Genomic DNA, 71029 nt, shown 5'->3' with positions numbered 1-71029 from the left:
TTTTCTCAAAGATTTAACTAAGTCAATTGTTGGTTGTCAGTATGTATACGCATTGTCAATAAAAAAAAAGTATATATACACATTAAATTTCTTTTTTTCGTATTCATCATGTATTTTTTATTTTTAAAAAATATGTACTACGATTCATAATAACATTCGAAAAAAAAAAAGTAACTTTTCCGTATGTCAATAAGCGTCATTGATTAGCATTCCTTAAGGAAAAAATATAAATTTGTTCTTAAAAAAATTGGTTGATTGAAAAATAAAAAAATGGGCAAACTTTGTGTATCATTGGAAAGTCCAAAATTCTTGCTCCTTCTGTCCAAATTTCCAAATAGGCAAAATACCTATGGTCTTCAAAATAACGGGTCCATCATTTTCGGCAGATGAGGGAGTACCATCATATTTTATAAGTGCAATGAAATACGAGTTTTTCAGATTTTAAGTATTCAGTCTTATTTATAAATTATTTTTAATATATTTTATTAAAATTAAAGAAAATTTTAAATTTTATTAACTTTATTTTAAAATTTAATAAATTTTCACCTTTAGTCCTAACAAATATTTTTAAATTTTATCACTGATATTTTTATTCAAAGTATTTAATAAAGATAAAAATATAAAGAAGAGTATTGAAAATTGACAAATATTTTATAAATTGAACTAAATTTTTTTTTCTTTCTCTATCCTATAAATATGACTAAAGGAGTCTTATTTTATATTTATTATAATAAAATTTTATTAAATTATAATAAATTTTTTTATCATCAATTTGATTTAAATTTAATTTAAATAGTCTAATTTAATATTTAAATTTTTAAATATTGACTATCCAAATTTATTTTACATAGTCTAAATTTAAAAATTTTTACTTATAATTTTTTTAGAAAATTCCAGTTATATGTATATATTTCAATTGTAAATATTATCTTTATCAAAATAAAAATTATAAAAATTAATATTAAATCTAAATTCTGCAAAGTATACTTGAATAGTTAATATATAAGAATTATAAAAAAAATTAATATTAAATTAAATACTTTAAATTAAATTTGAATTATATTTACGATAAAAATTTAATATTTTTTGTAAATTTTTATTTTAGTAACTATAAAATAAAATTATAAATAATATTTTAAATTTGAATCATCCAGATACTGCAAACTGACGAACCCAAAAGTGCTGGTTGGGTTCGCAGGAAGACTAGGGAAGTTGGGTTGCACAAAAATCTATGGCAGCTTCGTTCAAACATTACGCTCTATAAGACGACATTCAAATCTCCATCAATATTAATCAAATTAAATTAGTCCTATGACGTGTGAAATGAAACTAGCCATTCACTGTTGATTAGTCTTCTCCATCATTTTAATAAAGAAATTGCCTCAATCAAAGATTGATCATGCCCGTCTCTATTCAGTTGTGCAAACTTGAATAGGGTACCTTCTTAAGACATCTCTGGTTTGAACTCCTTTGCATCATCACCCCACAGTTCAGAGTCATAGTGAATCAAACTTATCAGTAAAGAATGTATCGTCAGCTTCCAAGTTTAGAGCAGTTCTGGCGAGCACAGGAACTGGTGGGGTATAGTGGACTAATAATTGTCATCTGATGCCTGTTCTCCCAATCCCCCAAAAAGGAAGCTCTGTTCAAAGTTCAAACCTGAGGGAAACTTTACTGGTACAATTTGCAACACTGTGACTAAACTTCTGCAAAAGATGGTGTAAATTTAACCAAACTTCATTCAGGATGTGGTATATCTGTTATGGACCTTACGGTCAATATGATTGACATTGAAATGTTTGCGAGTTTACCATCATGATGAGAACTTGAGTCCAGAGTCTAGGCTTCTTGGATGGATGATAAACAACTAACTGATTGAGCAGAAGAAATGAAGGAGGAGAGAGAGCTAAGTTGTTTCAAGCTAGGCGCTACAGAGCTAACCCACACAACGTTCATTTTTTTCAAAAAGGTGCCGAAAAACTAGATTGATACAGTAAAATGGGCTAATGTAAATAAGCTGAGCGTGCAATTATATAAAGGTATAAACTGCATTGAATATCTTTTACTTGGCAATCAGTCTTTGATTCCCCTGTGAAGGAGAAAAATTTCAGCCCTCCAGCAGTAGCTGTCCTCTGCAAGAGTCTCGTGTCAAATATGCAATGTCATGGTTTTCATGTCGTCAACCCCCCACAACAATCACAATTAATTGCCCTTCCTTGAAGCAGGTTAACATCTCAAATAACTTCATTCTAAGAGAGAAATAGGCTCAAAAGAAATTAATCATGCACGTTAATTAAGCCGTGTGTACATAAACACATAATACAATTCAAACGAGGTCTTGCCTAAGTAAATACTATATATGCTTACATAAGACACATATACAAGTGCGCGCGCGCGCGCGCGTGTCCTACCCAGCAGCTAGACATTCACAGTTTATGTAAAATGATTTGAGCACCAAACTGGGGCCTAAGAGTAGCCACGTCCATTGGAGCATGAGCATATGTTGGGGAAAGCTCAAACCAGAAACGTTGTAGAATCATAGAGATAGCCATCTTTGCTTCCAGCATGGCAAAGTTTTTCCCAATGCATATTCTTGGACCCCATCCAAATGGAATGAACGAAGCCTGCCCCTTCGTTGCCTTTAGAACTCCTTCTGAAAACCTCTCTGGATTGAATTGCTTTGCATCGTCACCCCACAATTCACCATCATGGTGAAACAAACCTGTTGCTATAAAAAGACGCACTCCTGCAGGTGTTTTTAGGTGTCCAAGTTTTATATCCCTAGAAACACTTCTAGCAAGCAATAATACTGGTGGGTATAGCCTCAAGACCTCATATAAAATCATGGTCAACTACAGCAAAAAAAAAAAGTGAAAATAATAATAATAATAATAAAAGATAAATACAAGACTTGAGTTCTTCAAAAGTTCTCCAAAATTTAAACTGTCAGGTTTTGTAATAAAACTATAGCATGCAAATATTGTTTACAATACTGACTCTGAAAAGAACACTTCATGTCAAATTTTATTAGAAAATTCATGCTTCCATTACTATTTATTATAAAGGGTACCGTACAAGAACTTACAATCTTAAGGTGATTTTGGTTTTTGGTCGCCAAATACTCTCAAGACATCCTCCCTTGCACGTTTTTGCCAATCAGGGTACCTGCTGAGCAACACCATAGTCCAAACAAGCAGGACAGACGTAGTGTCTTGCCCCGCCAAGTAGAAAAGCTTGCATTCCTCAATCACATCTTGAATAAACATGCCATCATCCTTGTTATTTCCATGTTCTTCAATTTCCTTGTGATTTGACTCCAGAAGTATGATAACTCATCCTTAGGGGCTTCCCCTCCCTCCATTGCTTTCTCTCTCTTGTTGATTATACCCTTAAGTGAAGCTCGCATATCTCTTGTTTTTTTTTATCCTCTTAATCTCACTTGTAGGTAGAAACCTACAAATAAACAAGCGAGAATGACAAGAGGTCTCAAAAAAAATAATTAATCCAAATTAGATTCTAAATGTCAAATTTTAAAAATTTACAACTTAATTTTTGAATTTTACAATTCTATTATAATAAATTTGTAACTTATATTTTAAATTTTAACAGGGAAAATAATTTTTTTTTACTCTTCAATTATGTTAAAATTTAAAAAATAAGTTAAAAAATTAAGAAATTGTGTTACAAATTTTTAAAATTTAACACTTGAAACCTAATTTAAATTAATTAATCTTTTTAGGACTTTTTTGTCATTCTCTCAATAAATAACCACTCCTTGTAATTATGGTAAAAAGAAGGAACAATTTGTTTGTGTGATTGTTCTGTGGACAGGTATTGTTTCCTGGCTTTCTAACCAATTGCTAGAGCTTCATGAGTATAACGTAAATGAGATACAGCACGTTCCAATCATATTATTTCATAAATTGGGAATTTTTTTAGAGCAAAAGTTCTTTTAAATCTCAATTGTATATGTTGTCTGATAATCGTTGTCTCCTATATGATATACAAGTAATCTTGCTTCAATTGACTGATTTGGCTTGCATAAGCATATTAAACATTTGGGTTGAATCCCCAGTGAGAAGCTTATACGGGGTGCCTTGAAGGCCTCGCTGTCTAAGCAGCCTCTCCAGCTTCTTCGGCCTCAGCCACAGACGCTTCGCCATCTTCCACGCCCAAGATACTTGAAGAAGGAAGAGAGAATTTGAATGAAAAGAAAAAAAAAATTGTATGGAACTATTGATCACTCTAATTTTCTACGCATACTTTCCCTCTCAGTTGACTTGTTCTTACTTCGCTTTCACTTTCTTGACCATGCATCAAATTGTTTACAAAATAGTCTATGCGTGGGAGAGACTAACGTTGCGGCTCTTTGTCTGGGAGTTTGTTTGTTTTTTTTTTTTTTGAATGGGAGGTCATGAAAAAACTGTGTTAACTGATATGTTGAATTATATCAGCGTATAAAAAATTTCTACAATTTAAAGGCACGGTGTCAAAAATAAGTACATTAAAATTATTGTTAGAGGCTTGGTGGGTCAATCAGTTGAGAGTTTTTTAGAAATGGAATGGAATGGGTGATATTGCTAAAAATTGTATATTATTGTTTGGCTGAACAGTTTAAAAGCAAGTCTCCACCTTTATTTTTTTTTTTAATACCCCAATTCAAATTTTTTTTTTTACAAAATTGAACATATCAATGAAATTTATCAAATATGGTTTATAATTTTAAATGTGAGATTTTAAATTTTAAATTTAAATTCAAACCTGTTAATGCAAATATTATTTTAAAGAATTAAATCAATATAATTTTAAAAATATTTGCTTTTAAAAAATTTGTTTTTTCATTGGTTTAAAAAGCAAGCTCGCGGGCGATGATTTCAAATTCATGTGGGGTTAATAGCAGAAGATGATAGCCGGTGGTGTGTTCACGTGATGTGGATAGATTGGGAAGAGAATGCAACTTTAGACTAATTTTGCCAAAGGCTGACTTGTCTCAGTCTCCATTTGCCGATTTTCAAAGGAGATGAGATCATTCATTTGCCAAGAACGCCCTCTCAACCTGACATTGGCACGTTCACGCTGTTCAAAGGGTCGAATTGTGGTCAGAGGAAACGTGGGAAATCTTCTTACCTTTTGTCAAATATAATATGGGTTACTATTAATTCTACGGTAAAAATAATAGTAACAATAAGGTGTCATTATTATTCTATTGGTTATGGTGCATTTAATTTTTTTTTTATAAATATTATTATAGGATATGATTTAATTAATGTGTTGTGTGGGCTTGGGTTAGAAATTTGTTCTGAATTTTTAGTTTTAAATTAGCCCAAACATTAAGGATATTGATTTTACCAAGATGGGAATGTGGTGAGTTCCCTCACATTTCTTTTTTAAGAAAATGTTTTCCCATTTTATTTATTATTTTTGAGCTTATGTTCTATTTGTTTAAGTCAATTGTATCTTTCACTTTCAATGGGTTTTTCACTCCAATACTTTTGTGCTAAGCTTTGTGATTTTGTTGGCTTTGCTTTCATTTTTGTTTTCCTTTTTATTCATGTTGTTTTATTGCTGTGTGCATTTTGTTACATTTCATTGCTGTCTCATGACATTAAATAATTCCTAAAAAATTTATTGGAATTGGTATCTTATAAAGTATGATCACAATCATAATGAATTAACATGTTAAAAAAAGAGGAAATTAGATTAAAGAAAATTAATTATAGAAAAAATTGATTAACATAATGTGATGCTGTCTAGATAATATTTTTTGAAACTGATCTTGACAAAAATGAAGATGTTTGGATTATGTTTCAAAATCAATTATAAATGTACAAAATACAATAAAAGACATTCATTTTATAATGTAACATTGATAAAATTAGTCTATGTGAAGGGGCAAAAGGTGAGAAAAATGCTCAAAAGTGAAAATCAATTCTCAAATGAGAAAAGAGAGTAACTTATGTCAAAATTGAGTTTAAAGGAATAAACAGAATTTGGGGAACTGGAAAAGATTGATTAGACCAATCCTCATTCATTTAGGAATCCAATCCTCTTGCTAGGTCTTGTGCCTGTGCCAAATGGGTCATCGTCATTCCCTCATCAGATGGGCCTCAAAATTTGATCTTTTTTCTCATATTATGTTATTATTAATTTATAATTATATGCATAATATTCAATTCATAAAAATTAGAGAGTGGTTAAACCTAAGATTTTGAATTCATAAAAATTCCAGTTCTATTTTAATCCATCTTACCAATGAAATTTAATTTCCACATAGCATAGGTTTTTGAATAAAATAAGATTGGCTACATATTATATAGTAAAAGATTACTTCTTATGACATAAAATAAACTACATGTAAGATTAGATTCTTCCAATGTGTCAAAATATTTAATATATTTCATTTATTCTTGTTTTAAAAAAAGCAAATAGAATCTGTTGGCATAAAATATTTATTATTTTTGAAAGGAATGGTCGGATAGCTTCATCTTTAAATTTAAAGAATTCTGAATTTTTAATTCTAGTCTTTCGCAAAGTAGAATGGACTCGTCTTCTTCTTTTTCTTTTTAATTTCTCTTGCCCAAAAGAAGGATGGATTTGTACTATATGCAAGCAAGGGCCACGGAGAAGAGATGTGGATCGAAAAGCTGGCCCCACATGTCCATGATTCATGCTCTTGATTTTAGATATTAAGCAGTCCCGTCCTTTTCATGGGACACGCCACTATACCTCTCTCCCTCACTGATCTGCCAAAATCTCGTTTGATTAGAGATAATCTGATGTTTTTAAATTTATATTTTGATATTTGATTCTTTTAAATTATTATTATTTTCATACTTTTTTAATAAATATTATTTTCTCCAATTCCTTTACTATAATTTTCTCTTATGATATAGGTTAGAAAAACAAATTCCTTTACTATAATTTCCCTCATGATAACGATATTTTTTATTTTAATAATATTAAAATATTAATATTTTAGTACTTAATATTTTAAATTTCTCTCATATTTACCAGTCCTATTTGTCAATTTATAAACCAATCTCTTATATTTATAAGTGAAACTACATGTTTTTGGCATATGCTCTTCACGTTCTATTTTTACATGGCATTTTTTTGGATTTTACATCCAACTGCCTTTGAACCAATTAAAATTTATAGAAATTATATTTAATGTTGAATTTTAGATTTAAAATCTCATAGTTAAAATTTATGTATTTAAATTTTTTTAGTTAGATAGCATAAAAAATTTTAAATGAAGAAGAAATGAGTGATAAGAAAAGAGGCAAGAATGACAAAAATACTAGCTGATGAAAATGTCAATAAAATGAATGGGTGGAGAGTTGAAGTGATTAAAATTTTAAACAATTAGAGTATAAAAAGACTTTAAAATTATAAAAATTTAGCCAAAAAATATCATGATAAGAAATAAATTTGGATATCCAAACCCATAATTTTTTTATGTATCCAGAGCGAGGATTTAAAAAAAAAAAAAAATTGGCTCAATCAAAGACTGCTGATGCAAGTCAATTCAACTGTGAAAAAGTACGGTAACAGAAAACAAACGCGGGGTCTTGCCCAAGTGAAAACCAGCTAGTTTACATCCATCTGTCTATCCATATATTCATTTATACATATTTTTAACATCAGTCCAACACTCAAAGTTTATGCAATATGATTTGAGCACCATACTGGGGCCTAAGAGTAATCACAGAAGTTGGAGCATGAGCATATGTTGGGGAAAGCTCAAACCAGAAGCGTTGTAGAATCAAAGACAGAGCCATCTTTGCTTCCAGCATGGCAAAGTTTTGCCCAATACATATTCTTGGACCCCATCCAAACGGAAAGAATGAAGCTTGCCCTTTTGTTGCCTTTAGAACTCCTTCTGAGAATCTCTCTGGTTTGAATTCCTTTGCATCATCACCCCACAGTTCACAGTCATGGTGAATCAAACCTATCGGTAAAGAAAGCTGCACTCCTGCAGGTATTGTCAGGTGTCCAAGTTTCATATCCTTAAGAGCAGTTCTAGCAAGCAAAAGTATCGGTGGGTATAGCCTCAGAACCTCATACAAAATCATGGTCACCTGGAGCAAAACGATCGCAATGTAAAGTGAAGTTCTTCAGAAGTTCACTATCAAGTTTTGTAAGAAAATCATAGAATGCAAATATTGTTTGATAGTTTCATATCATGTTATTGACTCTGAAAAAGAATCCTTCATGTCATAATTTTACTAGAAAATCTCCCAGCAAATATTTGCTTCCCTTGCTGTATGTTATAAAGAGAGCCATATAGGTACTTACAATCTTAAGATGATTTAAGCCATCAAAGTCTGGTTTTTGGTTCCCAAATACTTGCAAGACTTCCTCCCTTGCTTTTTTTTGCCAATCAGGGTATCTACTGAGCAACACCATTGTCCAGACTAGCAGAACAGATGTAGTCTCTTGCCCTGCAAAGTGGAAAAGCTTGCATTCCTCAATTACATCTTCAATAGTCATACCATCATCCTTGTTTCCACGTTCTTGAATTTCCTTGTGATTTGACTCCAAAAGTATGCCTAATAAATCATCCTTTGGGGCTTCACCTGCCTCCATTGATTTCTCTCTTTTGTTGATTATATCCTTAAGTGAAGCTCGTATATCTCTGTGATTTTTGTTCATCCTCCTATTAGCACCAGTTGGTAGAAACCTGGAAATAAAAAACTACTCTCGGCAATTATGCTGACTAGTCTGAGTGATTGTTCTGTCAAGTGATGGTATCATTTGTTTCTTATAAACAGGCCCAGTAATTTGTAACTGGCATGCTACATGTTCCAATTATATTATTTGACAAATTGGAATTGTTCAAAGCAAGATAGTTTTGAATCTCCATTGTACATCATGTCTGATAATTAGTTGTTTCATAATGTACAGGTTAGCTCACATCAATTGAATAAGACTAATTTCATGAACTTGATCCTATTAGTCAGAATAACTATGTATATCAGATCTACTGTGGATTCTTACCTGTATCCAGGAATATAGACTTTCAATAAAGCTTTCATTACAAGTTCACCTTGCTCCGTTAGAAGTTCAAATATTCTTTTTCCTTCTTTATAGCTACTTCCAAAAGCTGTTCGAGAAATAACATCACAAGTCACATTCTGAAGAAAAGGCCATACGTCCATTTCACAAGAGCCATGTAAGGACAACATTTTCTCCCACTCGTCAACCATGTTGTTGAAGCTTTCAAAGAATGTAGCCAACATGATCTGGGTGGCAGAATAATATGATGGGAAGATTAGATTTTCAGCCTCGCACCATGTGAACATCCAGAACAATAGCATGATGCTTAATTGCTTATACGGCAAAAAAATTGGTGTGGATAAAGTATATGTTCAAGTGCTTGTTAAGAGAATAAAAAGTAAAGAGCCACTAAAGGGAAAGTAAAAGTAACCTTCAATTTTTCTGCATTAAATGCAGGATTGATAATCCTTCTATGCTTAGTCCACTTCTCACCATCATAGTCTGCAAGACCCGCGGCTAGTAACCTGATCAGTGGATTCGAATGAGGTTTGGGGTAGTCATAAACCTTGCTCATTACTTCTTTGAATAGAACGGGATCTGAAATAATTATCCTTGGTATTGGTCCGATCCAAATGAAAGTGCTCTTTCCTGCATCCCATGTATGTCATCACTTATATGCGACATTTAAAGAAGGATTGAATTAAACTAGTAAACTAATGACATAAAAACAATAGAAGCGAAAACGTTTCATATGTGCTTATCGTATCGAAGCATGTACTGCATTAAAAAAAAATGAAGAAAGCTGACCTCAGGAAATGTGATATTCTGATAAGCATATAAACAGCGTGCGGAATCAATTTGAAAATGTTAATTCACTATATTGTAGTATGAAGGCATTTTCTTCAAAGGTTGCAGATGATATGAGTTACATTTCTTTGTGGAAAAGGCAATATCATATTCCTTTTCTCTGCCTTTTGTTTGAAAAGGCAAGCAGTGATATTTTCATCTTTTGTATAAGCTAAGAGGAATTATATGGTGAACATACAGAGAAGCAGCATTCCCTTTCAGGCCAACCTTAAAACATAATTTTTTTCCCTAGAAAGACTCCTCCCAAAAAAAGATTAAAAAATCCTAAGCGCTACATGCATGAAGGACTTCAGTCAACATTTAGGCATCCTATAACCTCATGGACCAATTCATTTCATGAGTGAAGAATTTTCTCAAACAGCTTCCAGAGTTTCCTGTGTTATTCTGGATTTATAACTAGTTCAGCATCAACTCACCCAGTTTTATTGGAACTCTGATAAATTAAAAACTTCAACGTATACTCTTTTGTTCGTTTTAACATAGTCAACATCACAAATTAAAAAAACTATATTCAAAAGAAACAAGGAAACCCAGAGGAAGACGTAGCAATTAATTTATTAATCATATAATAAAATATTTAACGGCATACAATAAGGTTTGACCTGCCAAACAATTCCACACAAATGTCATGCAAAATTCAACAGCTGACTCATAGAACCTCCTTCAAGAGTAAATTTAAGAGTATATTCAAAGCCCAGTATGCTCCAAAACGAAACGCGGCAAGAAGATAACGGCCCATAAGAAATCAACAGCAGAGGCTTAGAAAACCAAAAACTAGACTGGTTCGAACAAAATTCATGGCCAAGATATGATTGTGAGGAGTGGGAGAAGCGCAACATCAAAAAATTTTAAAAGCGTACCGTATTTGTTGACTATTTCATTGACAAAGGAGGAAGCACGAGGGATGATATCGTGGGAAAGATTCATGGGTTTGGATTTGGCTTGCATATGCATGTTAAACATTTGAGTTGAATCCCCAGTAAGAAGCGTATATGGATTGCCTTGAAGGCCTTGCTGTCTGAGCAGCCTCTCGAGCTTCTTCGGCCTCAGCCACAGCCAGTTCACCACCTTCCATGCCCACACCAGAACTAGAATCGCCGCCGGAACGCAGATTGCTATTGTGGCCTTTGATGCTTCCATTTCTAACGGTGAAGAAGGAGCACGAAGGAACTGAAGAGTGAACAGAGAAGACTTTGGCGGGACTGGGATTGGCAGACAGATGATGATGATGATGATGATGATGATGATGAATGTAAGGGGGGAAAAAACAAATAATCACCGTCTTCTACGAGCTTTCTTGCACCGTCAGCATTTTATAATGGTTCTCCGGATATACTCCTGTTTTATTTACTACTTTCTCCTCCTAATTTATAATACGTTTTTCTAAGGTGATTGAGTGTCTTAAATATAAGTAATTTTTTTATAATAATTCACATATCAATATAATTTTAATTTTTACAAAAATATAATTTATTTCTTCCTTTTACTCTCAATTTCAATTTATTATGAGTGAAAAAATTATACATTTAAATACACAAAAATTTAAATTAATAAATATAAGATAAAATGAGAAAATAATTTTTTACAAATACTATCTTGTTTATATTTTAAATCAAGATTAACTAAAAAAAATTATTATATTTTGAATTGGAAGGAGTAAAATATTTTTGACAAAAATAAAGTTTGATGGATGATGTTCATTCCAATGTTAACTCTCATTATTTTATCCTTAAATAAATTTATTTCCTCTCTCATTAATAAGTACTATTTTTAAAAGTTTATAAAAAATAAAAATTATGAAATATATTTAATAAAATTAATTGAAAGTATGTATAGTTTTGTAAAAAAAACTTATAAATTAGAATGGATAATAATTACAAAAATATAAATTTTTCAAGAAATTAAATTTCGTTTAACTTTTCCCAACGCACATGCGCGCATTTCAATAGGTTGCAAGCGCAAATTCGATGCGTGAAAGTGCGATTGTAGGGATATAGTGGGACCCGGTTCACGCTTTGTGTGGTGGCGGTACTGTGCTCCGCTCCCCATCCTTTTAAAAATATTTTATCTTCTCCCGCCATCTCTCGTTAAAATCAATGTTACATTCTTTCTCCAATCATAGTATAAATTATTACTTTTTTTATTTAAAAAATACAAAATATTTTTAAGTAAATCTCACTTTTACTAAAATAATTATTTATTTTTAAATTAATTTTATTTTTTTATATTTATCTCTATTAAACACTTTATAATAAATATAAAATTATTAATCATATGAGTATTTTAAAAATAATAATAATTACACAAAAGACTAAAAATATTTTATATTTTGAATATCCAACTCCTCAAAAAATATTTTATATTTTTTAATAGAGGGAGTATTAATTAATTTATATTTAAAAATAATAATAATAATTTTGATTTTTTTAAAAAATTCTCATATCTGTCTAATCATATTCTTAGATAGAATACATATGGTTTATTTAAAATACACTTATAAACTACTTGAGCATAGTATAATTGGAAAATTGTATAGAAAATATCCTATATAAAACTTAAAAAAGGTCTTATAATATTAAATTGAGAGAGTAAAGAATATAAGTTTTCTTTAATTTATAATATTTTTAAGGGAAAAAATAGAAACGGCATTAATTTTTAAACAATTCTAACTATACAATTAGCTTTTGTCGATATGAGTAAACGACTTATGTTAAGCAAGAGTAGTGAGGCTTTTGTGATTCAAATTCCCTTGCTTCGTTAATATCGTAGTTTTGTCTTGAAGGGATTGAGGGATTAGGATCAGATATTTACGGATGCATTTGTTTTCTCTCTTGGACTTTTGGAAGCATGTGAGCAAAATCTCTACAAGACAAAAGGGTCTTTGTTTTTTTTATTTTTTCCTGACCTTGATTTTGATGAGGGTATGGAATGGTTGAGACTTGAGAGCTATAATTGGACGAGCATCATGAAACCATCCAATGTACACATTAATTGGCGCGCACCGTAAAATTGACCCCCCACGGCTCTTCTCTTCTCAGTGATGGATGCAATTAATGTAAACCACCAATGAAAATGGGACTTCGTGAAGGTTCGTGCATGGTTGATTACAGATCGGGAATGGTGATTGCGATCTCCAACACCGAGAACGAGGATTCCAACTCAATATCAATGCAACGGGTTGGGATTTTGGGGATTACACTCACTCCCCTCATGTATTATTTATATGTATTATTTATAAAGTAAACGAAGAAGAATTTTTTTTTAACCCTATATAAGTTATCTCGTTAAATTTTTATAATAAAAATTTTTATTTAATTTTTATTCAATATTTAAAAATATATATTATTAAAATATGTATATTTAATAAAAGTAAAGTTAAAAAATTATTAAATTTATAAATAAAATTAATGAGTTTTAATATTCTTCTAAATTTTGATGACACATTTAAAAATACCTTATACATAAAATTAGAAGAGTCAAGTCACAGTGAAAATATTTTATTTAAGTGAAATTCTAGCAAATTTTGAGATGTAAAGTAAGTTCTTAGATTTTTAACTAATATTTTCATATAATGTAACTTGTTTTCAATATTAAAATTAAAAAAGTGAGTTGCAAATTTAATAATAAAGATGAAGATGAAAATTTATTGATATTTTAAATAGAGTTAATAAAATTTAATATTTTTTTAAATATGATCAAGAAGAGTAAAATTACTCTCATTCCTAACACCCATCTCCCACATCTCCTCGGCTTGCTTTATAATTAGAAAAAATATAATTATAGTTAATTCTGTTTATTGATCTTGATAACAGCTGTTAAACAGTGCTCAATGAGATCATTCCCAAACAATGGAGTATTCCATTTGATCCTATCTCATCCCCTTTATTTTATTTCATTAGTGACATTTTGTTCCATTTGATCATAAATTATCGATCACTTTTTAGGTTTTAAAAGAATTAAATATATTAATGAAAGTTAATCTCCAACCTTTAAGAAAATAAATAAATTACAAATATTAATTTAAATAATTATAAATTTAGAAGTCTTCATTATAAAAAATGTTTAAGTTCTAATCATAATTCTTTAATTTATAAATGTAATTCTTCTTGTGATTATCCCAATAAGATACTTTGTAACGCTTTTATTTTTTTGTTGGAAAAAAAAAAACAAAAGCGGAGACGTGCATGTCATCACTTAAATTTTTGGGAGGATGGCACTTAGGCTTCTTATAAACAAAATAATCACATTGCAAGCCCTTTCAATTATAAAATAATTGTCAAATCTCAAGGGCTTTTCTTACAAACAAATTGTTTGCTGAAAAGACAAACAAGCACTCCTTCCATCCTTATATGTATCAATAAAATTGTTATTTAGTTAAAATCTCATTTAATCACGTTAATTTTTCAATTTTGTTCCTAATAATATCAATATCATGACTATAGTTCTTCCTTTTTTTTTAAAATAAAGGCAAAATTATCTAATTACTTAAATATCATGGCATTCCTTATATTTAAGGATAAAATAAATTTCTAAAAATACTCTATATATGGAGATGAATGGAGTATAGATTCACATATTTATAATAATAAGTTTACATATTCGCTAATTGTGAATCTAGACTTTGTGTTGAGTATATTGTTGTAAATATGCAATGCTGAAGTTGTAAATATGTGAACATATAATTGTGAATATGTGAACATATATTAATAAATACTACTCTAATTTTATTTATAAGTCATTTTCAACATATTTCATTAATATTGAAGAAAATTTTAAAATTCATTAACTCTATCTTAAAATTTAATAAGTTCTCAACTTTACCCTTATTAAATATATAGCTTCAATAATATATTTTCTTTTTTCAACATTTAATAGAGAGTAAAAAAGAAAATTTATGATAAAAATTTAATTACGTAACTTATAAATAGGATTAAAAAAATTACTTTCTCTTTACCTTATAAATAGGATCAAAGAAAGTATGTAAACCTATTATTGTGAATATATGAACATCTACTTATGAATAAATAAATATTTAGTAGTAAATACATGAACATATACTTAAAAACCAGGGGCATTCTGATCTTTTAAGTGAAAATTTTATTTGCAAAGATGGGTCTTGAGCTTGGACAATTATTTTAGAACTAAAAGGGCCTACAATATAATTATTTCAATTCTGAAACTTTAAATGCGCTTGTTCCTAAATTTTTAATGACTTAAATGTCACTCTCTTTTTCTTGAGTAGTGAATGTGTAAACGACAAGGAGGATCATGACTTCACGTGCCTGGCGCCAAGAAGGGGCAATTTCGTTGGTACCCATGGATGCACGCACGACGGGGCCCACGCATGCGTGGCACCTTTACGGTTAGACACGTGGTGCGTTGAAGCTGGGAGGCAAAAGTTTTAAAGCTTTGTAAGCATTGGTCCAATTATGATCTCCAGGGTTAAAATGGTCAATTTATGACACTGGGCTTTAGCCACACTTAAGCCCAAATCTATTGCAGTTCACTCCATCTCCAGTTCAACCTGATGGCTAGGGCCGAGAATAAAGGTCAGGTTTAAAGGTCTTGTTTAAATAAGAGTTCGAATTTTAAAAATAATTTTTTTAAAAGTAATCGGGGTTGAGGGCTTGGTCCTGATAAGCCCTGTAAAAAAAGGCTCAGACTCGAGTAGTCCTTCAAGCCCTGTTATATTATTATTATTATTATTTTCTTTGGTGGAACACGTGTTTGAAGCCAATGACCTACTCACCTGATCCTACACACATTATGTTATTATTAATTTTAATTTATTCTAGAATTAATTTAATATAATTTAATAAATATCAGTGTATAATATAAAATTCCTGATATTTTTTATTTTTCTATAATTATTATGTTTGTGTATTTATAAAAAATAAATTATTTTTTAATCAAGATTTAAATTTTATTACTAGACTTCTAAATGTGTGTTGTTTATTTTTTTAAAAATTATGAGAATTTTATTTTTTTAATTTCAGAATATTTTAATTAATTTATAATGTTTAATTTTATTTTTACTATTTTTATTTTTTTGAAAAAGGGCTTGCGAGCTTGGCTCTGAACCCTTCACATAAGGGCTGGGATTGAGAAATGGGGTTCAAAATAGAGAATCGGGCCCGTCTGTATTTTCAGCTCTACTGATAGCCTTCCTCAACCTCCAATAACTGTAGATTCCAAACTCCAAAACTATTTTCTCAATATTATTTATTTTTTTTGGCCCCTCCTTCTTCTACTGACTTCCATCTTTTAATCGTGATAAAAATTTAACGTTAATAACACGCTTTTCTAAACAGATACTAACATGATAAAAATATAATGTAACAACATCTTCAAACTTGATGAAAAATTGGACACATTTTTTTTTTTTGGAAGAATTTGACGTGGGTGGTGATATGCTATCAGAGTTAATCGAAAAAATATATAAATATAATATTTATATGGGTTGTAACATGCGCACCTTTTATTTTTATTTTTATTTTTATTTTTTAGAATAAACTACTCAAATTATATATGAATATTATGCATTGGATTAAGTGATAGCAAGCACAGACAGTAGAAAGAAGAAAGCATAACATTGCAGAGGTGGCATGGATGAGGATTGCAGTTATGGCCTAAACATGAGATTGTGTGAAATGAATTACAATGGACACGAAATGGAAATATGGCGACAACACATATGTGTATGCATTGCCACTTTGCTCATTACATCAATTGCTAGCTCTAAACTTCTGGCTTTCAAATAAAGGAAAAGCTGGCCAATTTATAAATTAATTAACACCATAACTTTATATTTGTTCTTATATTATGAGATGCTACTTATGGACCAGATACTCATATGAGCAAATCTGCGGCTTCACGGAACCAAAAGAGTGCATTTATTTTCAAAACATCGTTTTCTTGCGCCTGCCCTATTGTCTCTTCCCTGACAGCAACCTCGCTCAAGCTCTAATAATATCTCTCCCTCCCTCCCTCCCTCCCTCCCTCTCTCTCTCTATATATATATGCACTAAGCGCATAAATTACATTCAAGAAGTACAAGGCTATCAGATGGAGAGGGTGAGTAGAGTGAGACTGAGAGACATGGTGGAGGCATCAAGCATATTGGTATCAGTAATGGCAGTGATAACGGTGGTTAGATGGGTATGGAACCTGGTGAAGTGGGTGTGACTGAACCCTAAGAGGCTGGAGAGAGAGCTCAGACAGCAAGGCCTTCAAGCCAATCCTTACCGATTTTGGGTCGGTGACTTGGGGAAAATGGTTGAGATTCAAGAGAATGCCAAATCCTTAACCTTGCCGCCTCATTCTCATGATCTTGTTCCTCGTATTTCCCCCTTTGTCCACCACACAGTCACCAAATATGGTGTGCTAGCTTCCTCTCTCTCTCTCTCTATATATATATATATATATATAAGTTGCTGATGGAAACGATCAATTAATGTGCAGGGAAGAATTCATTCATGTGGTTTGGACCGACACCGAGGTTGATCCTTACAAATCCAGAACAGATAAAGGAGGTGTTCAACAAGTACTATAACTTCACAAGACGTCACACGAGTCCTCTTATGAAATATTTAGGCCCTGGATTCGGCAAACATGAGGGCGACCTGTGGGCTAAACAGAGAAAGATGATCAATCCAGCTTTCAGTTTTGATAAACTCAAGGTTTCTTAATTGAAATTAATCATTGTATATACACTAACAGATGTATGGATATCACTGTCAATTAGTCACTCGATTCTGTTATCTAACTATATTTTGCTGACAAGATCGAGTGCCATTTTGTTAATTGTGGCCACAAACTTTCATACCAATATTTGCCCAAAGTTGCAACAACATGATAAGAGAATGGGAAAAAATGTTGAGTTTGTCAGATGATGGAACATGGGAAGTGGATGTATGGCCTTGGTTTATGAGTATGTCACGTGATGTGATTTCTCGAGCAGCAGTTGGACGCAGCTACAAAGAAGGCAGACAAATATTCCAGCTTCTATCAGAGCAAACCGAACTTGTCATGTATCACTTGGACAGATATTACCTTCCATTTTGGAGGTAGTTAACATGAACTTGGCCAGTGTGTGAAACTCTATCAATGTACACAATATTACTTATAAAGTGACTTTGCAGGCTTGTATACAGTAAGGATAGAAGAAGGATGGAGGAAATTGATAGAACTGTGAATGAATCATTGAAGGGCATTATCAAGAAGAAGGAGAAAGCCATGAAGGCTGGTGAAGCCGTAAAGAATGATGTGATGGGGATACTTTTGGAATTCAATAATGAAAACAGGGGTACTGTTGGGTTGAGTATGAAGGATTTGATTGAGGAATGCAAGTTGTTCTATTTTGCAGGACAAGAAACCACTTCGACTTTGCTTGCTTGGACCATCATGTTGTTGAGTAGGCACCCTGACTGGCAAACACGTGCTAGGGAAGAAGTCTTGCAAGTCTTTGGCAACCAAACACCAGATTTTGATGGCTTAACTCGCCTCACCATTGTTAAGTATCATCTCTAATTCCATGTACTGTAATGTTCTAATTATCTTCTTGTGTCTGCTGTTTAAACTTCATCGCGTCTAATTAGATGAGAGGTGAGAATGACGTTTAAGGATATCATATCAATATTATTTACATTTAAGGATCATGAAATTTTGAAATTTCAAAAAAAGAACCATAGTTCTTAACTAGAATTTAAAAAAATCTGAGTTGATTTTTTCAATACCCATCTTCTGCATTTTAGTATTCAAATTTTCAATACATATCTTAAATATTTTCAATACTCATATTCAATGTCTATTTTCAATATTGAGTTTAAAATTATATGAAAATGAATATTGAAAATATTTAATTAAGGTGACTTTGGAAGATTATTGCTGAAAAAATATGGAAGAGATGAACGCTGAAAAAATTCAATCAGAAAAATTTTAATCACAAATAATTAAGGACTATGGTCTATTTCTTAAATTTTATGATTATAAAGGCTATAATTATAATTAATGTACACTGAAGGTCTTTAAATATTAACTCCCTGGATCTGATTGTCAAGAGAAGCGACAAACTGATTTTGCCAGTACAGGTGAACATGATCTTGCACGAGGCTTTGAGGTTATACCCACCGGGAACATATATAGACCGATTAGTTGAGAAGGACGTGAAACTTGGGAATTTATCAGTACCAGCAGGAGTGCAAGTTTTCATACCAGTTCTGATGCTTCATCATGATCAGGAGATGTGGGGGAGTGATGCCAAGGAGTTCAATCCAGGGAGGTTTTCCGAGGGAATCTCAAAGGCGGGGAAAGGCAATTCCATTGCATATTTTCCATTTGGATGGGGCCCTCGAATTTGCATTGGACAAATCTTTGCTTTGTTAGAGGCTAAGATGACTCTCTCTCTCATTCTGCAACGCTTTTGGTTTGAGCTTTCTCCCTCCTATTCTCATGCTCCTTCCCTTGTTCTAGCTCTCAGGCCAAAACATGGAGTTCATGTCTTTCTACACAAACTCAAATAATAAATTTGTAATTTGGTGACTCAATGTCTTGAATAAAGAGAGGGGAAGACTTTCAAGAGTGTTTTTTTTCCCAGTTTACAACAAAATAGTAAATATGTAAGGAATTTTAAAGTATTAATAACTCTTTTAAAGTAAGGACCCTTTCATTACATATGCATTTACGAGCAACATGCAGCAAATACTCTGTCTAATTTTAAATAGGCTAAAGAATATTTTTAATTCTTTAATTTTATATAAGGTTTTAATTTAGTTATTTAATTTTGTAAAGTATTTTTTAATCCTTTGACTCTAATATCATTAGTTTTAAATGATTATTTATCGTGTCAATCATTATTATTTTAAAAAAATTAAACTTAATATGTCAACTATTTGAGAATACTTTTTTAATATTTAAAAGTTTAATGTAAAAATTTGGAGGGATAAAATTAACAGTGTTATAGTAAAGAATTAAAAAGACACTTTATAAAATTAAAAAAATAAAATAAAATATTTTATAAAGTTAAAAGATTAAATGTGTATTTTAATCTTTTTTTGTGCTAAAAAATGTGTATTTTAACCTTTTAAATATCTTTTTAAAACTTGTAACCCACGCATTGATTTTTTTTTTTTTTTACAAATGCCCCAAATTAATGATTCTGAATTACGTACTGCTCCCAATTCAATGGAGAGCATATATAATTGAAATAATATAATTACAATGTATCAAATATGAGCTCATTGATTATGACAATTTAGATCAAAATAAGACTCGCAAAAAATCCTCATATATTTAATAACAATGGAAGTAAATAAATAAATTTCTTACAATAACGTCATCTTAAAAAAGAAGATAATCATAAAATTAGAACAATTATATTTCTAGACCTATTAGATTTTGGCTCCTCATCTAATTAAAGGTTTTTATAAAATAAATAGTGTAGATACATAAAAATAACAGCAAGATTTAAAAATGGTATAGGACTGTAGGAGATTGAACTCGATAATTGATGGCTCAAGTATATATCAATGGTTGGATCATGGTTGAGTCGTATTTTAATTAAGTTAATATATTTCTGGTTTTATAGGTTAAATATAACCTTAGAGGTAATATTTTATAAAAATATTATTTTACAAAAGTTAAAATAATTTTTTTCTTGTTATTAAATATAATTTTTCTAGATATAAAAATGGGAAGGCAAAGAAGATGAAGGTTTCCCTCTTTTCAATTTAGTGAAAATACTATTAGTCTTCATAAATGTAATTTAAGAAAAATTAATAAATATTTTAGAATATAAAAATGAAAAATAATTATGTGATGTAACATTTATATAATTTGTATAATTAATAAAATTACAGTTCTATAATTTATATACATAATATTTCAATTCTTGCACATTTTCTTCATTGATTTTCTATCAATTCTAGACCCTAGTTTGACACTCAACACATACCAGACCAGACACAAGGCTAGTTCAATCCTTTTTTTTTTTTTTTAACATTGCATAAAAGTGATGAATTCCTTTTAAGCTATTTACTTTTAACACAGAATGGGCGAAATCGAGCTTGTTTAATTTTTCTGGTTCTTTTTTTCCCATCATTATATTCTTCTGCTTACTTCATTCTTTTAATTGTGATTAATGTTTAATTTTAATATGATAATTTCCTAAAATTATGGATATTATATATGTATTGAATTGTGTGATCGAACATGCTACATATGGAAAGAAAAGCAGAAAATTTGCAGAGGTGGCATGATTGAGGATTGCAGTTATGGGCTAAACAAGCGATTGTGTGAAATGAATCTACAATGAACACAAAATAGATATGTATTGGATCTTTGCTTATTACATCATTTGTTCTAACTTCTGGGCTTCTGGCTTTAAAAAATACTGGAAAAAGTTTGCCCACTTTTCAATTTACACCATAACTAATAAATATTAAGATATTAAAATTGAACTTTAATAGTTTAAATAAAAATTTTGTTCCGAACATTGAGAACTATACCAAAAAAAATAAAAAATGATATGAATAATTTAAAATAGGAGTTGAGTCTAGCAAAATGAGCTAGTTTCTTACACTGTAATAAATTAATATTTGAATTTTAATTAAGAAAAGTATCTATATTTAATATCTGACTATACCTTGAATGATATTATTTCTCATAGATAAACAACTGTACAAAATTAATAAAATAAAAAATATTTTTATTTATAATTTTAATTTTTTTAATATAGTTTTGAACTGTTTAGACCAAAATTTATATATGAACTGTTTAAATTAAATTTTAATAAGTTAATCTGTTCATATTTAATTTTAACATCTTAATATTTATTTATATATTAAATATTAAAATAATAATTTTATAATATTTATTTATTATTAGTATAATAAATTTGTACTTTAAAAAAGTTAAAAAAAAATACTGCCAAACAGCAGTGTTTTGATGCTGAGCATCGAAACCGATTCCTAAATGCAGAGAGTAAGGAATCTGCAAAGTATCTTTAGCTAGAGGCATAATAATATAAAATATTTTTAATATTTCAAGATATACTTCATTTAATTTTTATTATAACATACTTTCAATCATTTCGCACATTTTAAAAAAATTAATTTTTTAATATTATCAAAAATTGAGATATATTTTTATTTTTATCCTTCTCTAGTAAAATTAAAAAAAGTGATTTAATTATTATAAAGTATCCTCTATTTTGAACTAAAAATTACTTTTAGAAGATATATTATAAATAAGATCAAAGGGAGTACTTAATATATTTTTTTATAAAAAAAATTATATTTAAGTCTCACGTAAGGAAATTTATTATCAAAAAATCTCATGAAATTTATAAAATATTCTCAAGTCTTAAATCCTGTGTATTTACAATTTGATTAAGGCATTGAAAGCTTGGCAATAGTCATTTTGTTAATATCTTTAGTCAAGTTGTAAATGTGTAGGATTTAAATTTTAAAAGTATTTTGTGAATTTTATGGGATTTCTTGATAATAAATTTTCTTATGTGGGACCTAAACATAATTTTTTCTTTTTTATATGATGCCATATCACTTTATATTTATTTAAAAATAAAATATTCTATTAAATAAGGATAAATATGAAAAGATGGTATTAGTTGAAAGACAATTCATTACTTTCTTGGTGGGCAAGAATTGAATAAAAATGCATTACATTTTTTAACGGATATTGCACTTGGCAATATAGTGCATCTTTTAGAATCTTCCTTGATTGTAGGATGTTAATTACTTTAATTCTATTTATAAATTACTTTCAATATATTTTATTGAAATTAAAAAAAAACCTTAAATCTCATTAACTCTATTTTAAAATTTACTAAGTTTTTACCTCTACTTCTAGTAAAGACAAAGAGATTTATTTTTAATAATTTTTTTAATATTTAATAAGGACAAAAAATAAAGATGACTTAGAAAATAGTGAAGTGCTCTATAAATAGGACTAAAATTAATCTTGTCTCTCTATTTTATAAATAAGACCAAATAAATATTTTTAATAATGTCCATTTTTTACCTTTATTTATCTTCAAATAAGACTTCAAAAATTATTGCTGTTCGCAAGGCTAGCTGATAGATTTCTCCAACAGAGATATATGACTTATCTCTTTGCAATGTATTGATTGCTCTGTGCAACTCTAGCTAGAGTTCCTCTGGTATCCTATATTTGATGAAAATATGTAAAACTTTTGAAAATAAATTAATGTCAAACAAAGATTTAAATGGATTGCATACTTGTTTAAACTTGAATTTCACTTGTTAATTATTAATATTTACTTGTTTCAAGTTCTTGTCAAATATTAAATTCTTTTAAACATCATTTAATAATATTCTCCTAAGTTATTATCATCATACTCCCTCTGTTTCTATATATAAGAGAAATTACTAACTTTTTTGTTTGTATTTATAAGCAAATTCACATATCTCAATGAGCATTTATCACAATTTTTTTAAATTACCCCTCATAAACTCATAATTTTCATTCATGATAAACAATTAATGCAGCCTTATTTTTATTAAATATAATAATATTTTAATTTATTTTTTTATTTTTAGATAAAATTATTATAGTTAATTAATTTCTTAAAATATATAATACAGTTATTATATATATAGAAACGGAGGTAGTATATTAGAGGGATGGAGTGATGTCTTTCTTTTTTCTCTCTCTTCTTTTCCCTCTATTTTTTCCCTCTTCACCCTTCATTAATTTTATAATTAAAAAATTATTTAATAAGATGATATGAATAGTGCAGGAAAATGAGAGAAAAAAATGGAGAGCCTCCTCTCCTTATGTTAGAGTCTAGGAAAAATAAATGTGCAGAACATTGAATGATTTTCATGATGCTCATATCTCAATGTTGCTCATTTCCCCATGTACTAAGTATTACTCCCTCTGTTTTAAATTATAGGATACTTTTAAAGGAATTTTTTCGTCCCAACATATAAGACACTTTGAGTAGATTAAGATTTCATTAAATTTACCAATTAAAATATTACCCTTTCTCTTTTTACAATTAATTTCCGTCCCTTCTCTTTTCAACATATTAAATAATGAGTATTCTTGAAAGTTTATATTTTTGTTTTGAAAAGATAAGATTATTAAGTGTATTTAATGAGATTGTTGATATGCGAGATTTTATCTAAAAGTGCCTTATAATTTGGGGTGCAGAGAATATATTCCAAAACAGAACATAATGCAACAGTAACTATCAAATCCCAAGTCCCAACGCACGCATTAACTGTGTAGCCATTGCAAATAAATGCAACCATAAAATTAAATGGCAACAAGTTTGGCATAAAATGTTTCATTTATTTAGTCTCCATTTCATCCCTTCCTGAGACTCCGACCTGTCTATATATATGCACATACTAATTTCATGTAAGCACGCACTACAGAAGCAGACGGTGAGACAGACAGTAAGAGGAAGAATGTTGGAAGCATCAACAATAGTGGCATCATTAGTGGCAGCGATAATTGTAGTGAGATGGGCATGGAAGATGATGAGGTGGCTGTGGCTGAACCCTAAGAGGGTTGAGAAGGTGCTTAGAGAGCAAGGTCTTGAAGCCAATCCTTACAGGTTAGGGATTGGTGACTTGAGGGAAATGGTTAAGATGATTGAAGAAACCAGATCCAAGCCCATGATGTCTCTTTCTCATGATATAGCTCCTCATCTCTTATCTTTTGTCCTTCACACTCTCAACAAATATGGTCTCTCTCTCCCCCCCTCTTCCCCCTCTCTTAGAGCTGCTTTGATTGGTACGTGAGTGACGATTAATTAATGTGCAGGGAAAAATGCATTCATATGGTTTGGACCGACACCAAGGTTGATCGTAGTGAAGCCGGAGCAGATCAAGGATGTCTTGAACAGGCCCTATGACTTCACAAAACATCACCTGAATCCTCTTATCAGCTACATAAACACTGGTCTTGCAAAACATGATGGCGACAAGTGGGCTAAACACAGAAGGATCATCAATCCTGCTTTCCATTTGGATAGTCTCAAGGTTCATTCTTTTCTAGTTACCATCTGCTTATATAACTAATTATTATCAGGCTTTGCATTAATTCACCTTGAAATTTGAAATGGTTTTTCAAGTTATGCATGTCAAATATCTAAACGTCGAAACTTGATCAATGAGGCCCATGCATGTACGGTTCCGTTCTTGTCATCATTCCAGCTCGCAAAATATACATGCATCATGCATGTACGTGCTGATATATAGTTTTGAGTTTCATTTTCTTTATTCTGATACAGGCTATGATGCCGAAATTTTTCCAAAGTTGCAATGACATGATACGAGAATGGGAAAAAAAGTTGTCTTCATCAGATGGAACGTGTGAACTGGATGTATGGCCTTGGCTTACAAATATGACACAGGATGTTATCTCTCGAGTAGCATTTGGAAGTAGCTACCAAGAAGGCCAACAAATATTTGAACTTCTCATAGAGCAAGCGGAACTTGTCATGACTACTTACCAGAAATATCATATTCCATTTTGGAAGTAAAGAATTATATATATATATATATATATAAATCAATATCACAAACTCGTTTTGAATTACGGAATTGATATATACCTATCAATATTTATATCTCTTATCGAATCAACTTGCAGGTTTGTACACGGCAAGGACCTTAGGAGGATTAAGGAGATGGATCAAATGGTGGAAGACTTGGTGAAGGGTATAATCGACAAGAAGGAGAAAGCCCTGAAGGCAGGTGAATCCATAAGGAAGGACCTGTTGGGCATACTTTTAGAATCCAATCACAAGGAGACAGAAATCATAGGAAAGCACAACAAAGTTGGATTGAGTATGAAAGAAATAGTCGAGGACTGCAAGTTGTTCTATTTTGGAGGGCATGCAACCACCTCGTCTTTGCTTGCTTGGACCATGATGCTGTTAAGTATTTACCCTGATTGGCAAACGCGTGCAAGGGAAGAAGTCTTCCAAGTCTTTGGAAATCAAAACCCAAATTATGATGGGCTAAGTCACCTCAAGATCGTCAGTATCAACCATCTGTAGTCCTTTATTCGATAAAACAAACACAATATATATACATGTATATTATCTTTGCGTGATTTGACATACAGGTTTAATTAGAAACTAGCTTACTCATGAATAAATATAATTTTTCCACGACAGGTGAGCATGATCTTATCCGAAGTTTTTAGGTTATATCCACCAGTAACATGGATAGAGCGATCAGTGGAGAAGGACATGAGGCTTGGGAATTTATTAGTACCTAAAGGAGTGCAAATTTTCATACCAACATTGATACTTCATCAAGACCAAGAGTTGTGGGGCAGTGACGCCAAGGAGTTCAACCCAGAGAGGTTTTCTGAAGGAATCTCAAAGGCAGGGAAAGGTGATTCCGTTGCATATTTCCCGTTTGGATGGGGTCCTCGTATTTGCATTGGACAAAATTTCACCATGTTGGAGGCTAAGATGGCTCTTTCTTTGATTCTGCAACACTTTTGGTTTCAACTTTCTCCAGCATATTCTCATTCTCCTTTCATCCGAATGACTCTTCAGCCACAACATGGAGTTCATGTCATTCTACACAAACTTGATTAATAAATAATCATCCGCATATCATTCTATGTAATGACGTGCGGGTTAATTTGTTGCATTTTTATCAAGTTCTGAATAGTTCAAAAATAAATTACTCCCAATCGTTTTTTTTTTTGGGTAATTACTTCCAGTCTTTATACATTTGGACTTTATCTATAATGCTCAATATAAGAGGATTTCTATAATCTGAAATTGATTCTGTAAATTTCTTGAAGTTTGCCTTTTCAAATTACAAAAAGCATATTTTATAAAAAATAATAAAATGAGAAAAAATTACAAAACAAAAAAAGAAAACTTCACGTATCAATTTTAAATGTATAAGACAGTTAGTTTGAATATATATACTTTACTTTAGTACTCGTCCTCGCTCAACCAGCTAAATAATTTCCTAATGAACTAAATAGCCTCACCTTACTAATAATTTTTGTTTTAAAATTTTGAGCATGTTCCCATTTTTAATCTATATAAATTTTTAATAAGTCATTATAATAAAATAGGGTGCTTGAATATGTTTAAAATCTACATGCCTGTGCCTTTTTTTGGATTTGAATTTGGTAATGGGTGTCTCAAATAATCAATATTTGAAAATTAGCAAAGTACATTTTCCTTCAAAAATTCAAAACAATTCTCATGATTATCAAAACACCCATCACATATATTGTTCCCTTAAAAAATTTAAGATTTAATACTTTTTAATATTATGTGACAAAATCTCTTATAGCCATTTTATTAAATTGAAAAATTGTTATTGTATGCCACATGAGACGCTCATTAAGTGGACTTGCTTCTTCTTTCACTCTCAAGTTCAAGGATTTATAGCCCCAACCCCTTAAAAAATTAGAATAATACATAAAATAGTTTAGAAATTAGAGCAAGAACCACGTTATATGTAGCACGCTTCATTGGTTGTCTCTACAAGTTTTGTTTTTTTAAAAATGACCGCCCCAATAAGCTCACATATAATTATTGGAGTGATTATGAGAAGACAATTTATTATTGTGCATGTACATTGATAGAATGATAATTTAAGCTTGATCCCATACATTCAAGAGATCGTTTTCAAAAATTTGTCATTTTGTCCATCTGAATTCACGTACATTGACATGTTAAATATTATTCCCTCCATTCAAAAATAAAAGGTATTTTTAACTGAATCTCACCCCTAATAAAGTGATCACTTACTTTCCAACTAATCTTATCTTTTCATATTTACCTTTATTAAACACCTTATAATAAATATAAATTCATTATCAATAGGAGCATTTTAAAAAAAAAGTAATGATTACACCTTAAAAGACTAAAAACGCTTTAATTTTTGAACATCTAACTCATAAAAAAATGCCTTATATTTTTTAACAGAGGGAGTATATTAAAGGAGACATTTTATAAAATGTTATTTTCCTTATAAAAGGAAATTAATCATGTATTTTTAAAATTATTCTAAACTTTTTAATATTCAAGAGCACATATTCATTATATAAAAAAATGACATCTCATTAAGTATTTTTAGAAGGCTAATCAGAACTAAAATAAAAATATTAAGTTTGAAAAAAAATAAATAAAAAATTAGAAATATAGAGTTTATATATTTATGCTTAAATTAAAAAAATAAGATTTAAAAAAATCATCAAATACCAGATAAAAAATATAAGAAAAAAAATGATGAACAAGAGAAAAAAATGAAAAAATTGAGAGGTGCAAATTGCAAAGTCCCACGTTGAGTATGTGGGAGGAGGAGTAAGTAGAGATAGCTTGGCATTCGCATTCGGTGCTCATCGCCTTGATGAGCACCGAGCGGTCATCACACTTGGCTAAATCACGGCCTTTGATTTTTTTATGAAATGATTTCTACCATTCATTTTAAATTACTTTTTAAATATTTTAAATATTATATTTATTAATATAAAAATTATAAAAATTTTGATATTAAATTTGAACTGTCTAGAGTATATTTATATGATATAAAAAATTTTAATATTAAATTGAATTATTTAAGTTATAGTTGAACTCTTCAGAGTACATCTGGATAGTGGATAATCCAGATCTCATCAAATATTATGAGTATGATAGTTTTCATTCTTGGATGAGTATGAAAGACAGTCTAAATTTAATATCAAGATTTTTTATAATTTTTATATTCATAAATATAATATTTAAAATATTTAAAAATTAATTTAAAGTGATCAGTTGAGATCATTTTAGAATAAAGTCAAAGGCCTTGATTTAGCCATGTAACGATGGGTGCTTGATGCTCATCAACGCGATGAGCACTGAATGCAAATTCAATAGCTTGGGGGACGTCTCTAGTGTGCCTGCATGTCACGGTTGAGTTGTAATATATTAAAATTATAATTCATGGCCAAAGTGGTAACGTTGTAATTTTAATTTCCTCTTCCTTTTTTTTAATTTTTTTATTTGGTTCAGTTTTGGCGTTGAATTAATCCGATTCTGACTGGTTTTTTCTACCAGGACAACCAAATTTCTATTGAAAAGGACATGAAACTTGGGATTTGAGGATTTATTGGCGCTGGAGGATTGCAAATTTTCATACCAGCCCTTATACTTCACCCTGTTTTATTTTCCACAGGCTTTTTAATTGGGCTTTAAGCTGAGTAATTATTCGGCTTCAATCAAACCATCTATGAGTAAAATATAATCAGCCCAATTGAATTCTAGGCTTCCTTATATTGTAGGACTACTGTAAAGGTTAACTAGATTTCCATTTTTACATGTGAGAGAGGGTGTGTATTTACCTTAATAAGATGAGTTAGAAATGAGGAACGATTATCTGGAAACATGAAAGAAAACGAATGGACAAAGAGCAAAGAAATAATATATTTTAACTCAAAACTTAAAGATTTAAGTTTTTAAGTTATTTTCTTTTATTATATTTTAATTATTAAGTTTAACTTTATCTTATATAAGACTTTTTACATCTATCCAAATCCACTAACACAAGGATATCATAACAATCTCTTTAGCTCAAATGTGAGTTCACGAGTTTTTGTATCAAAGACAATTTAAATATCAAATCCATATTTTTGCAATTAGGGTCATCCAAATTTTCAGACTTCAAACAGTATGACATGCACACAAATTCTTGTCACTTCAACTAGGATTAGTCTCATTTTGAATTTAAGACGTGTGCATAATAAAGGCTTCCAAATACTGACATAACTTGGCTAATCCATATCTTAGTTCAAAAAATTATAATATGAAGATGCAATACTGCACTTTTTCGTGCCATAGATAACATCTAAGAAGTTTTATTTTAGTTTTTATTTTTAAAAATAATTAAACTGCTTAAAATGTGAATAGCCTATGGGATTGCGTAACAGAATAGAACATGTAAAGAAAAGCAGAAAATTGCAGAGTCAGCATGGATAAAGATTGCTCTCATTGACTAAACATAAGATTATGGAAATGAATCAAAATGGACACAAAATAGATATATGGCTCCAAACACGAATGTGTTGTGTGTGTGTGTGTGTGTGTAATATTGACATTTCAATTGCACCCTGAAATTGACAGTTCAACAACCGTGGCCGGGTTTTCAATGATGGATTAATTAAAGTTAGCCAATTGTTGAATTAATGCCATAATTTTTATATTTCTTATAGATAGATCCCAATTATACATACATAATACTCGTATTGGCAATTTTGAAGCTTCACGGAACCAAAAAGTTGCGCATATATATTTTGAAGGTCGCATAGGCTTCCTAAATAACATGCATTTAGGGAGAAAATGAAGACAGGATAAATGTGAGGAAACGGAGTATACTTTGAATTTGATTCACATTTTTATCTTTTATATCTTTTTTTAAATGTTTATGTTGTGCATTATTGCAAAACTTTTCTATAACAATTTTCCCTCTTAATTTGATATATGCTATTTTTATCATATTGATTTTATATATCTAATGATGTTGAGCTAAGATTTTTAATTAATTTGAGGATGCGGTAAACTCTAACATGTATTCTAGTGTAATTACCGTCTTTTCTTTTCACTTTGAATTTATAATGAGTTATTTTAATTGTGTGAAAATTTTGAATAACTTACATAAGCTTGGAAAAGATCAGCTATATATAAGGAGTGGGTCATGAATTAGATAACTTGAATTTATTAATAAACTCGCAGTTTTTGTGTGGAAATAACCTATTGATAATTTAATTTTTATTTACAAGATAAAGTGGAAGCAACCCATTGATACTTTAACTTTTATTTACAAGATAAAGTCATTCTATATTTTACCAATCTCTTTACCACCTGATTCGCTCAGAGAACATACATTAACGGAAGCTCATATCACTCTCTCATTCACACACACAGACGCACACAGTTTTACTGTTCCGTGAGACTCCACTCAGCCTATATATATGCACTACTCTACTTTCGAGTGTCATATAAACACAAGACAAGAAGACATGGAGACACAGAGAGTGAGAGAAATGTTGGAAGCAACAACGTTAGTGGTTTCAATAGTGGCAGCGATAATAATAGTGAGATGGGGATGGAAAATGGTGAAGTGGTTGTGGCTGAACCCTAAGAGGCTGGAGAGGGTGCTGAGAGAGCAAGGCCTTCAAGCCAATCCTTACAAGTTCTGGGTTGGCGACTTAAGGGAAATGATGAAGATGCATGAAGAAGCCAGATCCATGCCCATGATGTCCCTGTCGCATGATCTGTCTCCTCGTCTCTTCGCCTTTGTCCTCCACGTACTCCACAAATATGGTGTCCTTCAATTTTCCTGTCTTTCTTCTGATTTTGTTCTCTTTTGATCTGCAATCTCTAATTTTACTATATATCACTGTGATTGATTCATAGCTATGGTGATGAGTGACAATTAACGTACTGCGTGCAGGTAAAAATTCATTCCTGTGGTTTGGACCGACACCGAGGTTAATAGTAACGAGCCCAGAGCAGATTAAGGAAGTCTTAAGCAAGCCTTATGACTACTCAAAACATAACTTGAATCCTCTTACCAAGTACGTATCCCCTGGCATCGTAAAACTTGAGGGAGAAAAGTGGGCTAAACACAGAAAGATCATCGGTCTAGCTCTCAACTTGGATAAACTCAAGGTAATTACCAACATTAATTATACTTCTAACAATGCTCAAGGGACAAGGATCCCTCTGAACTGGTGAAATAAGAGCAGTAAACTTCTTTTTATGTTATGTTATTCACTTTGGTTTATTGATTAAGAAAAAAGTCACCCCTCACTCATAAGTATTGTTTTTATATATAACTGTCTGTATACATATAAGCTTAATTAATGTAAACATCATAATGCCGAACGCTTGAAATTTGGAATGAAATGATTGAACATTTGACAGGTCAGGTCAAGTACAGAGAAAGAGCATATGGGAATAGATCTTTTAAAGTTGAGAATCTGTAAATTTCATGAAATTTGATTTTTTTAAGAAAGAAAGAAAAATTATGTTGTATAAAAACTAATAAAATGAGAGAAAAAAAATTAAAAAATCACTGAAATTAATAATCTCAAACTTAGACTATTTATTCTTATCTCTACACAATATAATCAAACAATTCATTCATCTTAAATGTTTATCATGTCAAAACATCAAGAGTAACTAGATTCAGGAGAGAAAACACATGCAGATGATTCCGGTTTTTTTCTCCTTGAAATTAAACTCCTACCAGTAATATTGGGTCTCTTTAATGTTACGCTAATAATGTTGACCGTCACTTTCTTTATTTTCCAGACTATGACGGAAACCTTTTTCCAATGTTGCGATGACATGGCACGAAAATGGGAAAAAATGTTGTCGTCATCAAATGGAAAATGTGAAGTGGATGTTTGTCCTTCGCTCATGAACTTGACACAGGATGTTATTTCCCGGGCAGCTTTTGGAAGTAGCTATGAAGAAGGCAAACAAATCTTCGACCTCCTAACAGAGCAAGCTGAACTTGTCGCGACTCATTTACAAAGATATCACATTCCATTTTGGAGGTAACATTAAAATATAATCAGACTTGATCTTGCATATATTGTGAGATTGGTAAACAGATACATGCGCAATCTTGGAGAGTCGTGTGGGAATGCTGTTGAATGGATTTTTCTTTTTATTATATACTATGCATTAAGCTTTACTTTATCTTATATGATACGTACTTGTCACATCAGCTTAAATTTACTCACACAGACAACCTAACATTATTGAATCAATTTTAAAGGTTTGTACACGCTAAGGACTTTAGGAGGATTAAGGAGATTGATAGAATGGTGGAAGACTTTGTGAAGGGTATCATCAAGAAGAAGGAGAAAGCCCTGAAGGCAGGTGAAGCTATAAAGAATCACTTGCTTGGCATGCTTCTTGAATCCAATCACAAGGAGATTGAAAGCCAACGAAAGCACAACAATGCTGGGTTGATGAGCATGAAAGATGTAATCGATGAATGCAAATTTTTCTACTTTGGAGGCCAAGCAACCACTTCGTCTTTGCTTGCTTGGACCATGATGCTGTTGAGTAGGTACACTGATTGGCAAACACGTGCAAGAGAAGAAGTCTTACAAGTCTTTGGGAATCAAAAACCAAACTTTGATGGGTTAAATCGCCTCAAGATTGTAAGTATCATCTATGTCTACTGTCTACTGATTCTTTACTTGATAAAATAGACAAAATACACGCACACATGCAAAACAGCAAAAGCAAGTGTGTGTGTTGTTCTAATTGTATAGGGAAAATTACAATCCAGGACTATTGAAAAAATTTATTATTTTATAAGATCAAATAATTCTAATATTACTCTGTAGGACCAAATGTCTTAATTGTAATTAAAAGTTATTGTGAAAAAGCTTATACTCTTTAACAACAAGTTCCCATTTGGGAAAAGCAAGTCAATTCCAAAAAATTAATTTGGTGGTGAAAAAGAAGTATTGTAATTTGGTGAACAAGTTCTCATTTCTTAAAAAAATAAATCCCATTTTTATTTTAACAACAATTAATTTTTTCATTAAAAACTCGAAAATATTAACTTTGTGGTAGAGAGAAAGTGTTATAATATGATGAATAAGTCTTTATTTATAAAAAAAATCTTGTTTTATTTTAACAACAATAAATTCTCCCATCACAACAAATATATATACATAAGGGGTATTTTTTTCACAATAAATTTTAATTACATTTAGGTATTTTAGTCATATAAAGTAATATCAAAATTATTTGATTCTGTAGAGCAATTAATTTTGTCCAGTAGTCCTTGATTTTGATTTTCCCAATTTTATATATGGTCTCCCTTAATCCTAATAATAGGATATTAACGAAAAATATTGAAACTACAATTTTAGATCCCATCGAAGAATTCTTCAATGCTAATAATTAATCCAATCATTTAAAAAAATTAAACTTAATATTTTACCATTTAAAATTGTAATATCAACATTTTTCAATAACGAGACTAGCTAGCAGCGTTAGAATTTGAGGAATAACAAATATTGTATAAAATTAAAATAAGATCAAATTAAAATTTTATGTAAAGTTTGAAGACCAAATAGACACTTCTTTTTAATCAAAAGATGGGGCAATGCCCAGATTCCTTTATTTAACTAAAAATAGAACAAGGTCCACAAAAACCCCTTGCGTCTGGATTCAACCATTGAATGAGCTCCAAAGGAGGTTCCTTCAAACTACATATACACTTTTACACACACACACACACACACACACACACACACACACACACACACACACACACATGTTATATTTGTGTGATTTGTCATGAATGTTTAATAGTATTATGAAGATTTGATTGTCACATTTAGTTAAATTCAGAAAAAGAGCTTCTTGGGGAAAAAGCCAACATATATATAGCTGATTTTGAACCCAGACAGTGGCTTACTAATGAATGAACCATATATGATTTTGACACTACACAGATGACCATGATCTTATACGAGGTTTTGAGGTTATACCCACCAGCAACATGGCTAGAGCGATCATGTGAGAAGGACATGAAACTTGGGAATATATTAGTACCAAGAGGAGTGAACATTTTCATACCAACGTTGATTCTTCAACAAGACCAAGAGATATGGGGTAGCGATGCCAAGGAGTTCAATCCAGAGAGGTTTTCTGAAGGAATTTCAAAGGCAGGAAAAGGTGATTCCGTTGTATATTTCCCGTTTGGATGGGGTGCTCGAATTTGCATAGGACAAAACTTCACCTTGTTGGAAGCTAAGATGGCATTTTCATTGATTCTGCAACGCTTTTGGTTTGAGCTTTCTCCTTCATATTCTCATGCTCCTCTTCTCCGGATGACTCTCCAGCCACAACATGGAGTTCATGTCATTCTACACAAACTTGCATAATAAATTTATCACCTGGGGTGTGTCTGGATATATAGATATGTAATATATTTTGAGAGAGGAAAAATGTTACAAGCTTTTTGTCAGTTTAATTATAAAAAAATATTAAATAATCTGCACTTTAGTTTTACAGATCAGCTAGTACACAAGTATCAAAAGACTATGTAAGAAATTATTGTAGTTTGAAGTTTTAACTTTAGCATTATATATATGTATGAGTGTGGGCACCCTCACATAATTAGCCAAAATTGTCGTGTTATATTTTTGACTCATTTCTAGTTAATTTTTTGCATTTTTTTGTCAAGTTCTGAATAGTTCAAAAAATTACTCCCAATCTTTATTATATGAACTTTATCGATAGTCCTTAACATTCTTATATCAAGCATTAACTAACTTTGACTAAATAATTTTTTTTATTAACTATATAACCTCATCTAACTGAGGAATTTTATTGGGGGTAATTTTATTCTAAAATTTTAAAAACATTAACTAATTTAAACTAAGTTTCTTAGTATAAAATTGCTAATAAGTTTTTACAATAAAATAAGATATGGATTAATATGCAACAAATTTGTTATATTATAAATAATTACTACAACAACAACAAGAATAAGAATAAGAATAATTAATAAATGCATGCTTTCACCAACATGCATTATTACAATAGTTTTACTTAGGTTCAATTGGTAAGGATTTAACTTATAATTCATAAAATTTTGAATCAAAACATGAGAATCTCGTTGAATTTGTAGGCAATTCGCAAGTATCTTACAAGCACTCAAAACTTTTTGGGCATGTTGACTTTGACCCTGATGAGCTATTAAAAACTCAACTCACCTAATTTGTTTTGAAAAAAATATTACAATAAGTTAGAGTAAGAATTGAGAAATTCTTGCATTCACCATGAGCATCACCTAATCTATGCTCTATCCAATCAAATTTTACCACTCTGTGTTGCCAAGCGTTAAGGTGCTCATCACTCAGAAAAGATTTGGGCCATCTAGATAATTTGGATGGCCTAGATTTTTTTAATTTCAATTTCAATTTTAATTTTAATTTTTTAAAAATAAAAATATATAAATTTTTTGAATAAATATAGTCACAATCAATCTGTACAATATTGATTTAATCTAGGATTCTCGATGGTTCAATTTAATATTATAATTTTTATAAATTAACTATCTACATATACTTTAGATAAGTGAGATTCAACATTAAATTTTTTAATAATTTTTTATTTTAATAAATATAAAATTAAAAACTTTAAATCTAGACCTTGTAGATAAAAAATTAATATTAAATATGGATTGTCTAGAGTACATTTTAGATAGCCAGTTCATGAAAATTATAATATAAAATTGAACCACCCAAAATTTTTATTAGAAAATTTTATAAATTTTCATTTTTATAAATATAAATTAAAATTAAAATTTAAAAAATATAGACCATTCAGATTTATATTTTTTCCTGAGAGATGAGTACGTCACTGCTGACGAGCACCAAAGACGGATGAAGAAAACTGGCTCGTCTGATCTTTCAGAACTGAAGCTAACGGCGTCTGTATGTGCACGACCTCGACCTGCGTCACCGTCGGCTCTTCTCCGTTCTTGTGGGTTTTCTCTTCGTCGTCCCTTTCCTTCTCTCTACCGATCGATATCTGTGTGTGTATAATCGATGGGTGCATGTGTGCTCCGATGAGACTAAATACCTACGGTCAATCTGATCATATAATTTGTTTTTGATCTCCTGTTCATTTCTTCCGCATTCCTCATTCTTTTTTATCTGAACCTAGTTGGAAACTTTCATTGACATGAACTTAGAATTTGTTATTGCTGTGTGTTTCTTTCCTTTTTTTTTTTTTAATCCAATTGTTTTGTGTTTCTTCTTAAAAAAAAAATTGTTGTGTGTGTTTCTTTTCAGTAGTCAGCTAACAGTCTTCGTAGGGGAAAGCCAAGATAAAAAATAATAATAAAATAATTAATTTTAATTATAAATTAGTATAAATATTAGTTCACCAAAGATATTTGTATAAATAAGTAAAAATAGAAAAATTATGCAGACTTGACGTGATTATTGAAATAGGTTTAATCGAGTTCAAATTAATGTATATTTTAATGATATATAATAATTATATATTCAAGGGAGTTAAACAAATTGTTGCTGTATTAATTTGATATATGCATATAAACAACATATTAGAAGTTAGAAAGAGTGTCGTGTAATAATAATAATAAAAAAAAAAGAAGTTAGAACGAGTGTCATATCATGCAATTTGGCTTAAAAGGAAAAACTAATTTATACAAGGAATAATTAATTAAAAAAATAAAACTAACATAGAACGATATGATAGTAAATTAATTAGTTAATACCTTTCTTTTCTCTTAAACTAAACAAATGATTACTATTAAAATTTTCCTCCCCTCCCCTCTATCAAAACCAAATAAGTAGGGCCATGTGAAGATATTTCGAGACCTAATGCAAAATTATTAGTAAAACTTAACATGTGTAATTATCCCTTAAAAAAAAATGCACTCATCATTTTTTACAAAATTATATATTAAAATTTTATAATATAGTGATTCTAATAAAATACTGAATTAATTCAATAGTTAAATGAAAATTAGTGTTAACAAAGTGTTCCTATCCTATCTTATATATTGGGATAGAATATTAACAATGATATGGGATGGCAATACATTTTTAATAAAAAGATATAGTTAAGACTAATAATATCAATGATTAATATGAAAAACTAATAATAATTATAAAAATTATAAATAAGATTTTTAATAAAGCTTAAAGGTGTCATGTTGATAGTTTGAAACTACACAAAGTCTTAATACTAATAATTATCAATGTTTTAGACTTTAAAATCAGAAAAGGAGAAAATAAAAAGTGAGATCGTGAGAGGAATTTACCATAAGCTAATATAGTGCAAATTAGTATATTATGAATTTTATTATTTTTTTTTATAGATAATGAACTCAGCTCAATAATTAATGTTATAATGAGAATGATTATAACTTTTCAACTGAAAAGAAATCAATATTTTTTATTCTCTTTCACGTACAATTAAATACATAATAATATAAATATCAATTAGATACATACATACATATATATATATATATATATATAAAATAGGGGCGTTAATTTTTTTTCTTTTGAGGCCTCCACGGCCTTGCAAACAAGGTAATTAAAAATAGTCCCCTCCCCTCCTTTGAAGTTTGAACCAAACTCAAATGATATAGAATAGTAATGTAAGCTTAATCCCATGCAGCCCGCAAGATTGTTTTGATTATTAAATATCATTTTGCCCATCTCAAATAATTAAGGTTACTAACAATTTTTTTAATGTATAAAGAAGCAAGTCGAACAACTTAAAAGTAAGTAAGATCAGACTTCATAGTAATTTATATACGTAAGGTATAATCTTATGAACAAAATACAGACACTATAAATGTAGTAATACGAAAACATCTTCAATCTGGATGGCAATTTCCACACTTTTTTTTAAAGAAATTGTTGGATGGAGCAATCATCGTTAATATATATATATATATATATATATTAACCATATATAAATGTGGTACTTTTAGTTCTGTAAGGTATGAAATTTTATTTTTACAAATAAACTGCTAAAAATATGAATGGCTTGGTTTGGATTATTGCCTAATTTAACAGAATATGTAAAAAAGAAAAAAAAACGTAAAATTGAAGAATCAGCATCGATCAGGATTCAGGATATTGTACTTATATATGGAACTAAACATAATATTGTGGTGGGAAATGAATTAAAATATTGAACACAATATTGGAAATATGGCGACAACACGTATGTGTAAATTGGCACTTTGCTCATTTAAATCAATTGTTCTAGAATTCTGGCTTTTCAGTAATTGAAAAAGTAGAGTTAGCCAAAATTTTCAATTACCACCATAAATTTTATATTTCTCATAAGATACCACTTATGGACTGGCTATTTATGAAGGAAAGTTTGTAGCTTGACGGAACCGAGATGTTTCATTATTATTTCCAAGGTAGTAGGCATCGTAATATATACGCATTTAAGGGAAATTGAAGGGAAAATAAATGTCAGGAAAAATAGAAATAAATTTTATACACATTTTCACACACACACACACACACACACACTCTCTCTCTCTCTCTCTCTCTCTCTCTCTCTCAAATAATTAATGCTTGTACATTTTTTTGTTGTTGCAAAATTTCTTTCTAATTTTCTCTACCTTCTTTCGTATGATTTGATATATGCTACGATTGTTAATTTGAGGTTGCTATAAACTAACACATATTGTATTACACGTAATAACTTTTCTACTTTTATTGTGATTTGACTTGTTATTTGTTCAATCTTTGCTCTTTATGCTTTATATCGTGTGACATTTCTAGATAATTTGAATAGCTTAAAGAAACTTGGAAAATAGCTATAATCAGGACTTGCAATTGTAATGGTAATTTTAGTGAAAATGACGGATACTTTATCTAATATTACATTACTTGTACAGTAAACTTGTAATCGTAATTGTAATTTTGGTGAAATAAATGATTGATACTTTATCTAATATTACATAACTTGTACAATAAATTCATTCTATATATTATTAATCTCTCTAGCTCATATTCATGGAGAACAATGGATCTATGCTCATTGCGCTCACACCTACGCACACTGTCTATATATATATATATATATATATATGCACATATTAATTTCATGCAAGCACGTACGAGAGAAGCAGCAGATGGTGAGACTTAGAGTAAGAGAAATATTGGAAGCATCAACCTTAGTGGCATCAATTTTGACAGTAGTGATAATAATTATAATTAATTTTGTTTCATTAATCTTGATGACAATTATCAAATGGTGGTCAAATATCCCTAAAACTCCCAAATAATGAAGCAGTCCTTCCATTCCATCAGTGATATTTTGTTCCATTCCATGCTAAACTCTCAAACACTTTTTTAGGTTCTAAAAAAGAGAATTAAAAAAATATATTGTGAATATTAATTTAAATAACTGTAAAAATTAAGAAGTCTCGCTCGCTAACAAAACCTTTAAGTTCTAAAATCTAATTAACTATTTTTTTTTTTTAAAAAATCTCTATGTAACTGTCATTAATTAATTAAATTTTTTACAACTTAAATGTCCTTCACTTTAATTTAACGTGTGATGGACCTTTTTATATTTATTCCTTTTTAGAATAAACTACTATAATTATGAATATTATGTATTGAATTGCGTGATATATAGCACAGACCATATAGAGAAAGAAAAGCATAAAATTGCAAAGGTGGCATGGACGGCGATTGCAGTTATGGGCTAAACATGAGATTGCGAAAAATGAATCCACAAAGAACACAAAATAGATATGTATTGTCACTTTGCTCATTACATCATTGTCCTAAACTTCTGTCTTTCAAATAATGGAAAAGTTCGCCAATTTTTCAATTAACACCTTAACTTTTATTTTACTGTAAGATGCCACTCAGGAACTGGATATATACTCCTATGGGCAAATCTGTAGCTTCACGGAACAAAAAAAGTTTCATTTATTTTCAAAACATCGTTTTCTTTGCCCTCCCCATTGTCTCTTCCACGACAGCACCTCACTTAGTCTCACTCACTCTCTCTCTCTCTAAATACGCGCGCGCGCGCGCGCGCACACACACACACACAAGCGCAGTGAGCGCATACATTACGTTCAAGAGCAAGGCTATCAGATGGAGGCATCAAGTATTGTGGTATCAGTAATGGGAGTGATAATGGTGGTGAGATGGGTATGGAAGATGGTGAAGTGGCTGTGGCTGAGCCCTAAGAGGCTGGAGAGAGAGCTCAGAAAGAAAGCAAGGCCTTAAAGCCAATCCATATAAGTTTTGGGTCGGTGACTTAAGGGAAATGGTTAAGATGCTTGAAGAAGCCAAATCCGTGCCCATGATGTCTCTGTCTCATGATCTATCTCCTCGTCTCTTCTCCTTTGTCCTTCACATGCTCAACAAATATGGTTTCCATCTCTCTCTCTCTCTCTCTCTCTCGTCTGATTCGCTTTGATTTTAGAATGCTGCTTTCATATTTGGTGAGTAATTAATAATTTGTGTGCAGGGAAAAATTCATTCATTGGGTTTGGACCGACACCGAGGTTGATCATAATGAGGCCAGAGCAGATAAAGGATGTCTTGAACAAGCACTATGACTTCACAAAAACTCACTTCAATGCACTTGTCAACTATATTAACACAGGTGTCGCACAACATGAGGGAGACAAGTGGGCTAAACACAGAAAGATCATCAATCCAGCTTTCAAGCTTGATAATCTCAAGGTTCCTTTATTTTCTTGTCATCGACATCCAGATCGCAAAACATGTAGTGTTATGCTGATAGTTTTGACTTTCATTTTCTTTATTCTGCAACAGACTATGACGCCAACATTCTTCCAAAGTTGCAATGACATGGTACAAGAATGGGAAAAAATGTTGTCTTCATCATCAGACGGAACATACGAACTAGATGTATGGCCTTGGATTACGAATCTGACACAGGATGTTATCTCTCGAGCTGCATTTGGAAGTAGCTACCAAGAAGGCAAACAAATATTCAAACTCCTCACGGAGCAAATTGAACTTATCGTGAATAATTTTCAAGGATATCACATTCCATTTTGGAGGTAAGATTGCCGTCTAATTAACTCGGCTTAGCTAGTAGGCATTTTTGATATATCTGTATGACAAAAACTCTTTTGAATTATGGAATTAATGCCTATAAATATTTACTTATTGAATCAACTTGCAGGTTCATACACGCTAAGGAGCTTAGGAGGATTAAGGAGATTGATAGAATGGTGGACGACTTGGTGAAGGGCATCATCGAGAAGAAGGAGAAAGCCCTGAAGGCAGTTGAAGCCATAAAGAAGGACCTATTAGGGATACTTTTAGAATCCAATCACAGGGAGACAGAACAACAAGGAAAGCACAACAACGTTGGATTGGGTATGAAAGATGTAATTGAGGAATGCAAGGTGTTCTATCTTGCAGGCCAAGCAACCACTTCGTCTTTACTTGCTTGGACCATAATGTTATTAAGTAGTTACTCTGATTGGCAAACACGTGCAAGGGAAGAAGTCTTACAAGTCTTTGGGAATCAAAAACCAAATTTTGATGGGCTAAGTCATCTCAAGATTCTAAGTATATATCAACCATATCTAGTATCGTTTACTTGATAAAATAAATGTAATATTGTATCTTATAATGTGACTGTAGTTTAAACTCAATCGTCATCTACATTGTTTAACTGTTGTTCAAACTTTATCATCTAATTTGATTTGATTCTCAAGAGGAGGAACAAACTGATTTTGCCACTACAGGTGACCATGATCTTATATGAGGTTTTGAGGTTATACCCACCAGCAATTTGGATAGAGAGATTTACTGAAAAGGACATGAAACTTGGGAATTTATCAATACCAGCAGGAGTGCAAATTTTCATACCAATACTTGTGCTTCATCATGACCAAGAGATATGGGGGAGTGATGCCAATGAATTCAAACCAGAGAGGTTTAGTGAAGGAATCTCAAAGGCAGGGAAAGGCAATTCCCTTGCATACTTCCCATTTGGATGGGGTCCTCGAATTTGCATTGGATAAAACTTTGCTTTGTTGGAGGCTAAGATGGCTCTCTCTTTAATTCTGCAACGCTTTTGGTTTGAGCTCTCTCCCTCATATTCCCATGCTCCTTTCATGCAAGCCACTCTTCAACCACAACACGGAGTTGATGTCAATCTACACCAACTAGAACCATAAATTCCTTTTTTGGTGTGTCTACACACACACACATACACACACAAAGAGAGGGTGGGTAAGAGAGAATATTACAAGCTTTCTGTCAGTTTGCTGTAAAAAAAAAAAAATCTGCGCTAGAAAATAATATATGCTGGCACCATATCTTGCCATGATATGGGATTTATGTGACCTTACAGGGGATAATCATAAAACCAGTATTCCGATTGCGAAATCAAACACAAGCTAAGATTTTTAATTCTCCAAATTTTTTTATCCACTCTCTTCTAGATGCACATATATAAAATAAGCTTGTTTTATGTGCATGTGAAGGGGACAATTTAAAGCTAATCAACTTAAAGACCCTTTTGATTTTCTTGTTTAGTGGTAACAACCGCCCCAATAAACTCATCATTTTTATATGCATGATCCCACACTATTACAAGATATATAAGATTTCCTTGGATTTACTGGCATTTATTTACCATCTCAGTTATTAACGTAGACAAATTTTTTTAAAATGACCCTTGTACGTAGTTACATGTATCTGTTTGTTCGTTTGTGTAATTTGTATTTGTGTAAACTAGAGGGAAAAAAACAAGCAGCCGGCACAGAATATCTCCTGATGATGGAATAAAATACTTGATGGCCCGGATAATGATGAATTCATCAAAGAAGTGTTTTTATGTTGTATGGATTCCTTGGTCTTGTATACAGACCTCAGCCTATTGATGTATACCATGGTCATATAATATTAATGTTAAGTCTTGTTTTTCGCTTACCTTTTTACTCCACCGTGGGAGATTCTAGTCTCTCTCTCTCTCTCTAAATACACTCATGGTGATTTCAGATCAGCACAAAGCAAGCACAAAAAGGTACCGGCAGTAAGAGTGATGTTTGAAGCATTGTCAAAATCAACGTTTGTGGGCATGATAATTGGTGGGATTCTAGTAGTGAGGTGGTTATGGAAGATAGAAGAGTGGTCATGGTTAAAACCCAAGAGGTTGGAGAGGAAGCTTAGAGAGCAAGGACTTGAATCATTTCCTTATCAGCTCTGGGTTGGAGACCTGTTCAAAATGGTTAACATGCAGAAACAAGCCAAATCCATTCCCATGGATACTCATTCAAATGATCTAGCCCCACATGTCCTCATCTTTCTCCACCACTTACTCAACAAATGCGGTTAGAGCACCTTCACTTTTTTTTAACAATGTCTCTCTATCTAATATATTTATATATGTATAAACCAGAAAGAATTATCTCTTGTTAGAGCAATAATTTACTGATCAATATTATCAGAATACATATGATCATAGTGCACTCACACAGAGTAGACTTTTAGTAGCCTATTTTAATTCATACATCAGATACACCTCACAAAAGAGAAGAGAAGATCGAGCGTTTTTCATATCACTCTGTGTATTGACTCACGAGATGATCCAGTATATTTATGATGACAGTGGTGGTTGAGACATTTTTTAGGAGTTGTTTAACACACATTCAATCACTTTTTGAACATTATGAGTACTGACAGGAGGAAATGTGGAAATCCCATTAATTGTGTAAATAGTAAATAGGCTTGATTTGTTTTTTATTATTATCCCTTCTCCTTCGGTTCTGACCATTAGAATTAATGGTGATTATTCCTTCCCTAGTCATAGGCTAGAAATCAGGGATTAGATTAGCCTAGCACTGTGTATATATTGTAAATCGCATGTTCATGTTCGGTGATATACTATTGAAGCATTTTCAGTCGACTCTCTCTCACATGGTATCAGAGCTTGAGGGAGAGATCGAAAACGTATCTGATTCGGAAACGGAGATGGAGCCGATTGGAGCAGTACGCGACACCCAGACATGATCTGCGACTGACCCGAGAGACTCCGATAGCATGATTCCGAATCAGAAAGAAGGAACGAACCACTCTGCGAGTGATTCTCGGGGTTTGACAGTCTGATTTCGAGCCAGAAGGGGGGACCGTACGCGTCGATGCCGAGCTTAGAGGGCTCAAACGTCCTCATCGTCTCTGAAAAATTGACTGGAGACAATTACCGGGAGTGGGCACAGACGATGAAGCTCTCGATCGAAGGTCGTGGACGACTAGCCTTCCTCAATGGCGATTCTGTGATTCCAGATGGATCAAATCCAAAAGCTCTGTGCCTCTGGAAAAATGAAAACTCGATGGTGGCTTCCTGGCTTATTAATGCGATGACTCCAACAATAAAAAAGAGCTTTATGTATCTACCTACTGCAAGAGAGATATGGGAGGCTGTACGAGAGGCATATTCTGATGGAGAAAATGTTTCTCAAATGTTTGAAATCAGAACTAAATTGTGGCACATGAGTTAGGGCTCCCGTAACCTTAATGATTATTATCTTGAAATGACTGCTCTTTGGCAGGAATTGGATCTGACTAATGAAGATGCCTGGAAGTGTGCTGAGGATGCTGCCCTATTTAAAAAACGCATTGACAAAGAAAGGCTATTTGAGTTCCTAGCAGGACTCAATCCAGAACTTGATGCGGTAAGGGGGAGGATCCTGAGTCTCATACCATTACCATCTGTCCGTGAAGCATTTGCTGAAGTAAGACGTGAAGATGCACGTCGGCATGTTATGCTGAAAACTGATGCCAAGGGGACCACTACTGCACCAGAACCATCAGCACTTGTCACTAGAAGTGCAGATCCAAGAGGCCAGAAGAATAGACCAACTTGTGAACACTGTAAAAAGACAGGTCACACCAAAGATACCTGTTGGGATATTCATGGCAAACCCCCAGACTGGAAACCAAAGAAGCCAAGGGGTCGTGGTTATCACATTGGCACAGAAAAGAGTGATGATAGACCCACAACACCTCAAGTGCATCCAGGCACCCAGCAGTTCCCTCCTGAACAATTCGCCAAATTCATGGAATTTCTTAATACCCTCCACATGCCTGGCACAAAACAGCCAACAGCCACGGTAGTCCACAAAGGTAACTTCTTACAAGCCTTACATGTCATTCAGCACCTATGTATTGCAAATCCCTAGATTGTGGACTCAGGTGCTTCTGATCACATGACGGATAATCGAGAATTATTCTCCACATATACTCCATATAGTGGCTCCCTTAAGGTTAAAATCGCTGACGCTACAGTATCTCCAGTCGTTGGTGTTGGAAACATAAAAGTTTTCGATAAGCTGGTTCTTCATTCTGTTATGTATGTTCCAAAATTGAAGTATAATTTGTTATCTGTGTAAAAATTGACCAAGGATAAACACTGTCATGCTGACTTCTATCCCAACTATTGTATGTTTCAGGAAATATCAACGGGGACGATGATTGGCAGTGCTAGAGAATTTGATGGTCTTTATTACCTTGATGCATCCTCTAAAGAGTATGGTAGCGTTTGCAATAAAGTTTCCTTTCCTAAGGATAGTAGTATTTTGTTATGGCACCAACGTCTAGGTCATCCCAATTTTCAGTATTTGAGTCAAATGTTCCCCTCTCTTAATTCTAATAAAAATGTCTCCAAGTTTTATTGTGATGTTTGTGAACTTGTAAAGCATCATAGAACCACTTTTTCTCGCAATATTTACCAACCTTCCCAACCGTTCACCACTATTCACAGTGACCTTTGGGGACCTAGCCGGACTACGAACAGAACACATAAAAAATGGTTTATAACATTTATTGATGATCACACCCGTGTTTGCTGGACCTTTCTCCTTAAAGACAAAACTGATGTTGTCCCTGTATTCATCAACTTTTACAAAATGATTCAAACCCAGTTTCACACCTCTATTAAAATCCTACATACTGATAACGGTACTGAGTTTATCAATAACTCTTTAGGCAATTTCTTACAGTACCATGGAATTGTTCATAAAAGCACTTGTGCTTATAGCCCCCAACAGAATGGCATAGCTAAAAGAAAAAACCGGCACATTTTAGAGGTTGCTAGAGCCCTACTTCTTACTCATAATGTACCCAAATTTTATTGAGGTGATGCCATCCTTATCGCCACCCATCTCATTAATCGAATGCCTAGCCGAATCCTATCTTTTAAAACCCCACTTGAGGTTCTTCACATCACCCATCTTATTCCTCACCTTGAAAATAACCTTCCATAGCGAGTTTTTGGGTGCACTGTCTTTGTTCACATTCATCACAATAGTAAACTTGACCCCCGTGCCGTTAAATGTATTTTTCTTGGATATTCTGCTTCCCAAAAAGGATACAAGTGTTATGATCCTCTTACACAGAAATTCTTTGTTAGCTGTGATGTCACCTTCCATGAAGATGAATCCTTTTATCCGAAATCTCCAACTCAGGGGGAGAGTGTGAGTGAATTGGAGTCTTCCTTAGAACCCTCTTTCCCACTTGAATTAGAATTACCCTATGAGTATGAACCTCCATTAGAACTTCCGTTTGAAGTTGGTGCGTCAACAATTGAACCTGAACTAGATAATACACCTACCACCGAGGGGGATCTTAATAAGGGGGAGAGAACAAACACTGATAAATTCTATGATCGGTTTTATGTTCGGAGGAAAAACCAGACCCAAGTTCTCGAAGCTGACCATAATTCTGAACTAATGACAAATCCTGAACCTCAAGAAGATATTACTGACTGTGATCAGCCAGGAGGAGTAGAAGAAGATTTGGATCTTCCCATTACATTTCGGAAGAAACCCAGATGCTGCACTAAACACCCAATAGACAAGTTTGTCTCTTATAAAGCTCTCTCACCTCGATTTCAAGCCTTCACTACCAATCTGGATAGCATTACAATCCCAACATGCATTGAAGAAGCACTACAGTCCCCAGATTGGAAAAATGCTGTTATGGAAGAAATGAATGCTCTCAAGCTAAATGGTACATGGGAAGAGGTTGAGATACCGCAAGGAAAGAAAGCTGTAGGTTGCAAATGGGTATTCACAGTGAAGTACAAAGCAGATGGTACTGTTGAAAAGTTCAAGGCTCGTCTTGTGGCAAAAGGTTTTTCCCAAATCTATGGAACTGATTATACAGAGACATTTGCACCAGTTGCTAAGCTCAACACAGTAAGAATTCTTATGTCCCTGGCTGCAAACCTTGATTGGCCATTGTATCAGTTAGATGTAAAGAATGCATTCCTAAATGGAGACTTAAAGGAAGAAGTGTACATGACGCCACCACCTGGATTCCCTGCCCAGAGAAGGAACCTAGTCTGTAAATTAAGAAAATCCTTATATGGATTAAAACAGTCACCTCGTGCATGGTTCGAAAGGTTCACACAAGTTCTAAGAAAGGAAGGTTTCACTCAAGGGCAGAGTGATCATACATTGTTCTTCAAGCACAGGGAAGGAAAGAAAACTATTCTGAGCGTATATGTGGATGACATCATCCTCACAGGGGATGACCATGAAGAGATGGAAAAGATTAAAAAGGCATTGGCCAAATCCTTCCAAGTCAAAGACTTAGGGGAAATGAAATATTTTATGGGAATGGAAGTAGCGCGACCTAAAAAAAGGATTTATATATCCCAGAGAAAATACATCCTCGATTTGCTAAAAGAGACAGGAATGTTAGGGTGCAAACCTAGTACGACACCCATTGAAGTAACATCAAAAAAGAAGAAGATAAAAAAAGATGACAGAGAAGAAGAAGAAGAAGAAGAAGAAGAAGAAGAAGATGAAGAGGAAGAAGAAAATGAAGGGAAAGATGTTGACAAAGGAAGATGCCAAAGACTAGTTGGGAAACTTGTCTATCTTTCCCATACTAGACCAGATATTGCATTTGCAGTAAGTGTAGCAAGCCAACATTCTCATACTCCTAAAGAGAAACATCTAAAGGCAGTCTACAAGATTGTACGATACTTGAAAGGCACACCTGGAAAGAGAATATTATATCAAAAGACAGAGAAGAAAAATGTAGAGATATTTACAGATGCAGACTGGGCAGGCGCCCATAATGATAGAAGATCAACATCAGGATATTGCACATATGTGTGGGGAAATCTAGTGACATGGAGGAGTAAGAAGCAAAATGTTGTTGCAAGGAGTAGTGTGGAAGCTGAATTTCGAGCAGTAGCTCATGGTATATGTGAAGAGATATGGGTAAAACGGGTATTAGAAGAGCTAAGGATTGAGTTAGAACTTCCAATGAAGCTATACACTGATAGCAAAGCTGCTATAAACATCTCACATAACCCAGTTTCATCATGACAGAACCAAGCATGTTGAGGTTGATAGACACTTTATCAAAGAAAAGATTGAGGGAGGCCTTGTGTCACTCATACATGTGCCATCACGGAATCGAACTGCAGATATCTTTACCAAAGGCTTGAACAAGGAGATGTTTGAAAAGTTTGTAGGCAAGTTGGAAATGATTGACATATATAGTCCAACTTGAGGGGGAGTGTGGAAATCCCATTAATTGTGTAAATAGTAAATAGGCTTGATGTGTTTTTTATTATTATCCCTTCTCCTTCGGTTCTGACCATTAGAATTAATGGTGATTATTCCTTCCCTAGTCATAGGCTAGAAATCAGGGATTAGATTAGCCTAGCATTGTGTATATATTGTAAATCGCATGTTCATGTTCGGTGATATACTATTGAAGCATTTTCAGTCGACTCTCTCTCACAGGAAAATCTTCTAGCTACTCTTAATATCTTTTCTTTTTTTGTGTTTTTGGGTATTCAATATCTTGTTTTATTTAATAAGATATTCTGGGATTTGGATAGAGTAATTCAAATTTAATCTCTTGCTTGGTCAAAATTAATTTGACAAATATCAAGTTGATATCTTATCATATATAGTTTGATATAATATAGTGCCTTAACTCGGTTTCATTAAATACTTTGGCTTATCGAAGACGGACTTTAAATCCAACAAATACAAATGCTCTGTTTTACGTTAAAATAGAACAAGGTTTATTTCCTTTGGCAGTCTAAATAAATGAAGTTATATGAAAGTTTTGAGATTTTCTCAAACAATGCTGGAGTCTTTTTGGTTTGATTTTCCTTCAAGCTTATATCATATCAATTTTGTTCTGACTATCATGTTTTTGTTAGTTATGTTAATGCTCCAAAACAAGTTGTACAAATTAAATTAAATGTGCAGGCAAGACTTCATTTATGTAGTTTGGGCCAACACCGAGGTTGATCCTGATGGATCCGGAGCAAATAAAGGTTGTATTCAATAGAAACTATGATTTTTTAAAGCCTCAAATGAATCCTTTTCTCAAGTATATAGCTATTGGTGTTGCAAGCTATGAGAGGGACAAGTGGGCTAAACACAGAATGATCATCAATCCAGCTTTCCATTTGGAAAAATTGAAGGTGTGTACGTATCCTTATTATTTGCTTGCCATTATATCTAATGGGTTCAGATATCTACTTAATTCCATAATACCAATGGCTTCTGATTTTTGACTTTGACAGATTCTTCTGCCAGCATTCGCCCAAAGTTGCAGTGACATGACAAGAGAATGGGAAACTATGTTGTCTTGATCAGATCGAGCATGTGAATTGGATGTATGGCATTGGCTTAAGAATTTGACAAAAGATGTTATTTCTTGAGCAGCCTTTGGAAGTAGCTATGAAGAAGGCAGACAAATATTCGAATTTGACAAGAGAATGGGAAAATATGTTGTCTTCATCAGATGGAGCATGTGAATTGGATGTATGGCATTGGCTTAAGAATTTGACAAAAGATGTTATTTCTTGAGCAGCCTTTGGAAGTAGCTATGAAGAAGGCAGACAAATATTCGATCTTCTCACAGAGCAAGCTGAACTTGTCCTAATAAAAACTGTAGAGAAATTTCACATTCCATTCTGGTAGTAAGATTGCAGGATAAGTCTATATATATCTCTAATTCATCAATATGTATATATATTAAAGGATTGCTTTATCTATTTTCAGGCTTGTACCAACTAAAACCAACAGGAGGAAGAAGGAGATTAATGGAAACGTGGAAGCTTTACTGAAGGGTATTATTGAAAAGAAAGAGAAAGCCATGAAGGCAGGTGAAGGAAGGAAGGAAGGAAGGATGACCTATTGGCATACTTATGGAATACAATCACATGGAGAATGAAAAACAAGGAGGAAACAACAAACAGGACGTTGGATTGAGCATGCAAGATGTGATCGGGGAATGCAAGTTGTTCTATATTGCAGGCCAAGAATCCGCTTCTGTTTTTGCTTGTTTGGACTATGATGCTGCTGGGTAGGTATCCTGATTGGCAAGCTCGTGCAAGAGAAGAAGTATTGCAAGTATTTGGCAACAAAAATCTAGACTTTGTTGGCCTAAACTGACTTAAGATCGTAAGTATATATACTTTGACATGATGCGACTATATTATTCACTTAAAGTGCGTCATTTTCAAGATACTGCATCTGCTTCGACATTGCAGCTGACCATGATATTATACGAGGTTTTGAGGTTACACCCACCACTAGTAGCCATGGAGAGATATGTTGAGAAGGACATGAAACTTGGAGAGTTATCAGTTCCTGCAAGAACACATATAGCATTTACTGCATACCAGTACTTATGATCCACCATGACCCAGAGTTATGGGGAGATGATGCCAAGGAGTTTAACCCTGAAAGGTTTTCTGAAGGAATTTCAAAGGCATCAAAAAGTAACTCTATTGCATTCTTTCCATTTGGAGGGGGTCCTCGAATCTGCCTTGGACAAAACATTGCACTTGTTGGAAGCTAAGATGGCTCTGTCCTTCATTTTACAATACAACGTTTCTCCTTTCAACCCTCGCCATCATATTCTCATGCTCTGACCACCGTTGTTACTCTTCAACCACATTTTGGGATTCATGTCATCCTACAGAGAGCCTAATCTATCTGCTTGGGATTACAACTTGCTCTACTGATTCTTTGCTTCAGTTTTATAGTCCAGAAAATAAATGAATGTAAGAAATACTTGTTAAAAATAATATATTTGTTATTATTTTTTTTTTTTGGTGAAGTGCAAGTGTTATATTTTGTTCGGACATTAATTTCTTGAATATCATAGAATTGTGAGGAAGCCAACAATAAGATGATATAACTCCCTATATTTTGGTGGTTTGAATAGGGGGTTATATCTTTCCTTTTATGTTTCATTGCCAGGTCTTTTTGATGGCAGTTTTTCTTTCCATTTAATTTTTATACTTCAAATAATTTTTATTTTAATAGATACAAAATAAAAATAAAGATAATATTGTCATTATCATCATATCCCAATAAAATAAATTTATCATTTTAAAATTTATAGTTTAATATTTTTAAATTTGGATCATTCAATTTATATATGAACGAAAATACATGAACTTTGTTATTTTAAAATAAAAGAAAAATTTTAAATTTTATAAAAATAAAAAGTCAGCAAAAATAGTAAAAGAAAAATGCTTCAAATAAATTTATTTATTTGGCCAAAGAACTTCAAATAGATCTATGAATCTAATATTCTAGAGAATTTAAATCCGGTTATGAAATAATTTATTTTTCTTAATCTTAAAATATGTCATTTACCCAAAATGCGCTTTTTCCCCATTCAGCAGTTTTGCACTAGAGCCCAGCCGGCAGCCCGGCACATTGCACCATGGAATTGCGGTGAGTGGGGAAATAAAATTCTCAGCCGCTCTTTAGCGTTGCGAACTCTGTCTCCTGTACCATTCCGCTTTGTTCTTCTTCCTCACGCTGCGTTCGTTGGCCGGAGCAGTCAAGCAGTCAAGCTCCTTCTCTACTCACTTGTTTATTGTGGTTGCGTTGGGTAAGGGTTCCTTGTTGGATCAGCAACCGTCTTCTCCATTTCTCTCCATTTTTTAAGTCTCAAGCAACCTAAGGGTAACATGTACTTTCTCCACTTTTGCTACTAAATGGACTTATTTTCAGAAGCCTCTTTGGCCATTTCTTCTTGGAGCTCCGAAACAGGGGAGGAGTTCCAAGTGGTGGGTGACCGAATTTGGATGCATTTTGGACTCTTCCTCACTTGCTATTCGTTACGATTTCGTTTGAAGAAGATTACACACACGCATACAGTACAGTATAGTTAATGGAAACACCATTATTATTATATCTTAACCAGCACAGTTGCATAGACACACAGAGATGGAAAGCAGAAAACAAGAAGGAAAAACAGAGGAGGGAAAGATACTACTCAGGGAGAGGAAGAACTGATTACAGAGGGAAAGCAATCATAAGAGAGGGAAGTTCCACAATAATCATCCCGACCCTTTTCGGTAATGACTTTTGCACATGATGAGTATACTCCCTTCTCCCTAAGTGATCTTCCTTGCTCATCCCTTCACCATGCTTCATTATTGTATCCTCACTTCTGGTCCTTTGCATAGTATTTCAATGCTTAGATGATGTCCATACTTTCTTTCTCTTCCAAGTGTTGGAAAAGTAGAACTATATACATCTACTTTAATTTTATTAATGGGAGATGCAGATTGTTCTGAATTCATATTGTACACGCATTGGTGCTTTAATATAATAAATTTATTACAGTTTACGCAGAATGACTTGAACTCCATGTTGAGGCTGAAGAGTGACAGCAATGGTGAGAGCATGGGAATATGATGGGGAAAGCTCGAAGGAGAAACGTTGTAGAATCAAAGACAGAGCTACCTTAGCATTCAACAAGGCAAAGTTCTGCCCAAGACAGGTTCGAGCACCCCCTCCGAATGGGAAGAATGCAAAAGAACTACCTTTTGATGCCTTGGAAATTCCTTCAGAAAATCTATCTGGTTTGAACTCTTTGGCATCATCTCCCCACAATTGTTGGTCATGGTGCATCATAAGTATTGGTATGCCAAGCTGTACTCCTCCAGGTATTGACAGTTTTCCAAGTTTCATGTCCTTATCAGCATACCGCTCTAGCCATACTATTGGTGGGTATAACCTTAAAACCTCGTACAAGATCATGGTCACCTATAATGGCAAATTTCATTATTATTATACACATGTTCGTGTTTAATTGTAGCATATATATTTTAGAGTTCGATTTAAAATAGAATCAACTTATTTGAAAAACTTTAGATATGATATATCACACAGACACTTACAATTTTAAGGTGACTTAGTGCATCATGGTCTGGTTTTTGGTTGCCAAAGACTTCCAGGACTTCTTCCCTTGCACGTGCTTGCCAGTCAGGATACCTACTTAGTAGCATCATAGTCCAGACCAGTAGAACTGAAGTGGTTTCTTGGCCTGCCATGTAGAACAACTTGCATTCGTCAATCACATCTTTCATACTCAATCCAAAGCTTTTCTTGTTCCCTTGTTCCTCAATCTCCTTGTGATTGGATTCTAAAAGTATGCCCAGTAGGTCATTCTTTCTGGTTTCACCTGCCTTCCTGGCTTTCTCCTTTTTGTTTATAATATGCTCTAGGGAAGTTCTCACGGTTCTTTCAATTTCCTTCATCTTGTTGTTCTCCTTAGTTGGTAGAAACCTACAAAAAGATTTAATCAGCACTGATCTATAAGTCACAAGCATGTGTCACTATATTAGATTATTAGTCTTAGTAAATTACCTCCATAATGGAATGTAATGTTTCTGTAAATTATTCATTACAACTACACCTTGTTCTGCTAGAAGATCGAATATTTGTCTGCCTTCTTCATAGCTACTTCCAAATGCTGATCGGGAAATCACTTCCTTTGTCAAATCCTTAAGCCAAGGCCATACATCCACTTCACATGTTCCATTTGAGGGGGTCAAGAGGTTCTCCCATTTGTTGAGCATTTCGTTGCAACTTTGGGCGAAGATTGGAATCAGAGACTGTAGAAAGATGAAGATATTATGAGAGCCAAATGGCTGCAGTTCTGGTAATTGCAGTCAAAAGTGAAACACAAAATTCCGTCCCGAAAGTATACCTAGTTGCAAGATGCTCTCATGATAACATGGAAATTTATCTATATATTTATCTATAAGTTGATGTGTAACGGCAGTTTGATTTGGTAAGAAAAAGAAGGAAATAACCTTCAATTTGTCCAAATTGAATGCTGGATGGAGAATTTTCCTGTGTCTAGCCCACTGTTCACCGTCATAGCCTGCAACACCAGGGGCTATATATTCGGTAATGGGGAAATTGTGACATTTTGTAAAGTCGTAGTGTCTGTGTAACGTATCTTTTATCAGCTCGGTATCCATAAGGATCAATATTGGTGCTGGTCCATACCACATGAATGAATTCCTACCTGCACTTAAACTGTTTCTCAGTATGACTATATAATATGTATGTGTATGTAAAGGGGATGGAAGGAAATAACTTTTCTATTTATGGTAGCAAACGTTACTGTCATGTCATTAGTTTCTTAAACTATGGACAGTGCATAGTTGGGTGAGAAAATGGATAGGAATGTTAAAATAAAAAAGAATGAGAGAGATGAATTAAGGAGAAAGGCGTAGGAAGGGCACCGTATTTGTTGACAGTGTGATTCTGAAAGGGGGAGATATGAGGGACCAAGTCATGGGAATGAGCGGGCAAAGGAGAGGATTTGGCTTGTTGTACCATGTTAGCCATTTGGACAGAGTCGCCAACCCAGAATCGGTAGCGATTGGCCTCAAGACCTTGATGTCTCAGAGCTCTCTCTAGCCTCTTCGGATTCACCCATAACCACATGGCCATCTTCCAAACCCATCTTACCACTGCTATGACTGCTATCGAAGTGGCCACTACTGATATTACTGATGATCCAGTCATCTCTCTCTGAGTGCGCGCGCTTGTGTGGTGTGGATCTAATAATCTTCATATAATCTCAAAGTAGAGAAAAGAGTAAGGGAATGAGAATAAGTTGAAACTATTATATATAACAGTCTTGTGTGTTAGTTTATATAGACATGTATTGCGATCACATATATTACTGAATTATACCAGAAAGCTTTTTGCCGGCCAACGCTATTTCTTTTTGTTCTTGTTTTTCTGTATCTTACCGAGATATTGCTTAGTTATATTATACATATGAATCAATCATTTTTTAGGAAGTAATGGTGTAGTAATTTGATGTACGGAGTTCATGGTTTGTTTATTCAGGGTTTAAAAATGTTTGTTATATTTATTTGTTATCTTATCGCTTTGTTTTTTTTTTTTTTGGTTATCCGATGATGCCAGTGGTCCTGCATGCATATAGTTATCAGGTGATGTCAGTGGTCCTGCATATGGTAGATAGAATGTGGAATGTATCTAATGCTTGAATTTTCATATATTCATAGGGTCCCGTCCCTCGTTCTTCCTCTTCATTGGTTACTTCTAAAATATTTTGGGTTTCATGTTTTATTTTTCATTTGCATTTTAGTTTTAATGCATTCTCTTTTGTATCAATTTTTTTTTTGGCGCCTTTGAGAAAATTGAGCGGAAGGACCAAAATAAGGGAATATTTTGTTGGCACATTTCTGTGTCAACGGGATGTTGATCTATAGACTATAGTTCTTTACATTCGCTTTCTCGGGGATAGGATTCTATATGCAGTTGAGAATCAATGAATTTTATGAAGTTTGCATTTTTTTTTTAAGATAAGATTTTATATTTTATAAAAAATAATAAAATGGTAAAAATATCAAAAAAGAAAATGTTCACATAAAATCATGGATATCAACTTTAGAGGATTTGCTCCCCTTTTTTTCCCAGCTTTTTTATTGTTATCTTCCCATTGAGAGCCTCACTAAAGTACACAGATTTTTTGAGACTTCTGCTTATTACTTTTACTTGGTCTTCACCTCTTTAATTAAAGTGTTGGCCCATAGATGTGTGTATTTTTTTCAAGAATGGGTGATGTAATTTAAAATGGGTTATGCATTCACTATTAATTATTACAGCATTTCAATTACCAAAAACAATTATTGCATCATGTCATAATAGCACCAAAGCCTTCCAATAAAAGGGAAGGTGGCAAGTTGGAACTTGCGGGTGCTAGGTCGGAGCCTATTAAATATTAATACTATGATTTTGGTGAAGGCTGTGACCGAAGATAAAACAAATGGCTTGATTGCATGCTTACTTGGATAATATTTGGAAATAAGAGATCTCTGAGGTATTCTTACAGTATTTTATGTCTTTTATCCCCCCCCCCCCCCGGGGAGAAAAAAAAACATAACAATTATCATTTGTTTCTGCCAACTCCCTTTCATCCATATTTTATTTTAAAAAACAGCATAGTACTTGGGTGATGCACAAATGTTTAGTAAATATTGCTTTAACGTTTGAAAATCATAATACGATTGCTATATATAATAAATTAATATTAAGTATGCTATCAATAATCACAATTGATGAGTTTTAAAATTAAATGTTAGATTTTTTTTATACATTAGATGACTATCAATGACAATAATTGACTACATTAAAATTGTATTTTATAAAAAAAGATAATTTGAATTGACAGCAAACCTAATTCTTTATATATATATATATATATAATGTTAAAAGTTGTCATATCATGCTTCTAATGGCGTGCTCTATAATTTGTATGATTATTAAGTTTTCGGTCCATGTGATATTGTGATGCATGTACATCTTTTAGTGTACCGGGCACTCCATCCGATCCATTCATTTATAAAGCATGTTTTAAAAAATTTATTTGGCATTTATAAATTATGATATGATTTTTTAAATAATATTTTTAAAATTACTTTTTATGATAGAGAAAAAGTAATGTGATATTATTTTTTTAAATTTATTATATAGGAATATATTTAAAATTATACACACTTCAATTCTTTTTACTTTTTTTATATTAATATTGATGAGACTGATAAAAATAATTTATGAAGAGAATTAGAGGAGTATGATATTAAAAATATCAATAAAATGTAGCTGTTATATTACATTAGAACTGGTTATATCATTTTTCTAATGTCACATCATTCACGTATTCATAGATTTAGTTCTTAACCTATATGGTGCATGTATTCCTTTTAAGGTACAAGTCATGTCATAATATTAAAAATACCAATACCAATAAAATATTGATGGGATATCTTGAAAACAAACTTTAAATAAATTAATGAAATGTTGCTGTGCTGTTGCAATGAAAATTGTTATGTCAAATTTTCTTATGTGATATCATTCACGTATTAATAAATTTAGTTTTTAACCTTTGTGGTGCATTATTCATTTTAGGGTACAAGTTATAATATTAAAATTAAAAGTATCATTATAAATGTTGTGTGTGTGGGTGTGTTGTTAAACTAGGACGATTTGAACTTATTTACATTCCATGATTGGCTGCTTGTACTAAACGAATGGTCCCCTGTATTCACACTCCGCCCCATTTTTACCTTGAGTTTTGACCTAGTCTAACTGTTCAGTTCCTTGATCGTTTGGGTAGAAAGATTTTTACCTGTTCAATTTTTTCTTAAATATTTGTCACATAGAAGTCAATTACTTTTTTCAATGAAAGTTATCTTACGTTCAGAAATTTTTTTGGGTGCGCTATGTCCAAAATATTGTTTTAGCTATTATTTTTTCAAAAAACTTGTGACTTTTAGCCCCCCCTTTCTTTTCCCGAGTTTCTATATATAATTCATTTATGTGGAAATAAAAATATGTATGACCTAAATGTTGCCTCTATGGGAAAAAGAAACTATAAATTAATGTAATTAAATATTGAATATTTGTTATCTATAATTATTTGTTCCAATCTAAAACTGATCATCAAAACTTGAATTAATCTTAAATTAAATAACAAATGAAGTTGTTGTTGGATAATCATTAAAATTTTAGATTAACGAGAGATTAAAGATTAGATTCTAATTTGTTTAAATCGTTTACTTTTGATTTAGACAGTCCAGATTTTGTAATATTTTTTTTTTAGCATTTTTAGTTTTAAATTTTGAAAATACATAATATAAAGTAAGAATAATTTTTGACATTTTCACCCCACTTCCAAATCCTCCCTGGCCATTTTTTCTTAGAGATCAAAAACAGGAGATTAGTCCCAAGTGGTTGCTGACCGAATTTGGAGACATTTTGCACTCTCTCGTTAGCTATTCTCATCATTAATTGGTCCTTTGCCTAACATTTCAATGCTTCGATGATGCCCATACTTTCTTTTTCTCCCCAAGCATTGGAAGAGTAGAACTGTATAAATCTTTATTTTTATTAACTTAGTAGTGCGGATCATTCTGAACTATGACACACAAACCGAATTATGATGGTTGCTGAATTCATATTGTACACGAATCAGTACTTGAATGTAATAAATTTATTACAGTGTACGCAGAATGACTTGAACTCCATGTTGAGGCTGAAGATTGACGGCAATGGTGAGAGCACGAGAATATGTTGAGGAAAGCTCTAAGGAAAAACCTTGTAGAATCAAAGATAGAGCTGTTTTAGCTTCCAACAAAGCAAAGTTTTGTCCAATGCATATTCAAGGACCCCCTCCAAATGGGTAGAATGCAGCAGAGGTACCTTTTAATGCCTTTGAGATCCCTTCCGAATATCTGTCTGCTTTGAACTCTTTGGCATCATTTCCCCACAACTGTTGGTCATGGTGCACCATAGGTATTGGTATGCAAATCTGTACTCCCCCAAGAACTAATAGTTTTCTAAGTTTCATGTTTTTTTCAGCATACCGCTCTAGCCATACTATTGGTGGATATAACCTCAAAGCCTCATACAAGATCATTGTCACCTGTAATGGCAAATTTCCTCATAAGTATATACATGTTTGTGGTTAAATTGTAGTATGTATTTTTTAGGAGGAATGACAATTTTGTTCCAAATGTTCAATTTAATAACAGTTAGGCACATGAATGAATTCTTTCCTGCACTCCAGTTGCAAATCACTAGAAGTGACCTTTCCTGGAACCTAATTGTAATTGAATTAATATTTCAGAGCCTAATTAGTGTCGTATCTCTGTTTTTTTCTAGATTGATCCAAAATATAATCAATTTATTTGAATAACTTATATTTTGGTTCATCAAAATCTGGTTCTTGGTTGCCAAAGACTCGCAGGACTTCTTCCCTTGCACATGCTTGCCAATCAGAATACCTACTCAATAGCTTCATTGTCCAAAGCAGCAAAGAAAAAGTGGTTTCTTGGCCAGCCAGGTAGAACAATTAGCATTCATCAATCACATCTTTCATACTCAACCCATCTTTGTTCTTGTTTCCTTGTTCTTCAATATCTTTGTGATTGGATTCTAAAAGTATGCCTAGCAGGTCATCCCTTGTCGCTGCACCTGCCTTCATGGCTTCCTTCTTTTTGTTGATAATACACTCTAGTGAAGCTTCCATGTTTCTTTCAATTCCCTTCATCCTCTTGTTCAATTTAGCTGGTACAAACCTACAAAATGATTTTGTCAGTAATTTGTATAAGTGACAGGCATAGATCACGTACATTTCAGCGCATAATATAGTCTTAGTAATTAATTAATTACGTCCATAATGGAATGCGATGTTTCTGTATGTTACTTGTTACAAGTTCAGCTTGTTCTGTTAGAAGATCGAATATTTGTCTACTTTCTTCATAGTTAGCTCCAAATGCTGCTCGAGAAATCACTTCCTTTGTGAAACCCTTAAGCCATGGCCATATATGTCCACTTCACATGCTCCATCTGTTAGGGACAACATGTTGCCCCATTTGTTGATCATATCGTTGCAACTTTGGCAAACGATTAGAATCAGAGTCTGCAGAGAGATTTGGAAATTAAGAGACAAAATTCTCAGTTTAATTTGTAAGTAGATAAGTTTGCTCAGTTTAATAAGGAAATGACCTTCAGTTTTTCCAAACTGAATGCTGGATTGACTATCTTCCTGTGTTTAGCCCACTTGTCATAATAGCTTGCAACACCAGTGGATATATATATATATATTTATTTATTTATTTGATAACAGGAATCGTGTGGTTAGGAATCGTGTGGTTTCATAAAGTTGTAGTTTCTATTTAACATATCTTTTATCAGCTCAGGACCCGCAAGGATCAACCTCGATGCCGGTCTGTACCACATGAATGAATTCTTTCCTGCACTCCAATCGTTTTATGAGTGTGTGTGTGTGAAGAGGATGGGGAGAAATTATTTTTCTGTTTGTGATACCAAACATTTCCGTCGTGTTATTAGTTTATCATGGCTTACGTAGACAATATTATTCCAATTACGAAAAAACACAATTTGATGTTACCTATAGGCTATATATACTAACACTATTGCGTGAACTCCATTTGAATTATTAGCCTTACATCACCATTTGAATTCTAAATAATTCTCTAAGCTACATTTTTTAAATTCAAAATATCAACAAAATTATATCTTATAAATTTTTTACTGCTTGGTTCCCTAATTTAAAAAAGGTTTAAAGTACAAAAATACTTAGAAACTTTTATTTTTGGAAGCTACTAGCAACTTAAAGTCAATAATGGTGCATGGATATCTCTTAACTTTATAAAAGAGACTAACCTTCACCAATATGTTAAAATAGATTGATGTTGACTTCTAAAATTAAGGGGTAGTTATACATTATTGTTGATTTAAGAATACCACAAGCTCGAAAAGAAAAAGTTTTTGAGTATTTTTGCATTTTAACCTTTTAAAAAACTCTTCCATCTTAAAATTTTAAATTATGTTATATTATTTATAAATAATAGACAGGAAATGTAATCCCTAACAAAATCCATTGAGATGATTAAAATCAAAATAAGAGAGAAAGTAAGGGCACCGTGTTTATTGACTGTGTGGTAGACAAAGTATAGGACATGGGGCATCAAGTCGTGTGAATGAGTAGGCATGGGAGTGGATTTGGCTTGTTGGTCATCTTAACTAGAATTGATAAGGATCATCCTCAAGCCCTTGTTCTTTCAGACACCTCTCTATCTTCTTTGGATTCACCCATAGCCACTTCGTCATCTTCCAAACCCACCTGTTCACTGTTATCACTCCTATCCATATGGCCATTACTGATATTAGTATTACTGATGCTCCTGTCATTTCTCTCTGAGTGTGTGATTCTTTTATGTGTGGTGTCTATCTATATATAATCCTACAGTAGAGAAAAGAGTAAGCGAAAGGGAACAAGTTTAAAGTATTATATATATGAGTGTCAGTCTTTGCATTACATTTTATGGAGTTATTGTACCTTGATGCGAGTAGAAAGGAAGATCGAGTGAAACACCACTCAATCTCCCTCTTTCCTCACTGGAAGACAATAGAATGCTAATAGAAGTGTGTGATATCTTTTTTCTGATTCGTCTCTTTCACCTGCTCTACCGTCTCTGAGTTCTCTTTCTGTTACCTATATTAAACTGGACTTTGATTTGAGAGTTTTCATAGAAAGTCGATTGTCATCTATTTACTTGTGCTTTGCTGCTTGCAGCTGTAATAATCACATTTATATGAAAAAATATGTTAAAGGCATACGGACAACTCATATTAATGTCATACTCTGCTGTGTATTATATATGTAAGAATTAATGAAGGGTTAGGTTGAAGTTGCATTTGTGTTTTTCTTTTTATGCTTTTCCTTTTAGCAATTTTTTTATCGTGATTTTCACCTACTTGGAATCTCTCAACTTCACATCAAGTTAGAATACACGATTTCAGCCAATAAAAGTAGGTCAAGTTGTGAAGAATTTGGATTATAATTTTTCCCTGGAGCTCAGACGGGGGAGCAGTTCCAAGTGGTGGCTGTATGGATTTGGAGACATTTTGGACTCCTCATTCGCTATTCTCAAATTCTCAACGTTGTATTTCAATGCTTAGATGAGGTGCCCATATACTTTCTCTCTCTTCAAGTATAGGAGATATGGATTGTACTGAACTAATACACAAACCCGATAATGACAGTGAAGTCATTTGGTCCACGAGAAATCAGTACCTGAATATAAAAAAAAGAAAAAAAAGAAAAATCATTACAATTTATGCAGAATGATTTGAACTCCGTGTTGAGGCTGAAGAGTGATGACGGTGGTGAGAGAATGAGAATATGTGGGGGAAAGCTCGAAAGAGAAACGTTGCAGAATCAAAGACAGAGCCATTTTAGCTTCCAGCAGGGCAAAGTTCTGTCCAATGCAGATTCGTGGACCTCCTCCGAATGGGAAGAATGCAACAGAAGTGCCTTTTGATGCCTTTGAGAATCCTTCAGAAAATCTGTTTGGTTTGAACTCTTTGGCATCATCTCCCCACAACTGTTGGTCATGGTGCATCATAAGTATTGGTATGCAAATCTGTACTCCTCCAGGAACTAACAGTTTCCCAAGTTTTATGTCCTTTTCAGCATACCGCTCTAGCCATACTATTGGTGGGTATAACCTCAAAACCTCGTACAGGATCATTGTCACCTGTAATGGCAAATTTCAATTTGTTACAAGTATAAATACATGTTTCTGGTTAAATTGTAGTATATATTTCTTTATTGTTTGATTAAAAAGTATAATTAATTTATTTGAAAAGCTTTATATGTGATATATCTGACACTCACTCACAGACACACTTACAATCTTAAGGCGACTTAGTGCTTCAAAGTCTGGTTGTTGGTTGCCAAAGACTCGTAGGACTTCTTCCCTTGCACGTTCTTGCCAATCAGGATACTTGCTCAATAGCATCATAGTCCAAACCAATAAAGCAGAAGTGGTTTCTTGGCCTGCTATGTAGAACAACTTGCATTCCTCAATCACATCTTTCATGCTCAACCCCACGTTCTTCTTGTTCCCTTGTTTCTCAATCTCCTTGTGATTTGATTCTAAAAGTATGCCTAGTAGATCATCCTTTGTGGTTTCACCTGCCTTCATGGCTTGCTCCTTCTTGTTGATAATGAACTCTAGTGTAGCTTCCACGTTTCTATCAATTTCCTTCATCCTCTTGTTCTCCTGAGTTGGTACAAACCTATTCAAGAAGGTTTCATCAGTGCTAATCTACGAGTCTAAAGCATAGATCACTGACATTTCAGCGCATGTGAGTCTTAGTAATTTACCTCCATAATGGAATGTGATGTTTCACTACATTATTCATGACAAGTTCAGCTTGTTCTGTTAGAAGATCGAATATTTGTCTGCCTTCTTCGTAGCTACTTCCAAATGCTGCTCGAGAAATCACTTCTTTTGTCAAATTCTTAAGCCAAGGGCATACATCCACTTCACATGTTCCATCTGTTGGGGACAACATGTTCTCCCATTTGTTGATCATGTCATTGCAACTTTGGCAAGCGATTGGAATCAGAGTCTGTAGAGAGATAAATTCATTAATTAATTGAGAGACAAAGTCTGCAAATTTGGTAAGAAATTGAGTCTGCCTGCAGGATGCTGTCAGAATAACATGCAAACAAATCTATATAATATTTATTAGTTATTATTGTATAGATGTGTAAGCAAAGGTTAATTTGGTAAGACTAGTAACCTTCAATTTTTCCAAATTGAATGCTGGATTGATAATCTTTCTGTGTCTAGTCCACTTATCAGCATCATAGCTTGCAAGACCAGTGGATAAATATTTGATAATAGGGATCGTGTGAGGCTTTATGAAGTCGTAATTTCTGTTGAACACATCTTTTATCTGCTCTGGATCCATAAGGATCAACCTCGGTGTAGGTCCGAGCCACATGAATGAGTTCTTACCTGCACTAGTTGAATTAGAAAGAAATTACTTTTCTATTTATGATACCAAACTTTTTTATTTTAATTAAAAAAATTCACTCTTGATTAAAATGTGAGAGCTTTTCCTGTATATATATACATACAATTTGATATTACCTACCCCAAAAAAAAAAAAAAATCATAGAGATACATTATGTTGACACGCTTATTTCCATCTTACATTGACACCATTTCAATTCCGAAGTTAAAATATATATATATATATATATATATATATTTATATGAATTACTTGATTATAATTATTAAAATTAATTCTTCAAGCTGATTTTTTTAAATTCACAAGGAAAAGCATAATTATTGATTTTTATAGTTTTATTGAATTTTGTTTTTAATCACTTTAATTTTTTCAGTATTTTCAATCATTGTAATTTCAATAAAATTGAGTGATATTTGTTATTTTTTTAAGTTTTAGTTCTTAAAGAAATTGAAAACATTGAGAAAAACTATAGAAATTAAAAATAAAATTCAATAAAATTATATAAACCAATAATTATGTTTTTCCAATTCAAAATGGATAAAATCATATGAGCTAGGTTGGCAGAAAAAAATGGATTGAGTTTGACCAACGATTCTAACTGGAGTTGTGTGTTCATAGGTTGTAAACGAACCAACCCACTAACCCAATTTAAACCCCATATCATGTAATTCACATTATCTCATGAACATGAGTTTGACTTTTTAGACAGTGGATGAATTTTCTCCTTTTCTTAGATCCTCACATTGTTAAAAAAAAATTAAAAAATAATAATATGGGTTAAATGACAACCGGTACAATCCAATTCATATTCCCATCTCTAATTACAAATCGCTGGGAAAGCATATACAATTGCTAACAGAATCGAATGAGATGGTTAAACTTAAAATAATCAGAGTAAGAGAGAAAGTTAGGGCACCGTGTTGATTGACAATGTGGTGGGCAAAGGAGAAGACATGAGGGGCCAAGTCATGGGAATGGGTGGGCAAGGCAGAGGACTTGGCTTGTTGCTGCATCTTCACCATTCTGATCAAGTCGCCAACCCAGAATCGATAAGGATCAGCCTCAAGCCCTTGTTCTTTCAGACGCCTCTCCAGCTTCTTCGGATTCACCCATAGCCACTTCGTCATCTTCCAACCCCATCTTATCACTGCTATCACTCCTATAATTGCAACCACCGCCACTGATATCGCCGACGCTCCGATCATCTCTCTCTCTCTACCCCCTTAATTTGTCTCTTTTTGTTCTTGTCTGGCGTATATCTATATATACGATAATAATCTCACAGTTAGAAAAGAGTGAGCGAAAGAGAACGAGTTGAAAATATTATATATGCGAGTGTTAGTTTATGCATGATTGACTTACCAGAAAGCGTTCATGCCGGCCAACGCCGGATCTTCTTTTTTTGGAATTAGTCTCTCTCTTTCTGTTCTGTAGCCTTTCTAAACTCTAAAATTTTGTTTGTTTTGTATACAAGAAGTAGACTTCCGTTGGAACTAGACAGAGTTCCGCCAAAATGGCCAGAAACTGTTTCTCTCTTTGTTCTTGTCTAGCAAATATCTCTAATTCTCTATATAATAATCTAGCGGTTCTATAAAAGAGAAAGCGAAAGAGAACACAAGTTTAAAAATATCATATAAATGTTATTTTTAATTAGTTTATGTATTATTGAATAACCATAAAGCCTTCATGCCGGCAATTATATGTGTGTGAGTGTATGTATATATATATATATATATATATTATTTTCTAGACCAATGTGCACATTCATTCTTATTAATTAAAATTCAGGAATTATAATTAAGACTATCTAATTTCATTTTACAGAGATTGGTAAAGTGGATATCCATATATTCACTATCTGAGCTTGTGTTTTCTTAATACCATGTCTCATGTCTGGTTTTGGTCCAAAGTGGTGTTCATTGTACATGGTTTTTTGGTACGTGTACATATATAGCTTTTTAAATGTATATGCAAAATTTTGAGGATGTACTAGCATTAATGTACCAGATTATGAATAATTATATCAAAAATATTAGCTCCAAAGTATTTATTTCTTTTGTAGATTATACATAAAATATATTTAGATTTTATTTTTGACCTTCCTATTTACTAATTTTTCATCCCTTTTTCAGTTTGGCAAGATGATAAGAGCTAAAATTCAAAAATTAATTATTCAGAAAATGACTGTCTTCTTTTAGGTGAGAATTTAGGATAAAATTTTGCATAAAAAAAATATTTGGGATAAAATAAAATGGAGTTAACATTAATGGAATAAGTTACACGCCAAGAAACCATGCTTTTTCATGATGAAACACAAAAAGCATTTCATGTGGTGGTGAGGCGTGATTTTCTGTTTTAGGAAATAATAGTGGGTAGTTTTCCTGTATTTCTGACTTTTAGTTTCAGCAACTTCTATTTCTATGTGTGTGTGTGTGTGTGTGTGTGTGTATATGTATGTTGCTTCAAGTAGAATTAGGAATAAAGATTGAACCTAACGTGTGACCCAGATTGGCTCTCTTTCACAAGAATTCAACCTTAAAAAAGGCATTTTTTTTTTTTAAGAAACTAGGTTTTTAAGCCCAAATTGGCCCTCAAAAAGTGGGTTTAGGGGCTTTTTTTTTTGTTTTACCTTTAAAATAAAATATTTTTAACTTTTAAATATATATCTATATTTTAAAATTACAATTTTTATCATTTATTTTAAATTTTTGAACATTAAAATTTGTATTTTAAAAAAATACGAAATATTATAATTACAAATTTTAATTTTAAAAAATTTAAATAATAATAATAATAATAATAATAATAATAATAAAGATGGATTTATAGGCTCAGCTTTAAACCTTTTAAATAAATACCAGACTTAAGAAAATAATTGATTTTGAAGTAATTGGATTATGGGGTTAAGCCCGTTGGCCAGCCTATTTCCTATTCTAAGCTTCATGTTGGAGGCAAGGACATTTTAATCTTTTTATACTATAGATAAAAATATCAATAAAAATTATTCAATTTTTCCATGGACGTATACATTTTTAAACCTCATTTTCACCCTTATTTATCTGTATAAAAGGGCTAGTTTTGAAGTTGGATTTGTATTCCCCCTTTCAGCATTCACGCATTCGATTTCAAAGTTTTCTATATGGGCCAAAATCTGACGTCTAGTTATATTATACAGGGTTCCTCTATTAAAATGGCTAAAAATCCATAATTGTGGCCAATAATATTTATCTTAGTTTGAGCAAACATATAAGGCACATGTACACTTGACAAAATTAACGTGCGACAAATTTATTACTTTTACATATAAACTTTAGAAGGGGAAAAAAAACCCCCACAATAGGATCACAATTTCAAACTACATATATATTGACTCACACCAAATATGCTAATTCATTATTGGAGTTTATGTAGAATGACACGAACCCCATGGTCTGGCTTGAGAGTGATGATGACAGAAGGAGCATGAGAATACGTGGGAGGAAGCTCAAACCAGAACTGTTGTAGAATCATAGAGAGAGCCATCTTAACTTCCAATAAGACGAAATTTTGGCCAATGCAAATTGGAGGATCCCATCCAAATGGAAAGTATGCAACGGAATTGCCTTTCCCTACCTTTGAGATTCCTTCACTGAACCTCTCTGGTTTGAACTCATTGGCATCACTACCCCATATCTCTTGGTCATGACGAAGTAAAAGTATTGGTATGAAAAACTGCACTTCTTCTGGTACTGTCAAATTCCCAAGTTTCATTTCCTTTTCAGCAGTTCGCTCAATCCATACTGCTAGTGGGTATAGCCTGAGAACCTCATATAGGATCCTCATCACCTATAGTGGGAAAGTGTGTGTATATTCATGAGTAGTAACTCAGTTTATTATCAAGTAAAAAGTAGAAGAGATCATACTTACAATCTTGAGGTGACTGAGCCCTTCAAAATTTGGTTTTTGATTGCAAAGACTTGGAAAACTTCTGCCCTTGCACGTGTTTGCCAATCAGGATAGCTGCTCAACAGCATCATGGTCCAAACAAGAAAAGACGTGGTGGTTTCTTGGCCTACTGCAAAGAAAACCTTGCATTCGTAGATCACCTCTTGCAAACTCATCCCATTATTGTTTTGGTTTCTTTGGTTTTGATGAATCTCTTTGTGATTTGATTCTAAAGGTATGCCAAGCAGGTCATTCCTGATTATGGCTTCACCTACTTGCAGGACTTCCTCTTTCTTCTCAATGATTCCCTTTAGTAATTCTTCTACCATTCTATCAATTTCCTCCATCCTCCTCTTGTCCTTGGCGTGTATAAACCTGATTAATTGATGGGCATTCCATAATTGTAAGACTTTAGCACTGATATTTTAAATTTAATGCTTCCTCAGCTGTTGAGTTAATTAGATATTACAGTATTAATTATTACCTCCAAAATGGAATGTAATATCTCTGCAAATTATTCATGACAAGTTCAGCTTGCTTTGGCCCAAAAAAAAAAAAAGTGAGAAGATAAAAAATGTGTCTGCCTTCTTCATATATAGCTACTTCCAAAAGCTGCTCGAGAAATGACATCCTTTGCCAAATTCTTAAGCCAAGGCCATACATCTATTTCACACGTTCCGTCCAATGGAGACAACATATTTTCCCACTCTCTTATCATGTTACTGCAACTTTGGGAAAAGGCTGGAATCATATTCTGCGGCAAGAAGATAATGAAAATCAAAATTCTCAGCATATAACATTAAAGACACAACTATTGATTTCAGTGACGAAGAAAATTAATAAGGAACCTTCAGTCTGTCCAAATTGAATGCTGGATTGATGATCTTCCTATGTTTGGTCCACTTGTCCCCATCATAGGTTCCGGCACCAGAGCCTATGTACTTGATAATAGGAATTGTGTCACGTTTTGTGAAGTCATAATTCCTGTTTAACAGTTCCTTTATCTTCTCCGGATTCATCAGGATCAGTTTTGGAGTCGGTCCAAACCACATAAATGAATTCTTACCTGCATATTAATTGTTAATTAAGCAGTAATAATCTTTGAAGCACACTAATAGTAATGAATAATAATCAAGCACTGTACCATATTTCTTGACCGTGTGTCGGACGAAGGAGTAGACAGGAAGAGCTGGATCATGGGACTGAGAGGGAATGATTAAGGGTTTGGCTTGTTTCTGCATCTGAACCATTTTCCACAAGTCACCAATCCAGAATCGATAAGGATTGGCTTGAAGGCCTTGCTCTCTGAGCACTGATCTCTCCATCCTCTTAGGGTTCAGCCACAACCACTTCACCATGTTCCATACCCATCTTACTATTATTATCGCTGCCATTAGTGACGCCGCTAACGTTGTTGCTTGAAACATTTCTCTCAGTGTCTGTCTCCATGTTATATCTTCCGCTGGGTTTGAATGAAGTTGATACGTATACTCGGGCATACATATAGACTGAGTGGAGTATCTCAGTACGGAAGGAAAATGTTGTAATGGCCCAAAAATTTAATTTAAATAATTTTTTTTCCTACTAAAACTTTATTTAATTATTTTAGTTTATAAGATATGAGAAGTATTAATTTAATAAAATTTATACTAATTACTTCAAAACCGACTTAAATTAAAGATTAATTTTATTTTTTTTATATGAAGGAAGTATTAAAGTGTCCTTACTCGTAGTTTTAAAAAAAATTATAAAATTAAAATTACAATATCAATAATAAAAATTTAGTTGGGTTTTATTTTTTAATTTTTTCAACTCTTATTTTGTAATTTCCCCATAGACTTTTTATTCATATTCTTCTCCCTCTTAGTCGGTGATACACACAGAAAGAGAGAGATCGCTCGCGATTCTTCCTCTTTTTTTTTCCTCTTCGCTTCTTGTTGCGCTACCATAAAACCTACCCGTTAGTGTGCTCGTTTCTTCATCGCCGGAAACTGTTTATCCTTTCCCTCTGTTGTTTGCTCATTTCTGCTGTGTCGAGTAGTTGCATCTCTTCCTCGTTTCTACTCTGTTTTGTGGGTGACAGACTTGCGTGCGTGCGTGCGTGCGTGCTCGTCTCTGTTCTTTTCTTTTCCTCAACAGTTGGATGTCCGTATGTGCGTGCATAGTAAGCTCAATCTCTCCTTTTTCTTATATGAAATTTCTGTTTCTCTTCTCTCTATTCACGTTATTTACAGCAGTGAGGTTGAGTCAATAAATACTCCTTCTTTGTCATCGGCCCTTGCTCTGTGTCCAAGGGAAGTAAGTGGTTTCAGATCTTCTAGCTTCACCGTCGATCTTATAACTTTGCTGTTAAAATTTCACTGCTGAAAGGTTGAATCTTCTTCCTCGTTTTTGCTCTGTGTTGTGGCTATTAGAGTTGTGTGTAAGCATGTTCAGTTTATATTTATTCTTCTTCCTCTGTAGCTGGCATCGTGTGTGCGCGCGTCTGTGGGGTAAGCTTGATTTCTTCCCTCTTCTAGTTGGTGGTTCTGTTCTTTTCTCCAATTTGCTGTTGCGAGTTGTGTGTGGGATTAAGGTGCTGTTTTGTTTGATATTATACACCAATTTATTTTATTGATTAAGCTGAATGTTTGATGATAAAATTAATGGTGGAAGTTGATTAAATGGTTGGGTGATTATTGTGAGCTGAATTTTAGTGCTTTACTAATATTAAGAAGGCATAAATGAATGAAAAAATTTCTCTTATTCTTGTTGGTTATATATGTTTAATTGAAATATTATTTGAGATCAAGTTATACGCCACTAATGCATTGAAAGAATTATTTGGCTAGTGAAATAAAGTGTAGGAATAATTTATTTAGGGTAAAGAGAACTTTATTAGTTGTTAGAAATTAAGATGTTAAATATTATCTTAATTATATTAAGAAAATAATAATTAATTAATTTTAGGATGGTGATTTATTTGTTAAGAAATTAGTGA

The 71029-nt window shown here is 32.7% G+C and overlaps 7 protein-coding genes and 4 pseudogenes across 9 annotated transcripts; 5 read left to right on the top strand and 6 right to left on the bottom strand.

Moving 5' to 3' along the window:
- Positions 1-2426: 2426 nt before the first annotated feature.
- Positions 2427-5001, bottom strand: LOC129316746 (cytochrome P450 72A68-like). Its single transcript, XM_054961128.1, is given in 7 exon segments — positions 2427-2852; positions 3086-3101; positions 3103-3328; positions 3331-3416; positions 3418-3485; positions 4029-4180; positions 4986-5001. Coding segments are annotated over 7 exon segments (990 nt in total).
- Positions 5002-7499: 2498 nt separating this feature from the next.
- Positions 7500-11126, bottom strand: LOC129316036 (cytochrome P450 72A397-like). 2 transcript variants are annotated; one of them, XM_054960275.1, is made up of 5 exons: positions 10728-11126; positions 9431-9648; positions 9001-9245; positions 8299-8638; positions 7500-8081 (listed from the first exon to the last, which is right to left on the bottom strand). In XM_054960275.1, the coding sequence occupies exons 1-5, from the start codon at positions 11005-11007 to the stop codon at positions 7656-7658; spliced, it is 1509 nt and encodes a 502-aa protein (XP_054816250.1). In that variant the 5' UTR covers positions 11008-11126; the 3' UTR covers positions 7500-7655. The 2 variants fall into 2 exon arrangements, with proteins under 2 accessions (XP_054816250.1, XP_054816249.1); XM_054960274.1 differs by having other exon boundaries at positions 8299-8683; positions 10728-11125.
- Positions 11127-16937: 5811 nt separating this feature from the next.
- LOC129314924 (11-oxo-beta-amyrin 30-oxidase-like) lies at positions 16938-19388 on the top strand. Its single transcript, XM_054958403.1, has 4 exons — positions 16938-17245; positions 17329-17933; positions 18009-18378; positions 18957-19388. The coding sequence occupies exons 2-4, from the start codon at positions 17719-17721 to the stop codon at positions 19386-19388; spliced, it is 1017 nt and encodes a 338-aa protein (XP_054814378.1). The 5' UTR covers positions 16938-17245; positions 17329-17718.
- A 4781-nt stretch (positions 19389-24169) lies between these two features.
- On the top strand, positions 24170-26470 carry LOC129314981 (cytochrome P450 72A397-like). The gene is made up of 6 exons (XM_054958473.1): positions 24170-24179; positions 24331-24600; positions 24679-24896; positions 25148-25395; positions 25510-25897; positions 26039-26470. The coding sequence occupies exons 1-6, from the start codon at positions 24170-24172 to the stop codon at positions 26468-26470; spliced, it is 1566 nt and encodes a 521-aa protein (XP_054814448.1).
- A 4286-nt stretch (positions 26471-30756) lies between these two features.
- LOC129316049 (cytochrome P450 72A68-like) lies at positions 30757-35066 on the top strand. The gene is made up of 5 exons (XM_054960295.1): positions 30757-31198; positions 31329-31546; positions 32192-32439; positions 32664-33054; positions 34366-35066. Exons 1-5 carry the CDS (start codon positions 30847-30849, stop codon positions 34795-34797), a joined length of 1641 nt encoding a protein of 546 aa, XP_054816270.1. The 5' UTR covers positions 30757-30846; the 3' UTR covers positions 34798-35066.
- Positions 35067-40536: 5470 nt separating this feature from the next.
- On the top strand, positions 40537-42608 carry LOC129316745 (cytochrome P450 72A397-like; annotated as a pseudogene).
- Positions 42609-43477: 869 nt separating this feature from the next.
- LOC129316744 (cytochrome P450 72A397-like) lies at positions 43478-51408 on the top strand (annotated as a pseudogene).
- A 1194-nt stretch (positions 51409-52602) lies between these two features.
- On the bottom strand, positions 52603-55367 carry LOC129315275 (cytochrome P450 72A397-like). Its single transcript, XM_054958871.1, has 5 exons — positions 54977-55367; positions 54539-54756; positions 54090-54337; positions 53621-54008; positions 52603-53486 (listed from the first exon to the last, which is right to left on the bottom strand). The coding sequence occupies exons 1-5, from the start codon at positions 55260-55262 to the stop codon at positions 53058-53060; spliced, it is 1569 nt and encodes a 522-aa protein (XP_054814846.1). The 5' UTR covers positions 55263-55367; the 3' UTR covers positions 52603-53057.
- A 3397-nt stretch (positions 55368-58764) lies between these two features.
- Positions 58765-61446, bottom strand: LOC129316742 (11-oxo-beta-amyrin 30-oxidase-like; annotated as a pseudogene).
- A 799-nt stretch (positions 61447-62245) lies between these two features.
- LOC129316072 (11-oxo-beta-amyrin 30-oxidase-like) lies at positions 62246-65639 on the bottom strand. 2 transcript variants are annotated; one of them, XM_054960321.1, is made up of 6 exons: positions 65488-65639; positions 65042-65384; positions 63891-64108; positions 63469-63716; positions 62993-63380; positions 62246-62836 (listed from the first exon to the last, which is right to left on the bottom strand). In XM_054960321.1, exons 2-6 carry the CDS (start codon positions 65328-65330, stop codon positions 62408-62410), a joined length of 1572 nt encoding a protein of 523 aa, XP_054816296.1. In that variant the 5' UTR covers positions 65331-65384; positions 65488-65639; the 3' UTR covers positions 62246-62407. The 2 variants fall into 2 exon arrangements, with proteins under 2 accessions (XP_054816296.1, XP_054816297.1); XM_054960322.1 differs by lacking the exon at positions 65488-65639 and having other exon boundaries at positions 65042-65455.
- A 1879-nt stretch (positions 65640-67518) lies between these two features.
- On the bottom strand, positions 67519-69548 carry LOC129316741 (cytochrome P450 72A397-like; annotated as a pseudogene).
- Positions 69549-71029: the final 1481 nt, after the last annotated feature.

This window comes from Prosopis cineraria, unplaced genomic scaffold, assembly GCF_029017545.1.
Source record: "Prosopis cineraria cultivar Desert tree isolate PC_DT_omini unplaced genomic scaffold, ASM2901754v1 PC7, whole genome shotgun sequence".
Lineage (NCBI taxonomy): Eukaryota > Viridiplantae > Streptophyta > Magnoliopsida > Fabales > Fabaceae > Prosopis > Prosopis cineraria.
This window is presented reverse-complemented; position numbering and strand designations above follow the sequence as displayed.

Bases quoted from the DNA above. Each gene is read 5' to 3' on its own strand.
- LOC129316036 (XM_054960274.1), bottom strand. From the start codon at position 11,007: ATGGAAGCATCAAAGGCCACAATAGCAATCTGCGTTCCGGCGGCGATT. The intron at 9,649-10,727 runs GTACGCTTTTAA...CATGGGATGCAG, and splicing joins TGAAATAGTCAACAAATACG to GAAAGAGCACTTTCATTTGG. The intron at 8,082-8,298 runs GTAAGTACCTAT...GTTTTGCTCCAG, and splicing joins GCTTAAATCATCTTAAGATT to GTGACCATGATTTTGTATGA.
- LOC129314924 (XM_054958403.1), top strand. From the start codon at position 17,719: ATGATAAGAGAATGGGAAAAAATGTTGAGTTTGTCAGATGATGGAACA. The intron at 17,934-18,008 runs GTAGTTAACATG...GTGACTTTGCAG, and splicing joins TATTACCTTCCATTTTGGAG to GCTTGTATACAGTAAGGATA. The intron at 18,379-18,956 runs GTTAAGTATCAT...TTGCCAGTACAG, and splicing joins GCTTAACTCGCCTCACCATT to GTGAACATGATCTTGCACGA.
- LOC129314981 (XM_054958473.1), top strand. The intron at 24,601-24,678 runs GTCTCTCTCTCC...ATTAATGTGCAG, and splicing joins TCACACTCTCAACAAATATG to GGAAAAATGCATTCATATGG. The intron at 25,898-26,038 runs GTCAGTATCAAC...TTTCCACGACAG, and splicing joins GGCTAAGTCACCTCAAGATC to GTGAGCATGATCTTATCCGA.
- LOC129316049 (XM_054960295.1), top strand. From the start codon at position 30,847: ATGCACTACTCTACTTTCGAGTGTCATATAAACACAAGACAAGAAGAC. The intron at 31,547-32,191 runs GTAATTACCAAC...TTTATTTTCCAG, and splicing joins TCAACTTGGATAAACTCAAG to ACTATGACGGAAACCTTTTT. The intron at 32,440-32,663 runs GTAACATTAAAA...TCAATTTTAAAG, and splicing joins TATCACATTCCATTTTGGAG to GTTTGTACACGCTAAGGACT.
- LOC129315275 (XM_054958871.1), bottom strand. From the start codon at position 55,262: ATGACTGGATCATCAGTAATATCAGTAGTGGCCACTTCGATAGCAGTC. The intron at 54,757-54,976 runs GTGCCCTTCCTA...GTTTAAGTGCAG, and splicing joins TCACACTGTCAACAAATACG to GTAGGAATTCATTCATGTGG. The intron at 54,338-54,538 runs GTTATTTCCTTC...ATCTTTCTACAG, and splicing joins TCAATTTGGACAAATTGAAG to TCTCTGATTCCAATCTTCGC.
- LOC129316072 (XM_054960321.1), bottom strand. From the start codon at position 65,330: ATGATCGGAGCGTCGGCGATATCAGTGGCGGTGGTTGCAATTATAGGA. The intron at 64,109-65,041 runs GTGCCCTAACTT...CAACTAGTGCAG, and splicing joins CCACATTGTCAATCAACACG to GTAAGAACTCATTCATGTGG. The intron at 63,717-63,890 runs GTTACTAGTCTT...ATCTCTCTACAG, and splicing joins TCAATTTGGAAAAATTGAAG to ACTCTGATTCCAATCGCTTG.